At 46.5% G+C, this 72089-nt stretch overlaps 3 protein-coding genes across 3 annotated transcripts; all 3 read right to left on the bottom strand.

Annotated features, from left to right (window-relative positions):
* Window positions 1-25878: 25878 nt before the first annotated feature.
* On the bottom strand, window positions 25879-27627 carry LOC123093578 (pentatricopeptide repeat-containing protein At5g65560-like). Its single transcript, XM_044515566.1, has one exon. The coding sequence runs from the start codon at window positions 27518-27520 to the stop codon at window positions 25889-25891; it is 1632 nt and encodes a 543-aa protein (XP_044371501.1). The 5' UTR covers window positions 27521-27627; the 3' UTR covers window positions 25879-25888.
* A 294-nt stretch (window positions 27628-27921) lies between these two features.
* On the bottom strand, window positions 27922-32433 carry LOC123093571 (respiratory burst oxidase homolog protein F). The gene is made up of 14 exons (XM_044515555.1): window positions 32233-32433; window positions 31417-31531; window positions 31263-31311; window positions 31077-31187; window positions 30586-30966; window positions 30108-30494; window positions 29936-30031; window positions 29725-29840; window positions 29477-29579; window positions 29213-29380; window positions 28988-29122; window positions 28752-28880; window positions 28512-28590; window positions 27922-28224 (listed from the first exon to the last, which is right to left on the bottom strand). Exons 4-14 carry the CDS (start codon window positions 31179-31181, stop codon window positions 28115-28117), a joined length of 1809 nt encoding a protein of 602 aa, XP_044371490.1. The 5' UTR covers window positions 31182-31187; window positions 31263-31311; window positions 31417-31531; window positions 32233-32433; the 3' UTR covers window positions 27922-28114.
* Window positions 32434-32817: 384 nt separating this feature from the next.
* On the bottom strand, window positions 32818-33399 carry LOC123079386 (uncharacterized). The gene has a single exon (XM_044502158.1). The coding sequence runs from the start codon at window positions 33397-33399 to the stop codon at window positions 32818-32820; it is 582 nt and encodes a 193-aa protein (XP_044358093.1).
* Window positions 33400-72089: the final 38690 nt, after the last annotated feature.

Below are 72089 nucleotides of genomic sequence, written 5' to 3'. Positions count from 1 at the left end.
AGCGGATTAAACCTCATCTACGAGGAAACCCTCCAAAAAATGGAAATAGACTGGAGCCGCATTGAGCGAAGCAGCACAACCTTTAGAGGAATAATCCCTAGTCAGGAAGTACGCTGCATAGGAAAAATCACACTAGATGTAGTGTTTGGCTCACCGGACAATTACAGGTCCGAGGAGGTCACGTTCCAAGTGGCCCCGCTCGGCAGCGGATATCACGCCTTGTTAGGGCGAGAGGCATTCACAATTTTCCAAGCTATACCCCATTATGGGTACATGGAGCTTAAAATGCCCGGGCCCAATGGAATCATCACTCTTGTCAGTGATCCAGATATAGCACTCCGCGCTGAAAATAAGACAGCCGCACTAGCCCTAGGCACTATCCGAAGCCCTAGCGGCAGAGGAACTCACTGCACTGCGCTCCACGGTGGATAGGGACGATGTGATACTCGATAAGAGATCTAAGTCCACCTCTTTTAAACCAGCAGACGAAATAGTCAAATTCCAGGTCCATCCAACGGACCCCACAAAGACGGCCTCCATTGGGGCACAATTAAACCCTGATGTAGAAGCCTCACTACGAGAATTCCTTTGGGAAAATTGGGACATTTTTGCCTGGCACCCTTCAGATATGCCAGGAATCCCACGCAGGCTGGCAGAACACAGCCTAAATATCCTAAAAGGATTCAAGCCAGTCAAACATGCTCTTCGGCGATTTCCCGAACCCAAAAGACAGGAAATGGGAGAGGAGCTAGCCAAACTCTTAGAAGCCGGATTCATCAGAGATATAAAACATCCGGACTGGCTAGCAAACCTGGTAATGGTACCAAAAAAGGACAAATCCTGGCGCCTTTGTGTCGATTTCAAAGACCTTAACAAGGCCTGTCCAAAGGATCTTTTCCCCCTCCCCCGCATCGACCAAATCATCGATGCTACTGCAGGGCACTATTCATTGTGCTTCCTCAACGCATACTCCGGATACCATCAAATCAAGATGGCGGAAAAAGACCAGGCTGCAACGGCATTCATTACTCCATACGGACCATTCTGCTTCAACACAATGCCCTTCGGACTCAAAAACGCCGGCGCAACATATCAGCGCATGATTCAGACATGTCTGGCTACCCAGATAGGCAAAACAGTGGAGGCATACGTAGACGATGTGGTCGTTAAGACCAAACACGTCGAAACTCTAGTAGACGATTTGAGGCTTACATTCGACAACCTCCAAGCATATGACATTAAGCTCAACCCGGAAAAATGTGTTTTCGGCGTACCAGCCAGAAAACTCTTGGGCTTCATTGTATCCGGTAGAGGAATTGAAGCAAACCCAGCCAAGATCCGAGCTCTGTCACAATTGGATATCCCAAAAGACCTCAAACAAATACAAAAACTAACTGGATGCGTGGCGGCTCAAAGCCGCTTCATCTCCCGTTTGGGAGAAAAGGCACTGCCCCTCTATCGCCTCCTCCGGCGCACCGAACACTTCGAATGGACGGATGCTGCCACGGCCGGACTCGAAGAAATTAAGGCCATATTGGCAACAAATCTGGTCCAGGCCGCGCCCAACCCTGGAGAACCGATGTTATTATATATCGCAGCAACACATCAAGTTGTCAGCGCGGTACTCGTCGTCGAACGAGAAACAGAAGGGCACAAATTCCCTCTTCAAAAACCAGTGTACTACGTATCCACTGTCTTAACTCCATGCAAGTCCCGGTACCCACATTATCAAAAGATAGCATACGTGGTGTTTATGGCATCCCGGAAGCTGCGACACTACTTTCAAGAGTGTTCCATAACAGTGGCCTCCGAAGTACCTCTCAATGACATTATAAACAACCGCGACGCGACGGGCAGGATTGCCAAATGGGCCATTGAGCTCTTACCATTTGACATAACCTACAAACCACGGCGAGCTATAAAGTCGCAAAGTTTTGGCCGACTTCATCGCCGAATGGACCAAAGCCGAACTCCCTAAAGAGTACGACGCATACTCCAATTGGATCATGCATTTCGGCGGGTCCAAAATGTTGGCCGTCTTGGGGGCTGGCGTCGTCTTGACGTCCCCAACCGGAGACACAGTCCAATACGTACTTCAAATAATGTATTCGGACTCCAACAACGCAGCCGAATACGAGGCCCTTTTACATGGTCTCCGGATGGCAATCTCCATGGGTATTCAACGCCTAGAGGTGCGCGGGGATTCAAACCTCGCAATATCCCAAGTAAATGGAGACTTTGACGCCAAGGATCAGAAAATGGCAGCCTACCGTAACGCCGTCCTAAAAATGTCAGCTCAGTTCAAAGGACTCGAATTCCACCATGTAGCCTGGGATAATAACCAGGCAGCAGACGTGTTGGAACGCATCGGCGCAAAACACGATGCCGTCCCTCCAAACATCTTCCTGGAGCGGCTCTTTAAGCCATCCGTATTATGGGAAGAGGAGTCCGGAAATAACAACCCGGAACCAACTGCACCACCCAACACGGAACATTCTGACACAATCGGTGGCTCAGCCAATGAAATAACACCTTCAGCCCACGAAATAATGGCAGTAATTGCCCCGTGGACGGAACCATTCCTAGCCTACTTAATTAGGCAGGAACTTCCCGAAGACCAAAATGAGGCCCGCTGCATAGTTCAGCGATCTAAAGCCAGCAAGGTCCATGAGGGAGAACTTTATAAGAAAAGCACAACCGGAGTCCTTCAAAGGTGTATCTCCGAAGAGGAAGGGCGAAATCTCCTGGTTGAAATTCACGCCGGACTCAGCGGGCACCACGCTGCAGCCCGGGCCCTTGTAGGCAAGGCCTTCCATATAGGATTTTATTGGCTGACAGCCCGGGCAGATGCTCAGGACTTAGTCCAACGATGCGTCGGTTGCCCGCTCTTTGCTAATCAAAGCCACATGCCACCCACCGCCCTCAAAACTATACCCATCACTTGGTCGTTCGCGGTCTGGGGGCTTGACATGGTTGGACCCCTTAAAGGGGGAACCCACAAGCAAAAATACTTATTGGTCATGCTGGACAAATTCACCAAATGGATAGAGGCCAAGCCGGTTAAAACGGCAGAATCCGGACCTGTGTAGACTTCATATCCGGGGTAGTACACTGTTTTGGCGTCCCCTATAGCATCATCACTGATAACGGCACGAATTTCATGGCCGACGAGGTTAAACTCTGGTGCAAAAACATGGGCATCAAGCTCGACTACGCTTCAGTCTATCACCCTCAAACTAACGGTCAAGTCGAACGAGCAAATGGTCTAATCATGAGCGGCATTAAACCCAGATTAGTGCGGTCCCTCACGGAATCTAACACGCACTGGGTAGAGGAGCTCGACTCCGTACTCTGGGGGTTGCGGACCACGCCAAACCGCACTACCGGATTCACACCATTTTTTATGGTATACGGTGCACAGGCAGTTTTGCCCTGCGATATAATTCATGACTCACCTCGCGTGCGCATGTACGAAGAAAGAGAAGCCGAGTTGGATCGGCAGGACAGTTTGGACGCCTTAGAGGAGGAGCACGACGTGGCAAAATCCCGTTCCGCATTCTATTAGCAGCTGGCTCGAAGATATCAAAGTAGACAAGTACGGGCCAAAACTTACAATGTTGGCGAGCTAGTTCTACGCCTGCCGGACAAGAAAAAGGACAAACTTAAGCCCAAATGGGAAGGTCCCTTCATCATCGACCAAGTCCTTACCGGCAGTGCATACCGTCTACGCAACGCATCTGACAACTGACTCGAGCCGAACCCATGGAATGCAGCCCGTCTTCGAAGATTCTACGCCTAGCGCCGGACTCAGAGTTCGTCTCCTTCCTCCGTCCACCTTTCATATTTTTTCGCTGTCTTTTGTTTCCCTCCTTTTTCCTCCCTCTTTCAGTAAAAGCCTTTGAGGGCTAATCTGCGCATTGTTCGCACACACTTGATGTGCTACTTGCACTCGTTATACCTGGGGGCTTCTTTAACAGAAGCTTATTTATACGGGCTTCATGCCCAACACATGTGTCATACTTCCGCATGTACTTTTTACTCACCATTATATGCATCGATATGACTTAAGTTTTGGCCAAGCTGGGTTGCCTGGCTCCTGTGCTTACCCCTACGTTCCTGATTGTTCGGCTAGGAGGTAAAGGGAGCACCTCTGTGATTGTTACTGTCGGGTCAGCCGGATGTGTACCTCAGACTGGGTGAAGCCGAAGGCTAGCGTTCTTAAGGGAATATTCGGTCGGTGACTTGAAAGATGATTTATTACTTATTTATTTATCTGCCCCCAGATGCTTTTTTTGCTCTTTTCGCAGTTCGGACATGCACTTTAGGGCATATGCCTCCCAGGGAAAGGAACCCCTAACCGAACTATTCTTCCTGGAAGATGTTTCTTACTAACTAGTAATATAACATAGCTAGTTGGGCACTTGTCTGATAAAGCACTTATGACCCCTACGCCTGGTCTCCATGCATGCCCGGGTTTTTGTATAACCGTGAGGGTATTCGGACACACTCCAGACTGTTGGGTCCCGAGGTTGAAGCGAAAAGGTCCGCAAAGACAAACGATCTACAATCCGGCTAGAAGGCATTTTACATGTCATTTTAAATTACATCGTCAAACTGACTAATTGTACTCCTCTTCAATCCCATCTAACAGGCTATCTAGTTTACAGTCCCGTTGGGAATATTTCACGGCCAACTCTACTTGGCCGTACATCAGGCTCACAGGGATCTCCTTCCTATCGGGCCCCACAGGTCCGACCTCAGCCATGTGGTTTGGATCAGCCTTCGTGCACCGCGTCTTCACCATGGCCCAGGCCTCCCTGGCGCCTTGACGGCAGGCCGATATCTTCCACAGACAGAAGCGCTGCCATACTCCCTGAAGCTTCTTAGCAAGCCCTCCAAGACCCTCGGGTAGGGAGACGGACGGCCATAAGGCCTGAACGATGCCGCTCATCGCCTGCCGGACATGTTCGTGCAGTTGCAGCAGCTTGGGAAGAAGGTCACCCGTGGAACCAGGCATTTCCTCCGCCGGACGACCCGTGAGCACACCTACAGACACATTTCTGTCAATCGACTTCCTCGCCGAACTCTTGTTTTCAAAAGAGTTTGCTCAAGCACTTACTGTAAATGCCACGACGAAACCGCCTATTCTCCTTTACGGAGTTAGACAGCTAGACCCGAACATCTTTTAGTTCTTCGCCCAGCTGGGTGTTGGCATCTTGGAGTTTGTTCCTCTCCTGCTGCACCCTCATAAGCACCTTCTCGCCGGCCTTCAGCTGGCGCAGCAGATGTTGCTTGTCCGGATCTAGTCCAACACCCTCTGCAATATTATTGTCAGACTAAACGCACACGCCGCACTTCATAAACTACTTATCTTTTTGAAATATGTATTACCAGAGGGGGTCTCTGTGGATCCCCCGGCGGCGGCTAGTGCGGCCTCAAGTTGGGCCTTGCATTCTTGAAGCTCCTGGGACAGGTGGGTATTCTTCTCCGTAAGATCCTGCATAACAAATGATCCTTAAATCAGTTAGTTTAACTATTTTAAGTCTCTGGGGCTACTGGCATATATAACTATTAAAATTCCTCACCCGTATGTCTTTCACATACTGCTCCGTCGCTCTGGTTAAACCATCTTGAGCAGCACGGAGGTGCGCGTCTCCCGCATTAAAGGCATTCAACGCCTCTGGGGAGAAACACGCGTCACGAAGAACTGTCCGACGGCGCCTGTGATTCATGGCGCTCTCCACCTCAGACCTGGTGGCGGACAGCCTGTCGGCATCCTCCGTTGGAGGAGCATCCGGCTCGCGCCTTGCGCTCGCCTCCCCCTCCGGACCAGGTGTTGGAGCCTGGCTGGCCGAGGCTTGGTTGGCAACCTCTTCGGGCACAGTCCGGCGAGCGCTCTTTCTCCTGGAAAAATCATGAGCATTAATATACCTCCCAGGAGTCTTTCCCTTAAAGACAATGGTGCGCCATACCTTTGCGGCGATGTTTCGATTCGCGCCGCACTCCTCTTCCGCCTGCTGGGCCGCACTGACCCTGGTCGGTCAGTCGCCGCGGGCTCGGCTTCCCGCCGTAAAGGTACCTCCTGCGAAGCACCGTTGGTATACGGTGGTTAGAAATAAGCATTAAAAAAGTAATGGTGTCAGGACTTCGGTCGTACTCACCTGGGAAGCTGGAGATAAACCGGGGTAGTCAGCCGTAATGGCGACTAGAGCATTGTCTATGCTGAGTTGGTGGAACACCCCGTCAATCAGTTCCACCTTTATGTTCGGATCCTCTCCGGAGGCCGGATCAAGGGATCTTCCCGGATCCTCGGGTTGTGGAGTCGGGCTTTCTATGCCCTCCACATCCCGACGCAGTTTCTGCGTCGAAATCATAAAGTAAGACACTTAACTTTGAAAGCACGGATCGGATATATAAACGTCCGCTTACCCAGATCCGAGGGTTATTCATGGAGAATCCATTCAATGGACTCGTGCGGAGGAAGTCCTCCTTCTCCCCCTTGTACAAGCCGGACAGGATCTTCACCAGATCGGCGGCCGATCCCGACCCCTTGCGGCCATGACGGGTGGCGTCATTCTCCCCGTTGAAATCCCACATGGGGTGGCCCCTATATTGGAGCGGCTGCACCCCTCGCATAATGCATGTGCCCATGACTCCAATCATGGTCAATCCGGAATGGGCCAGTAACCTTATCCGGCCCATCAGATATTGGACACTCCTATCATCTTCCCGTTGAGGGCTCCGCGGGCGCCAACTCAGGCGCTTCTTCAGAGGAGCGTTGCTAAACTCCGGGAGGCCGATCCGAACTGGATCCGGTAGCGGGGCATCTTCCATATAGAACCATTCCGAAGGCCAGTCTTCGGACGCCTTCTTCGGGGTTCCGGATAAATATCCGGTCCCGGCGATGCGCCATATTTTCGGCTCCGCCCACTTGATATATCGACCCCTCGTGAGAACGGGGTACGAGGCAAAACAATCTCTTCCACAACTCAAAATGGGGCTCGATGCCCAAGAATAGCTCGCAAAGAGCTACAAAGCCCGCGATGTGCAAGATGGAGGCAGGTGTGAGGTGGTGAAGTTGGAGTCCATAGAACTCCAGGAGCCCCCGGAGAAACGGATGTATGGGAAATTCGAGTCCCCTTATTAGGTAGGGGATGAAGCATACCCGCTCTCCTTTGGAGGGATTTGGGACGCTCTCCGCCTGCTTCCCACCCTTGTAGGTGGCTAGTCTGGCTCGAACCGGAACCATAAAGGCTGGGGGAAGGTATCCCTCTGCTTGGAGCGTCACTAACTCGCTATGCGGGACTGGACATCTCCTCCAATCTCCTGGCTGAGGACTGGGAGCGCGAGAGGAGGATCCGCATCGACTGTCCATGTTGGAATGGATTTTTGTCAGATGCACTTCGATGAGTACTTGCGGAAGGAGGATGGTGTGATTCGGATCTGGATCCTCGCCTCTCTTATAGGCGGCTTATTCGCGTAGCTAGGGGGTAAAATGTAAAAATACCCTAGCTTTTCGCATTCATACGACACGTGGAAGAGGGCCATTATTGGACGTGGAAGCCAAGGAGCGCAACATTTATAAGGAAACCGGATACTATTCGGCAAACACATGGAATATGGAGGAGAACCCGCCTTGCAAATGCCAAAGACAATATACGCGCCGGACTCGTCGTCATTGAAGCCTGGTTCGGGGGCTACTGAGGGAGTCCTGGACTAGGGGGTGTCCGGATAGCCGAACTATCATCATCAGCCGGACTCCAAGACTATGAAGATACAAGATTGAAGACTTCGTCCCGTGTCCGGATGGGACTTTCCTTGGCGTGGAAGGCAAGCTTGGCGATACGGATATGTAGATCTCCTACCATTGTAACCGACTCTATGTAACCCTAGCCCTCTTCAGTGTCTATATAAACCGGATGGTTTTAGTCCATAGGACGAACAACAATCATACCATAGGCTAGCTTCTAGGGTTTAGCCTCCTTGATCTCGTGGTAGATCTACTCTTGTAATACCCACATCATCAATATCAATCAAGCAGGACGTAGGGTTTTACCTCCATCAAGAGGGCCCGAACCTGGGTAAAACAGCGTGTCCCTTGTCTCCTATTACCATTCGCCTAGACGCACAGTTCGAGACCCCCTACCCGAGATCCGCCGGTTTTGACACCGACAAAGACCAAGACCAGCAGAGCGACAGGATGGAGGTCATCGTGGAGCCCAAGACGACATCATCGTCAGAGTCTTTGGCAGTCGAAGACCAACTTTAGCTAGGATAAGTGTACTAGATGTTCCCCTTCAAAATGGCCGTTGTTGGCGCCCTTCCCGCTCAATATTTGGGAAGAGGACCAGGGCCTCTATATATAGGACTAGCCACCACAGTAGGAGGCATATCATCTGGATCTCACCTAGAGCCAACAGAGATGGAGCAATTCCTCTCCATCCACAAGAACATCCCTCGCGAGGATGTTCTTCCTTTGTACTGTTCATCATCAGCCCCTGAGGCAATCCACACACCACACACTGGAGTAGGGTATTACACCACAATGGTGGCCTGAACCAGTATAAACCCTATGTCCCTTGTGTTGTTCATCTTGCTAGTCTAGATTTACAGCGAGGCGTTGGGACGTAGGTTGGTAGAGGAGAGATCTTCGCGCACACCCCAGAGTTCGAACCTCAAGGGTCTACCGGAACTCGACATCTGACATAAACCGTGTTGGATCGATGAACAATCACACACGACATTCTCTTCAAAACAGTTTGCATTAGGCCACCTTGCGCAAACGTTTACCACATAAAAATTGTGTGTGATGGACAGCCTTTGTCACACAGTTTCTTCTACGCACCATGTGTGATGCATTCAATAATGCAAATGATAATTTTTTTAATATTGTGTGTGATGGGAATGCCATCACAAACGATTTGACGGGGAAAATTGTGTGTGATGTACCTACAAACGGAAACGTTTTCCTTGCAACGATTGTGTGGGATGTATATAAGAATGGAAACGTTTAGCGGGGACTGACTGTGTGGGATGTACTTACGACCGGAAATGATTTCTCCTGTATAATTTTATTTTTTTGAGCACTACTGTATGTATAACCGTATTTGGTCGCTCGCCGGTCGCACACGACCTCATTTTGCCAAGCGTGTGTGCCAGGAGGGCTTATCCCCGACGGTTTCTGGGTCGTGTGGTAAGGACCCCCCCTAATCGCCCACACTCACTAGGTGACGGTTCCAAATGCCATCGCGGAAAGGAGTTTTAAACCATTTGTATAACACTGACGCGTACCAGTGTAAGGATTTCAAGGGTCCTCGTAAGGTGCCTAACTACACGGCGGATCAGCTCCCCGAGGCTTGGATTGAGAGTTATGAGATGGCCATGAAAATGCTGGATGTTAGTGATGCTGCATGTGCTAAGTACTTCACCATGATGTTGGACGGGCCGGCTCGTACGTGGTTAAAAAGCCCGCCCGCTAACTCCATTGGGTCATGGGCGGAGTTGAAAAGGCAATTTATTCAAAATTTTAAAGACACATGCAAGTAGCCTATGTAAATTCTGGATTTGGATTCTTGCATTCAAGGTGAAGGAGAGTCAACGACCAATTGGGTGTGCCGGATTTCAGCTGTTATACACTCGCCAGACAGTATCAACGCCGGTTTAGCGGTCCTGATGTTGGAGAAGAATTATCATTTCCTTCCTCTTAAGCAGAAATTGGGGCGGCTTAAGCGTCATTGCAATGATATGGGGGAACTCATGGCGGCTCTTGTCAAGTATGCCGACTCCGATAGCACTAAAGATCCCTAGTCTGATGATGAGAAGGCTGGGAAGGGGAAGAACGGCGGCAATGCAAAGGGACAACATAACACGGCGGGTCAATTGGCGGCAATGGTAAGCGAAAGGCGGGCGGTGGTTTAGACTTTGTAGTTAACACCAACACGCAGAGCAATAGCCAACATCGTAAAGGCAAGATGCAGGTGCCCTAGTTTGGAGGGCCAAAATTCAACCTTGAAGCTATGATGAACCAGCCTTGTCTGAAACATGGGACCCAGGATAAGCCGGCCGGTCATCTATGGAAGGATTGTTTCATCATGAGAGAGTATAGGAATTCTAACTTTTTTCAGAACAATCATGGTCCGCACGACGATTCAGGTTCCGGATCACACGGGCCTGGTTTTGGAGGTGGCGGTTCAACCTCCGGTTTTCAAGGCCAGGGTAATCAAGGTGGTTTCAATCAGCAATCTGGTCAAGGGAATCAACAGCATCAGTCTGGTTATCATAGTCACCCAAAGCAGCTGAATGGTGGTCAGTATCATGTGTTCACCACAAGTTTGTGCAAGCGGGATCAAAAAACACATAAACGGGCGATGAACTCTGTTGAGCCGGCTGTGCCTCGTTATTTAAGGTGGTCTGAACAACCTATTATATGGAGTCGTGAGGATCACCTGCTCCCGGTTGACAATCCAGGTCAGCTGGCATTGGTGGTTGCTCCGCAGGTGGGAGGATACATGTTGACAAAGGTGCTCATGGATGGGGGCAGCAGCATTAATATCCTTTACTATGAAATTTTTTGTTGTATGAATTTGACTGACAAAGATCTTAAGCAGTCCTCTACTATTTTCCATTGAGTGGTGCCTGGTAAGTTGGCATATCCAGTAGGTAAGATCACACTAGAGGTAGCCTTTGGAGATGATAATGACTCCAGACCTGAGAAGTTGACCTTTGAGGTGGTTAAGATCAAGAGCCCATATCATGCTTTGTTCGGGAGGCCGGCTTATGCCAGGTTTAGGGCGCAGCCATGTTATGCTTATTTGCAGCTTAAGATGCCAGGTTATAAAGGCACTATCAGATGCATGGGAATAAGAAGATTGCTTTGGATTATGAAGAAGGTGATGCTGCTTATGCTGAGTCGGCTTGTGCCATGAAGGAGCTGAAGTTTTATAAAGATAATGTTGACTGATGGATATGACTCCTTTGAAGAAGCCAACCATAGAGAATGAGCCCTTAATGAAGTTGAAGTCGGCAGATGATACTAAGACGATTGATTTTGTCCCTGGAAATTCATCAAAGTAGTTCATCATCCGTGCTAATTTGGATCTGAAATAGGAAAGCACGCTCATCGACTTCATCCGTGAGAATGGGACATCTTTGCATGGAAGCCTTCTGACATGCCAGGTGTACCAAGGGAACTCGCTGAGCACACTCTTAATGTGGATCCCAAGTTTAAGCTAAGCAATTTATGCATTGTTTTAACGAGGAAAGGCGCAAGGCGATTGGTGAAGAGGTGGCCCGGCTCTTGGCAACAGGGTTCATCGTGGAAGTTTTTCATCCTGAGTGGTTGGCTAACCCGGTGCTAGTACTTAAGGAAAATGGCACTTGGTGCATGTGTGTGGATTATACAGACTTTAACAAGGCCTGTCCGGCTGATCCCTTTGCTCTCCCTCGTATTGATCAAATTATTGATGCTACGGCGGGTTGTGAGCGTTTGAGATTTTTGGATGCTTATTTTGGTTATCATCAGATCAAGATGGCAGTTAAGGACCAGGAGAAGACAACCTTTATCACTGCCTTTGGAGCCTTCTGCTATGTGTCTATGCCCTTTGGGCTCAAGAGTTCCCAGGCGACTTACCAACGGTGTGTTCAGAATTGCCTCCACGGCCAGATTGGGTGCAATGTTCATGCTTATGTGGATGATATTGTTGTGAAATCAAGGAAGAAAGAAACTTTGATAGATGATTTGAAAGAGACTTTTGACAATCTCCGAGTCTATAAAATGATGCTTAACCCGGCCAATTGTGTTTCTGGTGTGCCAGCGGGCAAGTTATTGGGATTCTTGGTTTCGGAGAGGGGCAACGAAGCTAACCCGGAGAAGATCAAGGCTATCACTTCTTTGGCTAAGCCGACATGTACTAGCCATGTGCAGCGCTTGGCGGGTCGTATTGCGGCTTTGAGCCGGTTTATAAGCCGTTTGGGAGAGAAGGCTATCACTTTCTATCAAATTATGAAAAAGACAGATGACTTTGTCTGGAGCGATGCAACTAATGAGGCATTTGAGGCGTTTAAGAAATAGCTGGCTGAGCCGCCGATTCTTGTAGCTCCAATTGAGAAGGATCCCTTACTGTTATATGTTGCTGCAAACAACAAGGTTGTCAATGTAGCCATTGTGGTTGAAAGGAAGGAATCCGGCAGGGAATATCCGGTTCAAAGACCGATTTATTATGTCAGTGAGGTGCTCATTGAATCTAAACAGAGATACCCACATTGGCAGAAGCTGGTTTACAGTGTGTTCATGGCCAGCCGCAAGTTGAAGCAATATTTTCTTGGGCATCCCATCACTGTGGTTAGTTCTGCTCCCTTGGGGGATATCATACAAAGCAGAGAAGCCACATGTCGGGTAGCTAAGTGGGCCATCGAGCTTGGACCCCATGGCTTGAAATATGTGCCTCGGACGGCTATAAAGTCTTAGGCATTGGTGGACTTTATCAATGATTGGACAGAGCTGCAGATGCCTGAGGACAAGCCGGATAATACATACTGGACTATTCATTTTGATGGATCCAGGCAGTTGGAGGGCTCTGGGGCTGGAGTTATAATGACTTCCAAGGGGCTAAATTTCGTTATATCTTAAGATTGATGTTCCCTTGTACTAACAATGCATCTGAGTATGAAACCTTACTCCATGGTCTTCGGATGGCTAAAGAGATGAATCTAAGCCGGGTAAGATGCTTTGGTGACTCAGATTTGGTGGCTCAGCAAGTGTCAGGAACTTGAGATTCAAAGGATCCACTCATGGAGGCTTATCACCGAGAGGTTGATGCTATTGCTGGTCACTTCAAAGGTTATCAAGTGGAGCATATTGATCGCAGGAAAAATGAGGCAGTGGATACTTTAAGCCGGCTAGGGTCTCAGCGTAAGCCGCCCCCCTAATGTTTTCCTTGATGTGTTACATAATCCATCAGTTAAGTTGCCTACAGAGGAGGATTTGGCAGTCCCTGACCCAGAGGCACAACTGGTGGCAGCTCTCCATGTTATCCCTGATTGGACAGTTCCATATCTGGCTTATATGACCAGGGGCGAGTTACCTGAGGATGAAACTTTGGCCAGGCAAATAACCCAGAGGTCTAAGGCAATGACTATTGTCAATGGTGAGCTCCATAGATGTAGTGTTACAGGGGTGTTTCAAAGATGCATTTCTCCCGAGGAGAGCCGTGAAATTCTAAGGGAGATTCATGAAGGAGATTGTGGTCATCATGCCGGCTCTAAGTCTCTAGTTGCTAAAGCCTTTCGTCATGGGTTTTATTGGCCGACGGCTCATGCTGATGCAGAAGATCTGGTCAGCAAGTGTGATGGTTGTCAGAAATTTTCAAGACGAGCTCATGTGCCGGCTCAAGAATTGAGGATGATTCCAATTACTTGGTCATTTGCAGTCTGGGGGTGGATATGGTGGGGCCTTTCAAAAGTTCTAAGGATAAAAAGACTCATCTCTTGGTGGCAGTCGACAAGTTTACAAAGTGGGTTGAAGCTGAGCCAGTCAGTAAGTGTGATGCAGCCACGGTGGTTCAATTCATCAAAAAGGTGATCTTTTGTTTTGGATATCCTCATAGTGTCATCACTGATATTGGTACTAATCTGTCTAAGGGGGCAATGAAAGAATTTTGTGAACAAGAGCACATCCGGCTTGATGTGTCATCAGTGGCTCACCCCCAGTCTAATGGCCAAGCTGAACGAGCTAATCAAGAAATCTTGAGAGGTATCAAGCCCCGGCTTATGGTCCCTTTGAAGAGGACACAGGGTTGTTGGGTGGAGGAGTTGCCCTCAGTGCTTTGGAGTATCAATACTACTCCCAACAGATCTACGGGTTACACGCCTTTCTTCATGGTTTATGGAGCCGAGGTAGTTCTCCCTAGTGACATACATCATGACTCGCCTCGCGTGGCGGCTTATGTTGAAGCTGACAATGAGAAAGCACATCAGGATGCTATTGACCTGTTGGACGAAGAGTGTGACCTTGCGGCGGCTCATTCGGCGATTTACCAGCAAGATCCGCGCCATTACCACAGTCTCCGGGTTAAAACCAGAACTTTTCAAGAAGGTGATTTGGTGCTCCGGCTCATCCAAGATCAAACTAACATGCACAAGCTATCCCCACCTTGGGAAGGACCATTTGTGGTTAGCAAGAATCTGAACAACGGGTCATACTACCTTATCGATGTTCAAGACCACAAGGACTCACGCACGTCGGAGGAGGAGATCCGCCGACCGTGGAATATTGCTCATCTTCGGCCTTATTACACCTGAGCCATTGGCTCTTGTGATGTACATACATTTGTCATTGTATATATTATGATAAGCATAATAAAGCCGACACCCCTGATGATTCGGGGTCTCTGTCGTTTCATTTCTGATAATATGAGTCTTTATTTACTTCATAAGGTCACTTGGGGGCTTCTTGCTTATTGAGCACAGCTATGACCCTTTTGATCTGGAAACGCCTTGTTTATACATACTTGGGGGCTTCCTGCTCGTTGAGCATAGCTATGACTACCCTCCTGATCTGGCTTATACACCTGGATCATAATATTACTTGGGGGCTTTTTGTTAAATGAACAAAGGCTTTGTTGTCCCGTGTAATAGGCTTGGACGCAAGGTGTATTCACCAAAAATCCGGGTTATCTTGCCTTTGTAAGTTTGCCACTCCGACTAGGTAATCCTGGAATGACTCGCCATACTCTTGACAGTTAATCTTTTAAAAAGACCCTGAACTTGTCAAAGTTAAAACATCGATTTGGTCATGTGAGGCCCGACTTGTAGGTTTGAATTGAGGAATAACTCAGTGGTTGTGCAACCCTTGAATAGCACTTGATGTTGAGGCTTGACAACCTTTGAATGCCTTGATCTTTTGTTTTCTTTTGTTCTTGAATCTTTTTATGATTTATGTTTATGCCATATTGATATATGGTTAAAAGTTGATTCAGGCCAGGATGCCTTGATCTTTATTTGATAAAATCCGATGCTTTGATAACCTGGCCTGGTTTTGGATGATAAGTCGCCAGTATTTGATGATCATATACATGGAGTTTTATGCTCTTATCTTTTGGGATGTTACCCTTTGCTGTTTAAGGCGTTGTAAGCCGGCAGCGTGAATAAATTGCAGAGTGTTGAGCTCTGTACTGGGATTGTTGCCCTTATTGCATGTGGTTTGGTAAGCCGACCATATTTATAAATATCACATGTATGATATTTATTTTGCTATCATTATGAGGTTTTGATAAACCGGCACTGGTTATGGACGTTGTAGTCACCAGTTATTTGTCGTATGTCGAACTATTTGACAAGCCTTCGGGTAAGCCACCAAGGTGTTTGTGCTTTGTTTTGCATGCAGGGCTTATGATATCTGATCTGCATAATTGATAATACCATCAAGCATAAGTGGCAGATCTTTCAATGACAGATCATCAGTGTTATGCAAACAAAACATGCACGATGGCACGACAGATCAGTATTTTACTAGCGTTTTACAAGGCAACTGATGGCCCAAAAGAATAATTGTTTTCATGGTTTCACGAAGAGCGGATGCTAAGACGGCATGTGGCTTACTGGTCTTGGCCTTGATGAGTTGAAGGTTGTGGATCATCCAACGCCGGCTCATCCTGTTCTTCTTCACCCATTGGCTGGAAATTAGTGGTTGCCCACTTGATCCCAGTCAAGGCCCTGAATACAACTTCATCACTTATAAGAGTGGATGGGTCAAGATCAGGGGCGAAAGTGTGCTTACAGATGGGCGGAGTCAGATCCTGTGACTCGTGAATCGACGCCTTGACCTTCTTGTTGTCGGCGTTGTAAACCGGTTGGTAATGTGTAAGATTGGTATCTTTAGCTAGCTTACTTGCCAGAGGGTGCATTTCCCTTGCTATGGTGGCAAAGTCTTCTGCGCTGAAGGGTGACCCGTCCTCTTTGACACTGGGGCAGCCAATTGCTAAGTCTACCGGATCAAGATCAGCCTGCCATGCCTTGGCCCGGGTTAGCGCAGTGAGTGCACCGGCTCTTGCAACAGATTTCTTCAGCTCTTCGATCCTCAGATGCATCACAGAAAGCTTCTCCAATGTTTCCTTGATAAGGGTGGAGGGCTGTTTCTTGTGAGCAGCTGTGCAGATGACTCGTTGCGCGCCTGTATATAATTGCTCTACAAGTGTATAGGCGGCTTTCAACTTTTTGCGCATGTTTGTGCCAAGGTGGGCAACTCTGGAGCCTACATCAACAAGAAATTTGTAAGCCGTATGAATAATGGTCTAAATGCATTCAAAGCAAATACTGAGATGAAACTACTTACCAAAGATGGCAGTAGTCATGGCATTGATTTGATGTTTTAAACCGTCGAGCTCTTCAGCTACCAGCTTAAGAGCCGCTTCAGCATCTTCCACTCTCTTCAACAGGGCTGACTTCTCCGTTTCCCAGCCAGCCTGATCAGCTTTGAAATATTTTTTCAACTTTCTCATATCTGCTAAGGCAGTGGTCAGTTCAGTTTTGGCTTTGGAAGTTTCTACTTGCTGGGACTTGATGTTCTCTTGAAGATCGGTGACTTGGGATTCTTTGCCATAAACTGAACCTGAAAGATATAAACAATGAGTAAGGGTGGCTATGAATTTATTTAAAGTCCCAAGCATAATACAAGTATTTTACTTGGCACTTGGGGGTTAATTAATACACCTTGCTCTTTTTTCAAGACAAGTTTATGATGACCTGATTGTCATACGTTGAGTATAACCGATTCATGGGGGCTATATAATTAAGTTTCTGGATCAGTATGGTATTGAGATCCGGCTTATCTTGACAGATCAAGCCGGCCGTTGAGGGCTACAGACGGAAATCGAAGTGTTATTATCTAGAGACCCGACTTCTCTTGACAGATTAAGCCGGCCCTTGGGGGCTACACATGCAAAATTGAAGTATTATTATTGGAAGTCCCGGTTAATGTTGAAAGCATAAACTAGCCCTTGGGGGCTACATGAATTGATCTATGAAGATTATTGAAGTTTACAACACATTCTATTCTATCATGTCCAATAAACTTGGAGGCTAAAGCAAGTATGATTATATGAATAAGAGTTACAGTGTTTACCTCAAAACGCTCCTTCATCAGATTTACCAAGCCGGCTTCATAATCACGACTGGTGTAAAGGCGGTTTAAATACCCAGAATGAATTTCTTGAGCGCTGAGTTGAGCATAGCTGTCCAGATTGGTTGACAATTTTCCCTTATCAGCAACGAAGAATTCCTCCTTGGCACTGTGTTTTGATAAAATAGTGGGTTGGCCTGAAGCTGTATAACCATGCCCGGTTATAGCAACATCATCATCATCAGGTTTATTCTCACTGTGTTTGACGGGGCTTGGCGGTTTAGCAGGGCTTGCCGGCTTAGCAGGGCTTGGCGGATTGATAGTTGCATCAACATCCATCGGGTCAGCATCAACATTCTAATCAACCAGTGGCGGTTCATCAACTGTGGCTTCAGGAGCTTTATGAGAGGTTTCTACTGATTGCTGCTCCGGCTCAGAAGGATTTTCAAGAGTTTTCATCACCTTCGCCTTCTTGCTTGGCTTTGCATGGCCATGTGAATGAAAAACAAGGCAAGGTTAGTACAACAGTTGACTATATGATTGAAAGTAAAGGTTTGGTAACCTTACCCTGGCACCGGTTTGAAAGCCGGAACATGAGTTCCCATTGAGTCGCCAGAGGAAGAATGATATGTTCCCTGATAATTTGAATCGGAGGGATTAAGAGGTTGTCGGTAAAGACCGGCCCTGGGATAAGTTAAGTCAGAATTGGTTGAGACCTCTGGACGACGCTTGCAAGGGGCAGGGGTGTTCGGTAAGCCGGAAGAAAGGATCCCGCTTCTGCTGTACCGGGTCGTGCGGTGAGCTTCTTATTGCCGCTTCTTCAAAATAAGTCAGGATCTAAATAAGCTAAAGGATGAGAAAACCTTACTTTCTGGTTTGCTCGGCGAGTTTTCTGTTTTGGTACAGACTCTAAGCCAGAGGAAAGAACAATTACCTCGTCGTCCCCTGCACGGCTGGCTTCGGCTTCATCCTAATAACAATCATTGTCAATGAGATGTATACAAAATGAGCTAGGAGATTCAAGTTCTACCTCCGACTCATTATCATCATCGTCATCATCCCAGTTTAATTTGATGGGTTCGGTGATCTTCTTCTTGGCAGGCCTCTTGGTGACCTTGGTTTTGGTACGAGTCGGTTTGGCCAGCTTATCTTGCGGTTTCTTCTTCCAAAATGAAGAGTCGGCTTGTTGATACCAAAACGATCATAAGTGGGCAGTGTTAATGCAAATATGGTTGAACGAAAGGTGTGCAATACTTATGGCTGGCGGTTTGTTGAAGGCGCAGAAAGGACTAAGACCAGTCTTGCTGCAATCTGCCCAAGATTCCATCAGCAGCGCTTTGGTGGCATCAGTGATTTCTAAGTCAGACAATTGAATGTCGCAGCAGCGCTGGGGGTCTTTTAAATCGCCAGTGTATTCACACATTAAGCCGGAGCGACGGCTTAATGGCAAGATTCTCCAGGAGACCCAGCACCGAACAAGATCGATGCCTGTTAAGCCGTTTGTCATAAAGGCTCTGAGCTTAGAAAAGGCAGAGGCGTATTTGGCTCGTTCCTTGGTTGTGAGCCGCGGTGGAAGTGGATGTGTGTTGCTAAGCCGGTGATCGCGGTAACCCGACAGAGGATTTTCGTCTGCTGGGGATGTATCTCGACAATAGAACCAAGTTTGGTTCCAATCTTTGGATTGGCTCGGCGGCTTGGCGTAGGGAAAGCTGGCTTCTTTCCTCTTTTGAATTGAAATTCCGCCAAGTTCCACGCTGGGACCGTCGGTAAACTCTGTCTGGCGGTTTAAATAGTAAAACTCCCTAAACAATTCAATTGTGGGCTCCTCCTGAAGATAAGCTTCACAGAATACTTGGAAGTTGCAAATATTGGACACAGAGTTGGGTCCAATATCTTGAGGGTGAAGTTGGAAGAAATGAAGGACATCGCGGAAAAACTTTGAGCCAGGTGGGCTGAACCCCCGGATCATGTGGTCAGTGAAAACAATCACTTCTCCGTCTTTCGGCCTAGGAGGATTTTCCTTGCCAGGGACCCTCCAGTAGATGTCCTCTTGTCTGGCTAAGGTGCTAGTTGCAACAAAGTTGTTCAAGTCCTCTTCAGTGACCCGGGACGGGACCCAGTTGCAGGCAGTATATGACTTAGTCATTTGTTTGTCTGAAAAGAAGATTATGCCGGTTTAAGATTATGTGGTTAAGGCAGTTGTTGGTTTAAATACAAACAATGATGAACATGCATACAAGGGTGTTAAGCCGGAGGACAGTATTCAAGTCATGGAAAGCGAGCTATTGGCGGCTTAAGAGGGGACTAATGATACCTGGCGGGTTATGGTTTATGAGCTAAGACACCCACACAGTTATCAGTTTTCAAGATCTGAAAGTGAAAAAATCGCTAAGTGTTGGACAAACATATTTCATAGATGGATGCTACGATTTTGGATCTACGACAACACAGATAATGAAAAAATATTTAAACCTAAGTTGCAACAGTTGAGCAGTTGAGCAGTTCATGCATCCAGATTGGATTTCTCACGCCGAGGAGATGCTCTAATATTGAAAAAGAGTACTACAACTACCGCCACACGAGAAGAGTATGAAGTTTGGATCAAAATCTCAAGATGTAGTGGAAAGCGAAGAAGGGTGATGATGAAGTCCGATGAACTAGCAGAAACCCTAATGAGATCTACGGTGAGAAGAAAGGGGAAAAATTACCGGAGCGGCTGAATAGCGGAGGCGCGCGGACGGACTCTAGTCAGCTGAGGGTGATGCAGCAGCCATGGTTGAGGCAACGGTGAAGGTCGACGGCGGCGACAGTGCTCGGGCGCGCGGGCGTCGTAAGGTGGAAGACGGAGACGAAGAGGCAAGGGAAAAAAAGTGAAAGGGACCCCTAGCCCTATTTATAAGGCTGAAAAGATAAGTGTCATGCGCGGGAATCGAGGAGGCTAAAAAATGGATATGTGACAGTAAAGACGCCTCGATTTTTGGAGATTCATTAAAAGAAAAGGTATATTATGACTTGGGCCTTGTGATATTAATGACAGGTGACGTCACGGCGGGTTACCATAATCCCAGGAGATGACATCATGGCGGGTTACCAGATCTCGCGAAGGAGCAAAATGAGGAAGGATTTTTTCTGAAGTGTTGAAGATTGATATGAACAAGTTCACATCAACCTGGGGCCTAATGTTGGGGATATAACTATTGGGTATGACCCGCCAGAAGGGGCCGGGTCATGCCACTGGCTGTTTATAACTATAAATCCCATGAAGGTGTTGAAGATGACGGTTCACGAAGCAAGCTTACTAAAGGCCCAAGACCCAAAGGCGACTTGAGGCCCATGGGCGTAAGCCGCCATATGTTAACTTGTATGTTAAGGAAAGTGTGCAATCTATCACCGAGCCGGACACGTTGTGTATGAGCCGGCCGGGACTCTGTAGGCCGCCGGGCATCAACCTATGCATATAAAGGGGTGACCCGGCGGTGGTTTAGGGCAAGAATTAAGAAGTCAAGAACTAGGTCAAGCGTATTCGCTCCCTGGTAATCGAAACCCAAGCAATACAACCTAAAGCAGGAGTAGGCCTTTACCTCGTTGTGAGGGGCCGAACCTGGGTAAACTCTCTGTGTCCCTTGTCCCGTTTTAACCCCTTCAAGCTAACCTCGTAGCCATGGCTCCACACCTAAGTCCTCATGCTAGGGCATCTGCCGTGACAATTCCACAACACTGGTGATGTGGTTCATGGCACCGCTATCGACGTACCAGTTGGTGTCGATGCCATAGGAGTCATCAGCAGCTTCGACCACCTTCTCGTCTTGGGAAGAATCATATTCATCGTCCTCAAAACGATACCAGCAATCTTTTGCCGAGTGTCCCAGCTTGCCACAGATTTGGCACCTGATCGCATCAGGGCGTGATCTGTTGTTGGAGTTGTTGTTGTGATGGCCTCTGTTGTTGGAGGTGGAAGGCTGGCCGCCGCGTGTGCTATTGCCGCTGCTGGCGCCCCCGCCCTTGCCATTCCGAGGTGGCCCGTGATAGCGAGAGCCCCCGCCTCGGCCGCGAGTGGCGGTGTGGCCGACGACTTGAAGCCACCTCCTGCACTAGCTCCCTGGAAGAGAGCCATCCTTTGGTCGAAGTTACTCATCTACCCGAACAACTCATCGAGGGTGACCGGAGTGGTACCAACGTCGAGGGCGGACACCAACGGCTGGTATTCCATGTCAAGCGCGCTGATGATGTAAGAGATTAACTCATCGTCCTGCAACGGCTTGCTAGCCGTGGCGAGCTCGTCGGCGAGTCCCCGCATGTATGCGAAGAAGGTAGCCACCGATTGCGTTCCTTTCTGCGCATTGGTGAGGGCGACACAGATGTTGTTGATGCAGGACAGCGACGTCGACGAGAACATGCGCGTGATCTGAGTGCACCATAGGACGTAGGATCTGAGTGCACCATAGGACGTAGTTGGTGCGGGTGAGGCGCTCGATGATCTGGCCGGAGAGAGGAGAGGAAGCGGCGGCGGATGAGGCCATGGCAGGGAGCTGCGGTGGAGAGGAGGAAAGCTGATAGGAAGAGTCAGGCTCTGTATACCATGTGGAGGAACGTCGTACCCTTCCAGGGCGACGGTTTCGTGTTAATATAGCCATGTCGCGACCTCCTGGCATAGCGTACAAGGTTGGTTCAAATTATAAACTTGGAGAGGAAGAGATAAGGGAAGTTACAACCATATGCAAATAAGCTAAAGATTCTAGTCTATCTACGGTTGGACTCCTCCTGCGAGGATTATCTCCAAGGTCTCTGAACCTTGTCACGTAGGCATGGGTGCGATCAATATTACGTTCAACACTCACAATCTAAATGCTGATAAGAATAAGAGAAGAATCCTACCTGACACTTTTTTTTGTCTTCTATAAAGAGCTCTATGTAGAGTAACCACAAACAACTACCTGTGCTATATGCACTCTACCTCTGGTAGATAGAGAAGGATACACAACCACAGGAACAGGACCTCACTAATCAAGTTTCATCCTGAACCAGATAACAGGAATCCTGCCAGCACAAATGATTCGATGGGGAACGTCCGTAAGGGGTTTACTGCACAAGGCCCCTGCAGAGGAAAAGCTTGATCACCCGGGAAAAAAAAAGGAAAAGCTTGATCCCAGCAAATAGAGGATGCTCAGCTCCGCCCAACATAGGGATTGGCACGCTTTCAGAAGAACATAGAATGGTAGAGGATCCAACATACAGGACACAGCGATCAGTATGGCCTATATGTCATCATACCTTGTCAGATCATAACCATCCTCATCTTGTCAAGTTTTATATGGCTAAAAATGTTTGAAATTGCAGCACTCCTGTATTAAATAGGAAAAACTTACACTGGAATCCCACCTGTGCAGCATGTTGTTGATTGCAAGCTTGAAGAAGACAGGAAGTTATGAAGTGTGGATATAGCAGAAACAGGGTTCAAAGATCAAACAGTGAAGCCTATATGCGGTAACACACCAAGGTCCCAACTGGCTTAGAACTAATGTGCATACTGAGTATACCAAGGTGCATTATCCTGCTTATACGTCCGTCCTTGCTTCCCGCAAAAATGGCTAATAGGACGTTATTGCCTTGGGAACTCTTGGGTATTTACTGATATTGGTGGCTTCCACCTTTAAACTAGCAAGGTGGTACGTACCTCCGCTTACGTTCTGATGCACACATATACTAATCGGCAAGCAGGCCAGAAAACAGAGCATTTCAGGTTAAAATGCTTTTAACGGCAGCCAAAGGCAAAACAGCTACTGTTTCGTGCAAACCTCGGATCGAATTGCAGTGTGCTAGAGGAGACATTGTTCATAATAGTTTCAGAGGAATACCAAAAATTAGAGGATATTTCAGTTGCCAAAAAAAAAAAAAAATCTGACAACAACATCTGCCATACGAAGCGTTTATTTCATAAAGTATTGGTTGATTGGTTCCAAACACCAACATGAAAACTATGATTAAGTTAAATATATAATCATAATGTAAATAAATATATCATTGAAAATCACTATAGTTGTGTCAGCCAGACAAGCAAATATGACTAGATGTTACTGAATGATTATGTCATTACGTGGCACAAAGGAAAATACTATTTAGAACATCACCAGCCGTTGGCCCCACAAGGGGCGCCTAAAATTGCCGCCTGGGGGTGACCCGGCGCAAAAAATGGGCCTCGGGGCGAGTTGGTCCCCAGCCGCCGCCCCCAGGCGCGTTTAAAAAAAATTTGTATAGCAAATTTAGGCAAAGTTCGGCTAAAACACGACAAATTTCGGCAAACTTGGGCATATATTCGCGGATTTAGTCGAGTAGTCGGCTACATACATAGCAAATATAAAAACTAATCAAAAAAACTTGCTGAACGTCGAGTAGTCGCCGTCGTCGCCGCCATCGTCGGCCTTCTCCTCATTGACTCGGGCGCCCTTGCTGGACCCCTCCCCGGCTGGTGGCGGCGGCGGCGCGTCGTCGTCGTCGTCGCTGTCGTCGATGATGACGACTCCTCCTTCGTTGCGTCCTCGGCGGCGCTGTGTGAAGCGCCGCAGGGCGGCGCATTGGTGCTCCCTCGCCATCTTCAAGGAGTCCTGGCGTGCCCATTCAAGGGCCGCGTCGTCGTCGAGCTCAACCTCGCCGTGCTCCGTCTTCACTGGCGCCAGCCCCGGCTCCGTCTTCACCAGCGCCAGCCCCGGCTCCGTCTTCGGCTTGACGAAGCACGGAGGAGGAGCCGACGAGGAGGCGCGCCGGCCACCCTTGCTGATGACGATGCTGGCGCTGCGAGTGCGCCAGCCGAGTGGCGTCTCCGTCGCGGGCTCGGCCTTGACGCCGAGAAGCGTCGGAGTGCCGGAGGATTGGGAGGAAGAGCGAAACGAGGAAGAAGAGAAGGAGGAGCCGAACCTCCTTGGCGCCCATTGCCCATCGTGCCGGCGGTGCGTCGGGGGGTACGCCAACGGCGGGTTGTTGCCGCCCTCGAGGTGCGTCAGCACGCCCTCAAGTGTGCGGCCGGGGGCGCCCCACCACAGGTGGTGCCCCTCGCTGTTCTTCATGCCGCCGACCACCGGCGCACCGTTGGTGGACGCCAGCCGCTACTGCTAGCGGCGCTCGAAGTACACCGCCCAAGCCGCGTGGTTGTCGGCGGCGTACTGGGGGAGAGAGAGCTCGACATCGGTGAGGGAAGCGCGCACGACCTCGACCTCGTCGGCGAAGTAGGAGGGTTTGGCCATGGCGTCGGGCAACGGGGGTAGGGCTGGACTAACGAGCAGCTCGGCTCGTTAAGCTCGTACTCGTTAAGCTCGTGCTCGTTAAGGCTCGGCTCGTTAAGCTCGTTAAGATTAACGAGCAGAAAACCCTGCTCGGCTCGGCTCGTTTGAAGCTCGTTAAGCTCGTGAGCGCTCGCGAACGCTCGTTAATAGATTTATAATGTGTTATGATATACATGATGAATGTGTAGGTATGGTTTCCAAGATGAAATATGGTGACTACAAAAATAAATAAAGTAGTTTGTTGCCTCATATGTTGATTAGATTAAATAGATGGGCTAAGGTGCTACAAAAAGTTTGTCACGTAATATGAAAATATGTGTTGTGTTGTTACTAACGAGCTTAACGAGCTACTCGTGAAACTCGTTAGCTCGCTCGTTAAGCTCGTTAAGCTTAACGAGCTAAAATCAATGATTGGCTTTGTTCATTAAGAAGCGAGCTACGAGCTTAACGAGCCGAACTATCGAGCGCTCGTTAAGCTCGCGAGCTACGAGCTTTTGGTCCAGCCCTAAACGGGGGAATGGGCACTCCCCCGTTGCTGAGCCTTCAGTCCGTCGGCCCGGCGCGCATGTCCGACAGCGCCGGGATGTTCGCCTGGAACAGGAGCCACGACTCCTGTTCGCGGAGCGAACGGCGGCCGAAGCCGTTGGCCGCCGCCTCGTCTCCGGAGAAACGCTCGGCCATCGGGAAAGGGGAGGGAGATGGAGGGGTTGGGCGGCGGCGCACGGGAGAGGGAGGGCTGGGGGAGAAGAGCCCGCGAGGAATCAATGGCAGAGCTGACCGGCGGCAGCCTTGCCATTGATTCCCCGCAGGAAACCGAGGCGTCGGGAGAAGACGAGGCGGGCGGTGTCGCTGACGCGGCTGGCGCGCGGCTCTTTCGGCCAAAAACTATTCGCCCGGCGCCTCCGAGCGCCCCCTAGCGCGCCGGGTTCGGGTTGGGTCCGCTGGCGCCAATTTCAGCCCGAGCCGGCGAAAAATGGGCCCTTGGGGCGCGACTGGACCGATTTTTTGGCGCCGGTGGCCGAAAAGTCGCATGGGGGGCCTTGTTGGGGGCGCGGCTGGAGATGCTCTTAGGCACAGGAAGCTTCCATTTCCCTCAAAAGCGGCAAATTTTCCTACCAATTAGCACATCATATCTGATTGTTATAGGACATGCAACATTGTTGAGAAGTGAGAACACACAATAAGATATGGTTAGTGGAAAATCTAGTGATGATTGTCTAGAACAAAGATCATTTGGAACCATTGATAATTACATAGCACAACAATTGGGTACGATACACTTACAATTTCAGATTCCGTAAATTTGAATGCTAGCCGAAATTGTTACTAGAACAAAGTTGCAAGTTCTGCACAGAACATCCTATTGTCATTCATTGGACTAATTCAGCAGTGAGAACAATAATACTCCACCTAAATTCAGATCACGAGAAAAACAGAAAGAAAGAGTAAGCTACCTCCAATCATCGTCTGCTTCCTAGATCCACAAGAGTTCAGTTCACTGCTTTCCCAACATTGCATCCAGAATAGAGTTAAGATTATGTATATATTTGTCATGACAATAACCGGCCCTACAGAATCTTTCAATTGTGAGGTCAAATATAGAATTATCTAGGAAAAGCCCTTTTCTTTCTCTCATATTCTGGAATATGCGAATAGTCTCCGGGATTTTGCCATTGTAAGCGAGCCTGTTTATAAGGACGCCAAGAAGATCCATTGACAGTCCATTCTCTAGCGATTCTAGAAAGCAACTACTGGCCTTAGCAAAATTTCCATCTCTGCATAATCCAACAACGAATATAGTGTAAGTAACTTCATCTACAGCAATATTTCCTGCTGCCATGTCACACATTAGGTGGCCCACCTCACTACGCTTTCGATGGTAGAAAAACCAATCAATCAGTGTATTGTATGTCACGACATTTGCAGCAAACCCTTGGTTACAGACCAGGCTCTTGGCTGCGGAGCACTTTCGACCAATACAAAGACTACGAATGACAATGTTGAATGTCCTCGTGTTTGGCATCACACCTTTCTTGATCATGTCTGTCAACAGCTTCAGAACACCCCTCCAATGTCCCATTTTACATAACCTGCCCATCACAGTGTCGTATGCAACAACACCAGCATACCATCTCGATGACGTACTCCTCTCTAGCAAGAATCTGGCATGGGAAATCCTTGAGGCATGGCAAAGGCAATTCAGAAGAATGCTCAAAGTAAAATCTGTGGGATCCAACCCTTTGCCCAGCATAACACCCAGCAGCACAAGTGCTTCCTTAGCCTTACCTTTCTGGCAGAGACCGTTCATAAACGTATTGTAGGTGACAATACTGGGCGTCCAATCCTTGGTTCTACTCTCCTTTAAAATCTGCTTGACTTCCTTAAATTTGGCGGCATCACACAAAGCCCTGATCAGAACATTGTAGGTGACTACATTGGGAGGGCAATCAGCAGCTTCCATCGTGGCCATCAGGTCCATGGCCTCCCCGACGCGGCCCTCGCGGCAATATCCCTGTACAATGGGCGTGTAAGTATGCACCATGGGACGGCACCCCTGTTCCAGCATGCACTCAAGCACACCCCATGCCTCGGGGAGCCTCCCCGCACGGCACAGCCCCGTGATAAGTGTGGAGTACGTACCCACGTCAGGTTCCACCCCAGCCTCTCGCATCCAGAGAATCGCCTTGTACGGAGAGTCGTCGTCGTCGTCAGAGATCCACGAGTGCAGCTTGAGAAGGATGTTACAGGACGACGCATTGGGCGCCACCCCTGCCGCAAGCATTTCGCCGAACGCGTCGTGGGCGTCCTTCACATGGCCAGCTTCCACGAGCGCGTTCATGAGAGTGTTGTAGCAGAGCACACTGGGGGTCCCTGAAGCCCTGAGCTCGGCGAAGCGGGCGAGCACCTGGTCGACGTCGCCCGCGCGCGCGGCCTTCATGGCCACGTTGCAGTCGCGCTCCAGCTGCCGCCGCTGCGGCTGCTGCTGGTGCTGGTGCTGGTGCTGCGGAGGAGGGCGTATTTCTTTCGATGCGGGTAGAGGCGGGAGGGGCTTGGCGTCGTTATAGTCATCGTCGGAGGAGGAGCAGGAGGGAGAGGGGAGGGTCGCAACGGAGGCGAAAGAGGCCATGCGCCCGCGCAGGAGGAGCCGAGCGGTGGGGAAGGCGGTGGCGCGCGCGATGGTCGCCAACGGAGGGGTTCACCGGCGGGCGCCGTGGCGGTGGTGGAGGCGGCGGGGGGAGGAGAGACCGAGAGACTGATTTTTGGGATACGGATGGTGGGCTGAAACGGCGACGGGGTTTGCGTGGGGGTTTCGGAACGTGGGCCGGGTCCGCAATTAACCGGAGTATGCTTCATTCAGCCCAGCACCAGTTAACAGAGCATATCCGTTCCTCAAAGTTGTCCTAAAAAAAAATCCATTCCTCAAAGTTACACCTAAAAAAAAAGTATTCCTCAAGGTTTGTCTCAAAAACAAAAATATTCCTCAAAGTTTGAGGAATATTTCTTTTTAACAAATATTACTCCCTCACAAGAAAAACAGAACATATCCAATAGAGATTTGATCTTGTCCAAAGTGTCATTTTACAAGATTTTTCAACAGTGGGAGGAAAATATATAATTAGAGCCTGCATTTTGGTATTAGTAAACACAAGCTCATGTTCTACCCTAGTAGCAAAAATAAAGAAACAGGAAAGTCACATTTCATTTCACTTCATTATCTATCCTAAAAATGCTCCTTGTGGAACACAAATTTAGTGAATGTTCTCATGTTCATTTTGTGGCAGAGTCTTTCCAGTTGTCTTCCCAAATCATCCGGCCCGCAGTAGAAAACCCCTGCCATTGCGTTCCATTTCCATGTAAGAATAACGAATACGTGAACTTGAAACTGAAATTTCATTGAAAATATGTCCCAAATTAAATAATACTAGGAAACTCATGATAGTAGGGTCATATATCTGCAACCCTTCCCCCTTTTGACACATCAGACAAGAAACTGGGGATCATTATTTCGTCGTACGATGATTTGACTGACAGTGCATCTTCTAAATTAAACAAATATTTTTGGTAGAACATTAGTTGCATATATAATTAGCTGTTAGACAAGAACAGAAGAGTCATACCTATCCTTTCACCGATATGTTTTCTTGCAAGACCATGGAACACCCTAGGCCAGTTCGGCCTTGAAAAGTGTGTACGGACCTGCAAGTAAAAAAATTGCCTTGTGATTGACAATTTGACATTGCACAGAATGAAGGCTTCATGGTAATTAGCACGGGAAAATTGCAGTGCACCAAATGGTAGAGTAATAAGAATGTTGTACAATCTTCAACTTTGTGTAGCTGTTTAGGAGAAAGACTTACTGGAGTTTTTGAGATGATATCAATGCCATGGCGCGCAAAATGAAGAGCTTGAATTGCACTTATCAGCACTGACCGCTTGTCACCTTCCTGGTAGACGCTTGTTAGATAGTTGTACATCTCTACCACACCCTACAAGCACAACGAGAGATTTATAAGAGCGCAAGACATTAATTTTCATGGAAAATGCCCATCTGGAAGTAGATATAGACACTTCAGAATGGTCATTAAATCGTAACCTGTTTGCTGTCTTGAGCTGAAACCTCCCTCATGATGTCCCTAAACCACTCAAAGGATCCTTGCTCTCTTGTCACCCAATAAAAGTAGGCCTTCCTCAGCCCATTGGCACTATGATGATTTGCTGCGCAGCCTTCCTGCAATGGATTGGGAAGATTATGATAAATCATTTTGTATGCAGATGCGTAGCTGTTTAAATTTTACGAGCAGGTTGCACTGATCATTGCCTTATCTAGGCCATTAGCAATGTCTTTGAGGACACTTATGAACGGTGTTGCCCCTATTCCAAGCCCTATTAGCAAGATAATTTCATATTTGGAGTGATCTTGTGATGCTGCACCGTATGGGCCATCAATGTATACTTTTGGCAGGTCGAGGTTGCTGCAACGCAGTGCCTACAAAAATGTCAACTGCTTATATATTTTATATATATGACTACAGTATTGAGATAGCTACCTGAAGCATTATTCAGAGGATGAAGAGTGTCTTACCTCATGGAACATATCATACACATGGTAGCTCCAGTCACCCAGAGATCTGATGTGGATGCTCAAATGATCATCATCTGGTGCAGAGGTAAGAGAAAATGGGTGCCTGAAACACATAACGAAATAGATCTAGAATTAGCAATAATACCCAGGCTACAAACTTGCACGCGATAAAGTGACAGTGCAAAACAGTAACGAAACTGATATATCACCAACTATTTACCAAAGCTTCAGTACCATGGTAAGCTCACCATTCAAACTTCGATACTTGTGGGCATTGGACAAAGACATACATTCCACTTTGATAGCGAAAACCTGGAGGCTTTGTCATCTTGAGAGAAAGTACCTTCCCTGGATAAGTGATTGCCTGTAAAAAACATACTGAATTAGATTCGTTACAAGAGGACGTGCATAGAACAAATATACTTCATTGAGATGAAGAAATATGGCAGATGAACATACATCGAGGATCTTCGATTCATATGCCATAGATCTGACCATCCTGAAAATTCGCTCTCCAAAGTAGATCATCACAGGAATCACCACATACACCCATGTCTGCATACACTTTTGAGACAGTATGAGATAACAGGGACATGAACATAGTGATCTTACTTTATTCAATTCATATTACCGTCTTCTCTGATACGTCTTTTGCTAGGAAGAGGAACATGGAATGCACGATGAGCAGAACATAGACAACAATGAACAGATGATGTGAGTACCAGAAAGCATTGAATCCTGCCATCTGTCTGACCAGAGGTGGGAGTGATCCTGGATTTCTTCTTGAAGGCCTACTGGCAAGCAGGAAAGCAATCAGCATGAGCACTACCATGGCTATACCAGTTGTTCCCTCGATTGATGTCACTATCTCCATGTATGATGGCTGGTGATAGCCAAAGTCACCAGCAATTGTGCGCCCAAAGATGGTCTTATCTGCCATTGCAATCCTTGGGATGTCACATGATAGGTGAGTACCACCATGGAGGATTATGCCGATCACAATTCCTGCAGCAACAAGCTAAACTGGAATATGAGTATTATGCTCAGACCAATTGGAGTATACAAGCGAGGCAAATGTAATGCACATTACATTTGGCAATAGATCACACCTTGTGGAAGTTAATATTGTCATTAAATGGAATGACAGAGTTGATGCTACGGCTTCTCCTAAGCCAAGTGATAGTGTTACGGCATACAGGTAGGAGCACAATGGCCATGTTGAACTTAAGAGTCTCTGCAGCGCCCTTGGCAGTTGGCAGGCAGTATCCCATGACCTCAAATGCCAACCGCTGGCGATACTGCATGAACTTCCAAGTGAAGAGTGCAGCACATGCTACAAGCCACATGACAATTACCCATATTCGTCTCCAGTGAGCACGAAAAAAGACAATGGCTGCCGATGTCATACATTGTATGTGTTTGGTCGGTATAGGTGTTGACCAGCAAGTTGGTTGGAGATCATTCAGTGTCCCCTTTCTTGTTCCGCTCAGCTGCATGTTTTAGGATTTTATTTTACAAGGACAATAAATTGAATATATATTATCAATATGAAGAAACATAGTCAGTGATTATAAAATACTGTCTGGTGCTAGTAGATCACCTTTGCTAGTCCCTGGCCTGTTTGGATCTCTTCTAGGATCAAATGTGTGTATTCAGTAGCTTCATCTTGGCTTAATGAGAGCTTGTTCAAAGAGGCACTGAACATTATCGCCTAAGAAATTAAAAGCATGTAAATACACAGTTCTAAGCTATTAGTAATCATGTGTCAAGACTGTCTGCATCATACCTGTTTGATATCTTTTTCAGTGAGATTGCTACTTGAGTTTCTTTCACAGCTGCAGTGCATATGTGTAAGAAATTTCTATGTGTCAATAGTTTTTTATTCCTTGGTGTGTATACTGGAGACTGGAGTCATAGGAGTTGCAGTTGACGAAGAATACCTATCCAATGCTATTCTGATCCCATGGCTAGAAGAACGACTGATGGATCTTTTCGGATTGCTGTTTTGATTGACCAAAACAGGCTCTTTTGCCGAACTAGCAGACTCATTTTCACCTACAGAGTAAGAGTATGAGCTCATAAGAGATGCAATTAACATACAGACATAAATTAAACAGAAAAATATGGCTATTTTCTTGAGAACCCATTCAACATTTTTATCTCAATATTCTAGATACAAAGAAATATATTAATACCACGATCTTCATTTTAACCATTCAAAATCATGGAGCCATATGGAATGTAGAGAGCTTACAAAGATGAACAATTGATCCCTAGGCATGGTATTCAGTATGATTTTTAAGGTAAACCTTACAGAAACTAGGACAATGTTTCTAATTTTAGTGTTTGCTGTTGTTGTTGTTTTTCCGACAAAGAGGTTAAACACCCCCGTCCTCTCAATCAGTTCCTCCTGAGCCCATCTCCCACTCGAAGGCTGGACTCTGCACCACTCCACAATAATAAAACTAATTCTATTCTCATTTCATCCTTATCCCAGCACTTTACAATGTTGTCTTTGCTTAAAGCATGGGGCAATCACCCAGCACTTTAAGCACAGCTCACGTTGAAGCATAACAGCAAACAGTTGGTGTGCATGGCTGCATGCTCCAGAAACAAAGAGCTGATAGCACGACTGCACGAACAATTCGACAACCCATTCATCTACGCAGCCTGAATCTAAAGAAAGTACATCCATACGTATGCATCTGTGACTATTCAGCTAGCAATATGGCATGCTGTGCAACGATATCGCCTACCTTCGTAAAGAGCTCGGCCTCGCCAACGTGTGTGGAAAGCCGCGGGATTGGAGTCGGCAGGTCAGGTACTCAGGGATGGAGAGCGTTTGCAGGCTGGCCGGGTGGGAGGATCAAAGGAGGCGCGGGGTGGTGGACATGGTCATGCTGGAGAAGTGGAGATTGGCGCGGGGAGGTGGACATGGTGCTCAATTCTAGTGCATCTTTCATCAACGTTCTGCTGCACTTTCTATTTATCCAACTTCCTATTGTAACTTTATTATACTGCATTTGTTTTTCTATCTTTTCTCATCCACGTCAGCAATCATCTCACACGTGGCAAGATTAAAAGTAACCTTATGTAAAGATGTCCACTAGGGCTATATACAAAACTTAACCGAAACCCAACTTTGACCGTGAGTCAGACCAATATACTTTTCTGTGGTCTAGAAATTATACCATTGAAAACGTACGTCCAATAGGAATTCAAGAGTATAGATTTTATCACACATGACACACATCTGATCTGTCTAATTTATGATCCGAGTTTAATTTTGAAATGAGCGTGCATCTTATTTATTGGAACGGAAGGAGTCGTTTTTTTCTTTGCTAGTTGGTTGCTTCGCCTTTTCCAATATTAGTCATATATAGTGATATTTGTCTTCCACACGACCAAAACAGAACAGATTCTTTTAAATTTTCACTATAACAGAACACAAATTTATGTATTGACAGTCTGGTAACCCTGATGGCCAAAGTGGAAGGAGCTAGCTCACCAGCAGTGTCCCCATGCGCCGAGGACGAGCGACCAAACCTTCCCTCCATCTCGCTCCACTTGAGCTCCCCCTTGCCGTCGCGCTCCACGAACTCCATCCCCGGCGACGGCCCGCGAAGCAGCCCCGTCGTCGCCCCGCCCGCCTCCACGTCTTCGCTGTCGCCGTCGCAGCCGAGGAACGCCGACGCTGGCAACGTCGTGCAGAAGCCATCGTCGTAGACGTAGCCGTCGGCGTCATGGAAGAGCACTTCGATCTCCACCTCTGAAGCCGACCTCCCCGAAGGGCAGGCGCTGAGCGACGCCGACAGCGCGTCGCTGCTGCTGCCCACGCCGGGGTTGGACACGAACTGTATCATCACTGGACTCTCCGAACAGATGATGGGTACCTGGAGAAACTCGTCATGGAGCTGAGACATTGGTGGAGTAGACTGTATGTCAGGGACTCTTGTCATGGCAAGTTTCTTTGGAAGTAATATACTCCTATGCATCATGGTTCAAATGCATGGAGACGAGTTTTGGAGAACAGAAATGTGTGTGCGCTAGAGTACAAGCTGGGCCGGTGATGAGAGGTGGTGTGGTTGATCGCTTGATTGGGTAGCTAGGGAGGGGAGTTAGGAATGGCATTCATGCTTGCTTTCGGTTGGCTCATCGTAAGTTTATGCGAGCAGCCATATGCATGAGCGGCATCATCTGGGGGTACGTAGTAGCTAATCAACATGAGCTGCTTACTTCGGTGCGGGTTGGTGGGAGCATACCATCTTCTCTTTCTTTTCTTGCAAAAAGAGAGTTCACTAGCATTAGGGCAACTCTAACGCGTGTTGAGTATAATGTTTATTAGGAAAGACGAGATAGACTAGGATTTGTTCTGGCTTGTCTTGTACTCCAAATAAATCATTGTACTCCTATATATATGCCCACGAGGCTCAAGCAATATATGAACTATTCCACCAAACCCCTCTCTCCCTTCTAACATGGTATCTATCGCAAGTCGATCCTAAACCCTAGCCGCCGCCGCTTCCGCAACCACGCGCCGCCCCTGGGGTGGTCGGCCTCCATGACCACCGCCGGGGGCCGCGCCGCCCGTACCTAGGGTACGTCTGCCGGCCGTGTTGGCCGGCTGCCCTAGAGAGTCTTTTTTTCGATCCTTTGATCCGGGTTTTTTCTCTTTTTCGTCGGTCGCTTTGATCGTCGTCTACTTTTTGGTTTTCCGATCTTTTATTGATCAGTTTGCGTCGCCCACTGCCACCGTCGACACCTCGCGCCTCTACTCCGATATCGGCGCAACCGGCCGGCTACTTCACCGACCCGGCGGCCTTGCGTGACAGGCAGCCCTCAAGGCCGTCGTCCGCGCACCGGCCTGCCCGTCGATCTACGCCGGCCGTCACCACCCTGCTCCGACCGGGACTCCTGCATCACCCCGACCCGGCGGCCTCACGCCATGCGGCGGGTAATCATAGCCGTCCTGCCGCCCGCCGCCGCCGGCTTCATCTCGGATTCCGCCGCCACCATGCCTCCATCGAGCAGCGTCCCCGACCTCGCGCGGGATCGGCTTGATCACCCACTCGCCGCCGCGATCCGCCTCATCTACGCCGCGCGACCGACCTGGCCCGTCAGTTACGCGCGCCTCCGCAGGTCCCGTGAAGATCGTCTCCGAGTTCAGCGCGCCCCTCCGCCGATCGAGCAACGGGCTCCCGCCGCGTCGCCCCGTCGGGCCGCAGCGCCGCTGCCCCGTGGTTCTTCTCCCGGCTGCACCGACCCACGTCAGCGCTGCGTCGCCCCTTCGGGCCGTAGTGCCGCGGCCCGCGGTCTACCACCGCCCCGAGGCCGTCCGCTCCAGGCCGTCCCCGTGGCTGCACCGACCCTCGCGCCGCCGCTGCGTCGTCCCGTCGGGCTGTAGCGAGCGTGACACGCGGTCCACGCCGCCGTCTCGAGGCCGTCCACGCAGTTGCACCACCCCGCGCTCCGCCGCTGTGCCGCCCCTTCGGGCTGTAGCACCGCGGCCCGCAGTCCCTGCGACCGTCCCGAGGTCTTCCGTCGTCGCCCCGACCTGCCCGCCGCCGCTGCGTCGCCCCTTCGGGCCGTAGCGCCGCGTCCCGCGGTCCACCGCCGTCCCCGCGCGTCGACTTCTTGTGGCATGCGCCGCACCACCTCCTTTGGCACGGGAACGGCACCGTCCGCGCCGGTCTTCGTCACGCTGTCGGTTTTTTCGCTTACTTCGAGCACCGCCGCCGCGCTCCTAACCTAGCCGCCGCCGCCACCGTCAGGCCGCCACCGCCGCTCTTCTTTTGTAGCCGCCGCCACTACCCCCGTAGCCGCCGCAGTCGCCCCGTCCACCTCCTTCGTCTTCATCCAGCACCAGCCCGTCGCCAGCGTCGTCGTCATCTACCCCGACCGCTTCATCTACTCCGACAACCGCGGGCGACATTGGCCCCGTGCCGATTGGCGCCGCAACCGTCGTCGAGTCCTTCTCTGCTGGCCTCTCCGACTTCTTCGACATTGCATACAGCTCATGCAGGTCCCTGTCTACGCATGCCCGGTGCTGGCAACACCGCCGCGTGCCTTCGTCCACGACGTGTCCCCGGGCCCGGCAAGCTTGGTGCTGCGCTTCGTCAACTTCGTCTTCGTCCGTCTACGCATGCCCGGTGCTGGCAACACTGACGCGTGTCTTCGTCTATGATGTGTCCCCGGGGTTGGCAACCCTGGTGCGACGCGTCGTCAACATCATCTACTTCCTGGCGCACCATTACTTCGACACCACTGCGCCCACGACTAACTCGGCGCCTCCTTGCGCCCGCGGCTCCACGGTGACTTTCTCGACACCGGCTACCCCAACTCGACATCGACCACGACATTCTTCGCACGGCTACCTCGACCACGGCTCCACCACCCACGCTCTCAGCTACCTCGACAAACGGCACAAAGGGCTATCACCTTGCTTGAGCAACCTCGTCGGTTGCCACTCCAGCCACGACTCCGCGATGCGTCAATCGTTACGACTGTGGGGGGGGGGGTGTCCGTCGGCTTGCCTTCGGATTCTTCTCCAGTCTCACTGTCTACGTCGCTACTGTTGTGACTGCGGGGGGATGTTGAGTATAATGTTTATTAGGAAAGATGAGATAGACTAGGATTTGTTCTGGCTTGTCTTATACTCCAAGTAGATCATTGTACTCCTATATATATGCCCACGAGGCTCAAGCAATACATGAACTATTCCACCAAACCCCTCTCTCCCTTCTAACAACGCGGATCATCAAATCGCCCACAAATGTTACGGATATTTTTCGCCAATCCAACAACGGTCACCAAATTTGTTCGATCCGGTCCGAATGTCCAAAATCAAACCTACACTACTGGAATTTTCGTATACGCCGGGTGCCAAGCTCTCAGCCGAGAGTCAAAGCACGGGCACGCGGCAAAGTCACATACGCCGAGAGTACCTCTCGGCAACAGGCGCATCTCTGCAAACACAAGATATTGCCGAAAGTAGACCTCGACAAAGACACTATTTGCCGAGAGCCAAGCAGCCGCCGCACGACAAAGTTCTGCCACGTGACTCATCCGGCGGAGAATAACGGGACGGTCATGGTTGTATTTCTTTGCCGAGAGCAACTCTCGGCAAAGATTTAGTCCCACCTCACCTACTGACAAGGAGAAGGACCTGTTCAAATAGTCGAATAGTCCAATTGCATTAAGCTACATTCTTCATTATTAAGAAGATCACTACTAGGGAAAAGCCTAGCAGTAGCGCGGGTCTAAGGGCTATCAGTAGCGCGGGGTACCACGCTACTGATACGACGCTACAGCTAACGTTTAGCAGTAGTGCTGTCTAACACGCGCTACTGCTATACCTACTTAGCAGCAACGCTTTCCCAACCAGCGCTACTGCTAAGTGCTTTAGCAATAGCGTTTTCCTGTCCAGGGCTAAAGAGCGCCACTACTATATTTTCTCATATATTTTTTTGTTGCATATTTGCGATCTTTTTGTATGGGTTTTATACAGTATTCTAATCATATCATAAACATGCAATATGCTCATTATATCATACACATAATAGTCTCATCATATCATCCAACACAAATCATGTCGTCACATCATAATCACGATATAGCTATACAAGTTACATGACATGTCTCATCATACATAATGTAGTACTTCTTGAGGCATCGGTTCGTATCGCTCTCTTGCACTAGCGTGAATCTAAACTAACTAGTGACTGTCAGGGGTAAAGGATGATGAGGACGGCACGTCCGTTGCTGCGCAAAATAAGTACACCTCAAATTAGCCTCCACTGTGCAAATGAATGATTGAAATCGAAGGAAGGATATCCACGCGGATAACTTACATGGGATGATACTGTTGGGGAACGTAGCAGAAATTCAAAATTTTCCTACGTGTCACCAAGATCTATCTATGGAGAAACCAACAACGAGGGGAAGGAGAGTGCATCTACATACTCTTGTAGATCTCTAAGCGGAAGCGTTCAAGAGAACGGGGTTGAAGGAGTCGTACTCGTCGTGATCCAAATCACCGGAGATCCTAGTGCCGAACGGACGGCACCTCCGCGTTCAACACACGTACAACCCGGTGACGTCTCCCATGCCTTGATCCAGCAAGGAGAGAGGGAAAGGTTGAGGAGGACTCCGTCCAGCAGCAGCACAATGGCGTGGTGGTGGTGGAGGAGCATGGCAATCCTGCAGGGCTTCGCCAAGCACCGCGGGAGAGGAGGGAGAGAGGTAGGGCTGCGCCTTGGAGAGGTGAAACTCCTCTGTTGGCAGCCCCAAAGTCCTCAAGTATATATAGGGGAGAGGGAGGGCTGCGCCCCCACCTAGGGTTCCACCCCTAGGGAAGGCGGCCAGCCCAAAACCCATCTAGGGTGCGGCCAAGGGGGGGGGAGAGGGGAAACTTGCCCCCCAAGTTAGGTGGGTGCGCCCCCTCCCCCAAACCCTAGGCGCCTTGGGCCCTTGTGGGGGGCGCACCAGCCCACCTAGGGCTGGCCCCCTCCCACACTTGGCACATGCTACCCTCCGGGGCCGGTGGCCCCACTTTGTGGACCCCCGGGACCCTCCCGGTGGTCCCGGTACGTTACCGAAAAAACCTGAAACTTTTCCGGTGACCAAAACAGGACTTCCCATATATAAATCTTTACCTCCGGACCATTCCGAAACTCCTTGTGACGTCCGGGATCTCATCCGGGACTCCTAACAACATCCGGTAACCACATACAAACTTCCTTTATAACCCTAGCGTCATCGAACTTTAAGTGTGTAGACCCTACGGGTTCGGGAACCATGCAGACATGACCGAGACGTTCTCCGGTCAATAACCAACAGTGGGATCTGGATACCCATGTTGACTCCCACATGTTCCATGATGATCTCATTGGATGAACCACGGTGTCAAGGACTCAATCAATCCCGTATACAATTCCCTTTGTCTAGCAGTATTGTACTTGCCCAAGATTCGATCATCGGTATGCCGATACCTTGTTCAATCTCGTTACCGGCAAGTCTCTTTACTCGTTCCGTAACACATCATCCCGTGATCAACCCCTTGGTCACATTGTGCACATTATAATGATGTCGTACCGAGTGGGCCCAGAGATACCTCTCCGTCAACCGGAGTGACAAATCCCAGTCTCAATTCGTGCCAACCCAACAAACACTTTCAGAGATACCTGTAGTGCACTGTCACATCCCTAGTCCTGGCATGCACTAGGCTAGCCCTTCATGTGTGCATCATGTTTAAATTTTTATTTAAGTTGAAATGGGGATGTCCAAACCCTAGTACCAAATGGAATTCAAATAGGTTCAACCTAAAAATATTTTCAGTGAATTCAAATGGCTTTCAAAAATGTTCATCATTTCTGGAAAATGCTAGAAACCATAACCAGAGGTGTTGCACATTTTTCCATGACATATTTGGTCACTGAATTAAATCATATGTACTTTGCATTTGGGCATTTAAATGCTAGTAAATATTTTAAATGCTCAAATAATTCTGGAAATAAGTGTGGGCTGTTGGAATTAATCTAAACAGAGACTATGATTATTTTCAGGATTTTTGAAGGTGCCTAACTATTTATAATAAAGCCACAAACTTACAGAAGAAATAGAAAACTAAAACAAATAAAAGAGAGAGGGAAGGACTTACCTGGCAGAAGCTTACCTGGCGCCCACCAACAGGCCCAGTACTGTAGCTGGCAGCCCAGCCATCCACCACTGCCCTGTCGTCTTGCTCCTTGGACAGAAGGACAGGGGCGCGTGCTTGCCGCCTGCTGGCCACGCGCAGGCCACCTCCACCCTGCTTGCCTGTCTCCCCGTCGCCCTGAGGATGCCACGACACCCCTGGAACCCCCTCGACCTCTCCCATCGCCTCTCCCCTCCTCTGTCCCTCTCGCACACAACCGGCTGAGCACCACCGTCGCTGCCCCTCGCTGCCCTCGCGGCCACCGCCACCCCCTCTCCTCTCCGACGCGCTCTCGAGCTCCGCAGTGCCTCCCTCGTCCTCTCCGTCAGCTCACACGACCGGAAGAGCCCCGACGCGTCGTCCTCGACCTCATCTTCTTCCTCGGCCACAGGAGATCGCCGCCGGGATTCCGACACCGTCAAGCCTTCCCCGAGGCCGCTTCAGCGACCCCTGCAACCGATGTGAGGCCACGGTCCTTTTCCCCCCTAACCCGTGCTCGTTTGCCATCCCTAACCGCTCTAACCACCTTGCCGAGCGCTCCTCGCCGCCGGCCATGGCGCCGCCGCGACCACAGCTGCTGTGGCTCGCATCCGAGCCCATCAGCACGCTCAGAACACTCCCAGGAGCACGTAGCACTCTTCTGCTTCTCCTCTAGTGCACCGTAGCGTCGACACCGTTCGCGCCCGAACTCCGGCCGCCATGCAAGTTGCCGCCGCCGTTGATTTAGGTCACCTGAGCTGCTGCTGCATGCACCACAAGACGCGGACGAGCTCCAGCATCAAGTAGAACCTCTCAGCCATTGATTTGGTCGCTGGAGGTGCGTTTCCGACGCCCTCCGCCGTCTCTGGCATCGCCGGCGACGAGCCGCGGTCAACTCTGGTGAGTTTGACCCGGGGTTGACCACAGTTTGACCCCCTCTGGGTCACTGACGTGTGGGCCCCGGCCACTAACTAAACTAGGTTAGTGTTAGTTTAACGCTAACTAATTAGATTAGTAAGGTTAGTCACTGGCAGACGGGACCCACAGGTCAAGGTTGACCTGGACCGTCTCCGTTGACTGCTGACGTCACAGAGACGCAATGCTGACGCAATAAAGTATTTTCTGGATTTAATCTTAATCAGGAAATTTCAGAAAATACCCCAAACTTCTAAAAATCATATAAATTCAACCGTAGCTCCAAATGAAATAATTTATATATGAAAAATGATCAGAAAAATCCAATCTATCGATCTGTACCATTTTCATGCATGTTAGAACAACTTATACCTGCTGATTAGCACAAATCATATAAATGGCATTTTAATATCCACATATGGAGTTTGAATTTGAATCTTGGGTTCAAACCAACTCCATTTAACTTGCTGCTAGTTGCATTAGCTCAAACCACAACATATTGACATGTCATGATCATGCATCATATTGAGCATTGCATTGATTATGTTTCCTTCTGTGATGCCGGTATTTGTCCCCTCTCGATAGACGTGATACCGACGATGAGATCGATGACACCGATGAAGAGCTATATTATCTTTAGAAGTGCCAGGCAAGCAAAACCCCCTTGTTCATTCCGATACAATCCCACTCTCTCGCTCCTGCTCTCTTTTACTGCATTAGGACAACACCGATTCAACTGTTACTTGCTGCGGTAGTTGAACCCCTTTATCCTCTGCATGACCTGTCATTGCCACAGTAAATAGATGAAACCCACTAGCATGAGTAGGAGTTGTTTGAGCCCTGATGTGCCTACTCATTCATGCTTGTTTGTCATGCCTGCTACTGCTTAGAGTTGAGTCAGGTCTGATTCATCGGGGATGAATTGGAGGTGTGTGAACATGTCCTACTGTGTGTGAGCTAAGTGTGTGAACACGATTTGGTAAAGGTAGCGGTGAGAGGCCATGTAGGAGTACATGGTGGGTTGTCTCATTGCAGCCGTCCTCAGGAACTGAGTTCTGTGTTTGTGATCCATGAACAGTTACTACCACACATTGGGTCCGGTAACTCGACTCTCTCGACTTATTAATCAACTTGATCTCTGTCCAGGAGTTGCAACTAGTTTCTGGTGTTTGTAGGTAGTGTTAGTAGTCTACCAAGTGGCACCCGGTACAGGTGGGCTTGGGACAGACTAGGCACAGTGGCACGGTGTACCAAGTGGCACCCGGATGGTGGGCTTGGGAACCCTGCACACATCGTTTGGGGCCGTGAGCGACACCCCGGCCGGATCTCCTTGCGGATGGAACCCGAATAGGCGATAAACCTGGACGAGAGACTTGTGTGGTTAGTCAGGTCGTGGCCGACACCCTCGCTGGCTTCCGCTTGAAGGTTGCCGAGTACATGTCGTGTAAATGGCGGTAAGTGGTGAGAGCGTGTGTGAAGAAGTACACCCCTGCAGGGTTAATATGATCTATTCGAATAGCCGTGTCCGCGGTAAAGGACTTCTGGGTTGCCTGTACAGTTCATAGACAAGTGAAAGTGGATACTCTAAAATACGCAAGATAAGCGTGAGTGCTATGGATGGCGTTCTCGTAGGGAGACGGGAGCGGATCCATAGTGGTGTATTGATATGGTGAATATGTGGACTCGTGTGCGCCACCTCAAAAGAGTTACTTGCAGTCGTAGTTCAGGATAGCCACCGAGTCAAAGCTGGCTTGCTGCAGTTAAACCCCACCATCCCCTTTGTTGATAATGATGCATATGTAGTTAGTTCTGATGTAAGTCTTGCTGGGTACATTTGTACTCACGTTGCTTAATTTATGTTTTTGCAGAGAGACTTCAGTCTCGCTAGTAGTACCGCGTGGACTTCGACGTTTAGCTTGTTACCTCAGCTACGATTTTGTGCCCTCGGCAGGATCTGATAGACAGTCAGGCTTCTCAGCCTTTTTCCTTTGTAGATGTCTGTACTCAGACATGTTAAGCTTCCGCTTGTGCTTGACTTGTTTGCTCTGAATGTTGGGTCATGAGACCCATGATTGTAATATCTCGCTCCTCGGAGCCTATTGAATAAAATACTTGAGTTGTAGAGTCATGTTGTGATGCCATGTTGTATTTGCACATATCGAGCATATTGTGTGTATGTTATTGAAAAGCTTGGTATGTGTGGGATCTGACTATCTAGTTGTTTATCCTTAGTAGCCTCTCTAACCGAGAAATGTCTCCTAGTGTTTCCACTGAGCCATGGTAGCTTGCTACTGCTCCGGAACACTTAGGCTGGCCGGCATGTGTCCTTCTTCGTTCCTGTGTCTGTCCCCTCGGGGAAATGTCACGCGATGAATTCCGGAGTCCTGTTAGCCCGCTATAGCCCGGTTCACCAGAGTCCTGCTAGCCCAGTGCTACAGCCTGGATTCACTCGCTGATGACCGACACGTTCGTTGTTGGGTCATGTATGCCTGTCCCTGTAAGTTAGTGCCACTTTGGGTTCACGACTAGCCATGTCAGCCCGGGTTCTTTGTCATATGGATGCTAGCGGCACTATCATATATGTGAGCCAAAAGGCGCAAACGGTCCCGGGCCAGGTAAGGTGGCACCCGTGGGAATACCGTGCGTGAGGCCGCAAAGTGATATGATGTGTTACATGCTAGATCGGTGTGACTTAGGATCGGGGTCCTGACAGCTTTGGTATCAAAGCTTGACTACCTGTAGGTTTACCAAGCCAAACTGGTCGAAGTTGAGTCTAGAAATTCTTTAGTTATATAAGGGAATTGATTGTGGGATGGAACGTAAGGCTCTTTCTACTCCTTATACCTGATGCCCTCTGATCCGAGTCATCTTATCTTTCCTACGGGGTTAAGGAACTAGGCTTCTCATCTTTCTATGAGGATCACGTGTTACTAATCCGTAGACTTATAGGATTGATGGATTGAGGTCTCTATTCAGTTCCTACTGTTTCCGTGTATTCATAGTTGATCTCAGAACCTTGATATTATGATGATCGAGTGGTTATGCCACCACTTTTCAAGATGTCTCAAAACCTTTTCGAGCATTTACAGCCGTTATGCTGTCCGAGTCATCCCAGGTTTCTAAATAGTCTGAAGCATTTGCAAAATCCCTTCCTCCCGTTTTGATGTTCCTTTGGGCCAGATTAACCACACTAACCGGTGAGTTGAGGTATTCTATTACCTCGACATATATGTTGGAGTTATTATTATGACCCTAGGTGTCTAGAGTATCACCTAGTAATCCAGTCATGCTTTGTGTTCCCAGTGTGATGACTCTGGCCATCATTCTCGAAAGCATCCCGTGATGCCAACTAGTTAGTAGGTATTCTACTTCTGGGTTTTGAACCCGAGATTTACCCTACTTACCTCGTGTTGATAGTGTTTGCTAGTTCCTTTAGGATATTAGTAACCTTGCGATAGTCCTCGAGGTCCGTGGTTTTTCCTTCTTCCAATACCATGAACTATTTATGGCAGAAGTTCCTCGTTGAACCAAAAGATCAGAACCAAAGTGCTCTTGATGAGTTCTCGATTCTATGCTGCTACTCTGCCAGTTCTACCCTTCTGCATGGGTTATCCGGAAGAAATATGATGAGCTTTGCTCGACATACTAATCTATGCATCCATGACTCAGAAAATCATATGTTCCTTTGAATTGTCCCTCTTTAGTTGTATTCCGACCCCCGTCTATCAATTGATAGTCAGGAGTAGTTATGCTCTGCAGATCAAATTGCTAATCTAGCTTTTGTTCTGCTCTACCTTGCAGTATTACCATCTTTATATTAAGATTATCATGGGAATTGCACACCCTTCTATGAACTCTTGATACAGTGATATTTCTCACCCTCATTATTCATTTCTCGGCTCCCGTGTTGTTGCAACCGGAACGCCGCCAAGTGAATCGTGATGTGTGAAATCTATACTCCTAGCAACTCTGTTGTTTGGTAGTTAATGGACAATAATTTCATTCTTAGTGTGTTGGTTCTTGAATCATCATTCTAAGACTGATTGTGCTACCTAGTCCTTATTTCTGGTGCACTCTTCGATCAATGAGTTAGGATAGTGTCAATCCTTGCCTATTCGATCATATCGTCTTGCCCTGAAAAGCAAGATTCTTCTCGAGTTTAGTAGCATATCGGTGGTTCGTGATTTTCCGAATATCTTCTCGGTAGTATCACCAGGTCATCACCTGACTGTTATGTTGAGCTCGTGATCAAGTTGGTTTTCTTATAAACCACCCCTTCTCCAAGAATCTGTGTTGGATACCCCTGAGCTAGTTGGTTAAGCTAAATGACAACTTGGAGAGTTGGAAGATAAAAGCTTACCTAACTTAGTCTTTTCAAAGGGATATCCTGGTGTTGGTGTGTTAGTTGAAGAAAGATGATATCTTCATCGATTGGTCCTTGTGATCAGTTGTTGGACCTATTGTCTTATAAAAACTTTGATTTGAGTATGGGCTATCGTCAAATCAAATTAGAACCAACGATGTTCGTAATGTTGTCTTACTCGCGGTTATCCCTCGAGCATACACCATTACATCCTTTGGGTCTAACCAATGCTATGTCCTTGCTCACATAATTATGGAATTCCATTTATATGGTCATCCAGATGACTTGTTGTTGAGCCCATCAGCAGCATTTTATCTTCTACATGATCATGTTGAACATCCATCTAGTGTTGGAAACTTTTGTAAACATTACCTCTGTGTTCCATTCATGAGGTATATGTTCGGATGAAAGAAGTGACTTTCTCTAATTCACGTGCACTTGGTGTAAGTTGCCGCCGTGGATCCGAGAAAGATTGTTTTTGCTTCCTTTGGAATCATCCCAAGTCAGTCATGCATGTGCGAAGTATACATTGGATTGTGAGATTAGCTACCTCCATTCTATATGTGTCCGTAGCACACCAAGCCACCGACTGATTTGTTCAGGAAAAGGAGTTAAGTGCTAATCCATGGTAATGCACAAGACTTCGATATCCCCGATGGTGGTTCCCTACCGGGACTCAGTAGTGTTTTATTGTAAGACTACCATGTGATCATGTTTGTCTGGGACAGCGTGTTCACATGTGTGTAGCAGAACCAGCTCATGTTTTGGAGCTTGCTATCGTAGTCCATTTCCCGAGAATCTCGCAACGTCATTTCGTCGATTTGTGTTGCAAACTTTCATTTTTATTTCTAGACTCGATGAGTCTGGAATATCCTGACACCAACCAGATCTGAATCTCAGGCAGATATGATGGTTGGAACATTTCCCAAGAACTATGATATTGGTCTCTCGATAACCGGTAAAGTGGATGTCGTGGCCAACACACCCAGCCGGAAGACCTATTATTGTAGTATCTTGATTGAAGAAGTTGGCCACCTCCCCCACAAGAATTTCGTAGGATTTACTCCCTAGATGTCCCTTATGGATTTTCGTGTCCCCGAAGTCAAGATCTTTTACTTGATGTTCTAGATATCGAACCATTTCTATGAATGGGTTACACTAGCACATCAAGGAGAACATTAGAAGCGGAGTGCTAAATGTCTCTCGGTCGATCATCCAGATTTTATTTCCTTGGCCCCGCCAAGGTGAAATCTGAGAAAGTGTTATCTTCCTTTGCATCTGCATCGTCCATCGCTATTCATCATGGTAGTATGTTGTGTTGTCAGCACCCTTGACACGGATGTTGGTAAAACCTGGATGAATATGGAAATGCTCAATTATTGAGAGCATGCACAAGCGCTAGGTGTTATCATCGGCACTAACTTGGATTGCTCTCAATTTCCTCGGTTATGCTATAACTTTTCAAATAGTAGACTCACTCTCTACTGTTGAGCTTCTTCCCAGTTACTAAAATCATCCCTTGTGTTGTTTTCAACAAGGTAATCCACATCATCCATTCTAATCCGGGTATGCCATTCTACCGAACCCCTCCAAATGGTCGCTCGAGAATTGCCTTAGGTTGGTATAAAAGATTTTCAATGATCTTTGAATCAAAGGTAATTCTTTTTTCCACTTAAGGTAATAATCTACGAATCACCCTCCTCCAGGATGTCCCGCTGTGGCATCATGGCAACTCAACTCCTCGCTACGTTGACAGCCGTTCACCACCCTTTTAAGCGTGGAATTGTTGTCTACCTAGTGAACCCTCGTCATTTGTTCCACTCCATCCCTCTAGATGTGTGTTTCATGTCTCCGCTCGAGAGATGTTTCAATGTCTCATTCCATGAGTTAATCCTGAGTTGTTTGACCTTCGAGAAGATTGATCCTTCCAGAATCTTTCTTTCCCTCTCGCTGTTATGTTAGTTGGAGTTCTCAAAGCAAGACATCGAGACAAGATGGTGATTGAATCAACGTTCATTTGAAGTGCAACCTGGATCGTGAAGATTGCGTTAGTTGCGTTTCCCCTTCATCTTAGCCTACGCCCGAATCTCGGGACGAGATTCTTGTTTAGTAGGGGTGAGTTGTCACATCCCTAGTCCTGGCATGCACTAGGCTAGCCCTTCATGTGTGCATCATGTTTAAATTTTTATTCAAGTTGAAATGGGGATGTCCAAACCCTAGTACCAAATGGAACTCAAATAGGTTCAACCTAAAAATATTTTCAGTGAATTCAAATGGCTTTCAAAAATGTTCATCATTTCTGGAAAATGCTAGAAACCATAATCAGAGGTATTGCACATTTTTCCATGACATATTTGGTCACTGAATTAAATCATATGTACTTTGCATTTGGGCATTTAAATGCTAGTAAATATTTTAAATGCTCAAATAATTCTAGAAATAAGTGTGGGCTATTGGAATTAATCTAAACAGAGACTATGATTATTTTCAGGATTTTTGAAGGTGTCTAACTATTTATAATAAAGCCACAAACTTACAGAAGAAATAGAAAACTAAAACAAATAAAAGAGAGAGAGGGAAGGACTTACCTGGCAGAAGCTTACGTGGCGCCCACAAACAGGCCCAGTACTGTAGCTGGCAGCCCAGCCCACCACCACTGCCCAGTCGTCTTGCTCCTTGGACAGAAGGACAGGGGCGCGTGCTCGCCGCCTGCTGGTCACGTGCAGGCCACCTCCACCCTGCTTGCCTGTCTCCCCGTCGCCCTGAGGATGCCACGACACCCCTGGAACCCCCTCGACCTCTCCCATCGCCTCTCCCCTCCTCTGTCCCTCTCGCACACAACCGGCCGAGCGCCATCGTCGCTACCCCTCGCTGCCCTCGCGGCCACCGCCACCCCCTCTCCTCTCCGACGCGCTCCCGAGCTCCGCAGTGCCTCCCTCGTCCTCTCCGTCGGCTCACGCGACCGGAAGAGCCCCGACGCGTCGTCCTCGACCTCATCTTCTTCCTCGGCCACAGGAGATCGCCGCCGGGATTCCGACGCCGTCAAGCCTTCCCCGAGGCCGCTTCAACGACCCCTGCAACCGCTGTGAGGCCACGGTCCTTTTCCCCCCTAACCCATGCTCGTTTGCCTTCCCTAACCGCTCTAACCACCTTGCCGAGCGCTCCTTGCCGCCGGCCATGGCGCCGCCGCGACCACAGCTGCTGTGGCTCGCATCCAAGCCCATCAGCACACTCAGAACACTCCCAGGAGCACGTAGCACTCTTCTGCTTCTCCTCTAGTGCACCGTAGCGTCGACACCATTCGCGCCCGAACTCCGGCCGCCGTGCAAGTTGCCGCTGCCGTCGATTTAGGTCACCTGAGCTGCTGCTGCGTGCACCACAAGACGCGGACGAGCTCCAGCATCGCGTAGAACCTCTCAGCCATCGATTTGGTCGCCGGAGGTGCGTTTCCGACGCCCTCCGCCGTCTCTGGCATCGCCGGCGACGAGCCGCGGTCAACTCTGGTGAGTTTGACCCGGGGTTGACCACAGTTTGACCCCCTCTGGGTCACTGACGTGTGGGCCCCAGGCCACTAACTAAACTAGGTTAGTGTTAGTTTAACGCTAACTAATTAGATTAGTAAGGTTAGTCACTAGCAGACGGGACCCACAGGTCAAGGTTGACCTGGACCGTCTCCGTTGACTGCTGACGTCACAGCGACGCAATGCTGACGCAATAAAGTATTTTCTGGATTTAATCTTAATCAGGAAATTCCAGAAAATCCCAAAACTTCTAAAAATCATAGAAAATAAACCGTAACTCCAAATGCAAAGATTTATATATGAAAAATGATCAGAAAAATCCAATCTATCCATCTGTACCATTTTCATGCATGTTAGAACAACTTATACCTGCTGATTAGCACAAATCATATAAATGGCATTTTAATATCCACATATGGAGTTTGAATTTGAATCTTGGGTTCAAACCAACTCCATTTAACTTGCTGCTAGTTGCATTAGCTCAAACCACAACATATTGACATGTCATCATCATGCATCATATTGAGCATTGCATTGATTATGTTTCCTTCTGTGATGCCGGTATTTGTCCCCTCTCGATAGACGTGATACCGACGATGAGATCGATGACACCGATGAAGAGCTATATTATCTTTAGAAGTGCCAGGCAAGCAAAACCCCCTTGTTCATTCCGATACAATCCCACTCTCTCGCTCCTGCTCTCTTTTACTGCATTAGGACAACACCGATTCAACTGTTACATGCTGCGGTAGTTGAACCCCTTTTCCTCTGCATGACCTGTCATTGCCACAGTAAATAGATGAAACCCACTAGCATGAGTAGGAGTTGTTTGAGCCCTGATGTGCCTACTCATTCATGCTTGTTTGTCATGCCTGCTACTGCTTAGAGTTGAGTCAGGTCTGATTCATCGGGGATGAATTGGAGGTGTGTGAACATGTCCTATTGTGTGTGAGCTAAGTGTGTGAACATGATTTGGTAAAGGTAGCGGTGAGAGGCCATGTAGGAGTACATGGTGGGTTGTCTCATTGCAGCCGTCCTCAGGAACTGAGTTCTGTGTTTGTGATCCATGAACAGTTACTACCACACATTGGGCTCCGGTAACTCAACTCTCTCGACTTATTAATCAACTTGATCTCTGTCCAGGAGTTGCAACTAGTTTCTGGTGTTTGTAGGTAGTGTTAGTAGTCTACCAAGTGGCACCCGGTATAGGTGGGCTTGGGACAGACTAGGCACAGTGGCACGGTGTACCAAGTAGCACCCGGATGGTGGGCTTGGGAACCCTGCTCACATCGTTTGGGGCCGTGAGCGACACCCCGGCCGGATCTCCTTGCGGATGGAACCCGAATAGGCGATAAACCTGGACGAGAGACTTGTGTGGTTAGTCAGGTCGTGGCCGACACCCTCGCTGGCTTCCGCTTGAAGGTTGCCGAGTACATGTCGTGTAAACGGCGGTAAGTGGTGAGAGCGTGTGTGAAGAAGTACACCCCTGCAGGGTTAATATGATCTATTCGAATAGCCATGTCCGCGGTAAAGGACTTCTGGGTTGCCTGTACAGTTCATAGACAAGTGAAAGTGGATACTCTAAAATACGCAAGATAAGCGTGAGTGCTATGGATGGCGTTCTCGTAGGGAGACGGGAGCGGATCCATAGTGGTGTATTGATATGGTGAATATGTGGACTCGTGTGCGCCACCTCAAAAGAGTTACTTGCAGTCGTAGTTTAGGATAGCCACCGAGTCAAAGCTGGCTTGCTGCAGTTAAACCCCACCATCCCTTTGTTGATAATGATGCATATGTAGTTAGTTCTGATGTAAGTCTTGCTGGGTACATTTGTACTCACGTTGCTTAATTTATGTTTTTGCAGAGAGACTTCAGTCTCGCTAGTAGTACCGCGTGGACTTCGACGTTTAGCTTGTTACCTCAGCTACGATCTTGTGCCCTCGGCAGGATCTGGTAGATAGTCAGGCTTCTCAGCCTTTTTCATTTGTAGATGTCTGTACTCAGACATGTTAAGCTTCTGCTTGTGCTTGACTTGTATGCTCTGAATGTTGGGTCATGAGACCCATGATTGTAATATCTCGCTCCTCGGAGCCTATTGAATAAAATACTTGAGTTGTAGAGTCATGTTATGATGCCATGTTGTATTTGCACATATCGAGCATATTGTGTGTATGTTATTGAAATGCTTGGTATGTGTGGGATCTGACTATCTAGTTGTTTATCCTTAGTAGCCTCTCTTACCGGGAAATGTCTCCTAGTGTTTCCACTGAGCCATGGTAGCTTGCTACTGCTCCGGAACACTTAGGCTGACCGGCATGTGTCCTTCTTCGTTCCTATGTCTGTCCCCTCGGGGAAATGTCACGCGATGAATTCCGAAGTCCTGTTAGCCCGCTACAGCCCGGTTCACCGGAGTCCTGCTAGCCCAGTGCTACAGCCTGGATTCACTCGCTGATGACCGACACGTTCGTTGTTGGGTCATGTATGCCTGTCCCTGTAAGTTAGTGCCACTTTGGGTTCACGACTAGCCATGTCAGCCCGGGTTCTTTGTCATATGGATGCTAGCGGCACTATCATATATGTGAGCCAAAAGGCGCAAACGGTCCCGGGCTAGGTAAGGTGGCACCCGTGGGAATACCGTGCGTGAGGCCGCAAAGTGATATGATGTGTTACATGCTAGATCGGTGTGACTTAGGATCGGGGTCCTGACATGCACCTTTATAGCCACCCAGTTACGTTGTGATGTTTGGTACACCCAAAGCATTCCTACGGTATCCGGGAGTTGCACAATCTCATGGTCTAAGGAAATGATACTTGACATTAGAAAAGCTTTAGCATACGAACTACATGATGTTTGTGCTAGGCTTAGGATTGGGTCTTGTCCATCACATCATTCTCCTAATGATGTGATCCCGTTATCAATGACATCCAATGTCCATGGTCAGGAAACCGTAACCATCTATTGATCAACGAGCTAGTCAACCAGAGGCTTACTAGGGACATGGTGTTGTCTATGTACCCACACATGTATCTGAGTTTCCTATCAATACAATTATAGCATGGATAATAAACGATTATCATGAACAAGGAAATATAATAATAATAACTAATTTATTATTGCCTCTAGGGCATATTTCCAACAGATAAGGCACAAGAATCGTTTCCTAGTCCTTATTGGCTACCATGAAATCGATGATGTAGTCTCTCGCGTATTCATGGTGCTTTGGGCAGACTGCCAAGAAGGCCTCGTGCATGAAGTACGGGTCAGCGACACAGATATGAGGTATCTGCTCAATCCTGATGATGTAGTTCATGTACAAGGCAAAAAGGCGGACAAACATAAAATCCAGCCTTGTCAAGTGAAACATGTCGAAGATGTAATCGAATCGAAGGAAGAACTTCTCCACGGGGAATGTGTCAACATAAAACCTTTGTCGCGACACGTTAGCCACGTAGAGTGGGTATCCTGGATTTTCCGAGGCGATTAGGCTTTTCTCTCTCTGCAGCACATCGTCATGACGTCTCCTTAGATCGCCGTACATGGCCTCTACCGCTTTCTTAGGTAGGATCGGATCACCGGGGATATGATATTTTGCCGCATCAGGGATAGGTATACGGTCTTGAACCCGAGGCTGCTGAGGCAACTGGATCATATCATGAGCTTTCTTACCTTTCCTCGATCTTTTCCTATGCTTCTTTCCTACTGGAACGTTGTCTATAATACGTTCATCCTCCTTCAATTCAGGAACCGACTCATGACGCTCAAACACTGAGTACACATACTGCCGAGCCATCAATCCTCTGCCGTCATAGGCACCATTATTGAGATACTGTAGAGTGTCATCGTCATCCTCATCTTCATCCATGGCATCAATATCATTCATTGCTTTTTCAACGGCGGCGACGTCATCAGCGACTAATGGAGCCTCTTCCTCACCCCGTCCGCTATCACTCGGCATGACAGGCGACACTAATTGGGTAGGTGGGATGCTGATGTTCATACCTTGTGGAGGCTGCGTGGTCGTGGGTGTGCTCCCGGCCGCCTCCAGACAAAGCAGACTCTTTGGCCACAATAGGACCCACGTCTTGCAATCGCCAAGCCGCCACGGGGTCTCGTTCTCATCTCCCCCTAGTACCGGAGGAGCCAAATTCTCGTGGCCCGGTTTGACACTGGCCACAGAAACCTTGAAGACGTCAAGGGGGATCGGTCGGCTGTGGAACAATTGTTCCTTCGGCTGCATTATCGTCGCCTTCCCCACGTCCACCTTCTGGCCCCTGATGGTGTACAGTAAGGTGCATGGGGTTACATTGGCCTGCAAAGACATGCCTACGAGGTAAGACATTTGAAAGGCAACAAAAACAGGAGATTATACATTTATTGAAGAGGGCAGGTGTGACAGGTACCATGAGCGTGTCTAGCTCAGCCAAAGACGAAGCATCGCCGAGCACGTCCGAGGCGGAGGACGGGCTGCTATGAGCAAGTGCGGGAGCCGGTGCAGGAGCTGGTGCAGGAGCCGGTGCAAGAGCAGGTGCGGGAGCCGGTGCTGGTGCAACGCTAGTCGAGCTGCTCCCAAAGAGGTTGGAAAGGGGAAAGTCTGCTGCCTATTTATTTGGATTTTGCCTGCTCCAATTGACGATAGCTGGAACCAAGACACCATACAAAGCTGCAAACTTCTTCTCAACCGCAATCTCAACCTTCTTGCCGATGTCTTCTTCATTTAACCTCTGTCTTTCCTTTCTCTCCTCCGTGGTTGAATGGTAGTACTTCTTCCACCTGGTGCCGTGTCCGGCACCGTGCACGCGTCCATACGACGGCCGAGTGTCCACCGGGAGTCTTTTCAATATGTTCAAGGCCCATTTGAATGGGGTGTTCCACTTGGGCCTCGCCAACGCCTCAAAGGGCGAGTCGCTCTCGGCCGCAATCCTGTGTTGCTCTCTCTGCGAAAGGAACAAGGATCATTTACAAATATGACTAAACATGCAGTCGAATTGATCAAAAACTAAAATTACCAGCAGTCTCATGAACTTCGTCGTGACCGTGTTCGTCTCGAAAACCTTCTTCATTGGGTCCCAATGGTACCAGGCCCTGAGGACGTCATGCTCCCGTGGGACGGTGAACTCTGCCAAGGGGTCAGGGATGCCAAGACTTTCGTGTTCCGCGTCCTCCTTGGCCCATATGGACCTCTTCCGTGCGTAACCATGGCTTCCGAGGTGGTGGCACCCAATGTTCCTCTCTTGAAGCCCCTTCATGTACTTCGAATTCTCTTTGGCAGCTTCGGCAATACAAGCCGCCTTGAATATTTCAAACTGCTCTTCCGTAATTGTCAGATTATCCTTTACAATCTCGGAGTAGGGTTCCTTTTTGACGATGATCCGATGTTTCACCCTTACTTTCCAGGCGGCCAACGCGTCGCTAAACTTGCTCATGGCATGTTTGTTTATCTTCTTCATTGTCGGGTCTTTCTCTGGATCAGTATATTGGATTTCATCCCGACCCGGGAACAAGAATGTCTGGTGCAGCGGGGTTATGAGGGAGTGCTTCACATTTGGTATCTTCTTTAGTGCCTCATCGTTGATGGTGGCGCACGAACGTACAATTCAGCCTATTTGATTGCCGTAGCACGAGCACGCTTCCATAGGCTGTTTTGGCTCAAAATTGCCATCGTCCACCTTCGTGACCACTAGTCTAGTAGTGAGGAGTTGGTTTGGGCGTCGACATCTCCTCTTCGGTTTCGATTCTATGGCTTTGCCAGTCTCGGTGCCTGTATCGGTGCCGGTCTGGGTCTCAACGCCAGTCTCGGCGCTGGTCTGGGTGTCAATGCTAGTCTCGGTGTCGGTCTTGTATGTGACAGGTGGGCCCTACAACAACAGTTGCTCATTGAGAAGGTTCAAAAAAGCGTCTACCGCCTCGTAGACGTCACATTCACCAGAACCCTGTCCTTCATCGTTGCTAGCCATGTTTCCTATGATTAAATCTAGTCAACCTAATAAAATGAATAATGACATAAAGAAGGCCTATGTTTTGCACGAATGTTGATTCCTTCCCGGCGTGACAAATTGCGGGCACTCTATATGTCCTAGTTTCTAGCACAAGTCATGTTGAAATTCACAGAAAATTTTGGCATGACCTTTGCTAAAAAGTGGAAAAATCGAGCACCTGAAATTTGCCGGAACAGAAATGAATCAATATTTCGGCAAAACGTAGGCCACTCGTCTTCATTCCCTGGAAACAACAAAAGGTCACTTGGGCACAATCGAACCACTTCAATGTTGGGTATTACATGAGCAAACACTATTGAGGAATTTGCATATAACATGACCACTTCAATGAAAAGATATAATCAACAATAATGGAATATGCAAATGAACATCAATGACATATATCATATAACATCAATCTTGTTTTTTTGTTTACATAGCAAAAATTTCTTTTGTTTTTTATCTAAAGCTAAAAGTCTAGGAACTCCATTTTCTCTAACCCTTCTGACCTCACCAAAATTTCCGCAGCAACACCTTAGTACCTACACCCAATTTCTTCAAAAATATTCAGGTCCATAGTCCAAATAATTCAAATTTCATTTGAATGAAATTTGGACCAGATTCAGGTCCATAGTCCAAATATTTTTTTATAGCTAACTGTTTTTTGTTTATAGCCTCTATTAATTTAAAGCTAAATGCTACTATTATTTATATACCCTCTATTAATTTAAAGTTAAATGGAATTACTATTTAGGCATTTTCATAAAAAAATTCCCTAGCTAATTTCCTAAAAAAAATTGCTAATCATTTTTCCTAAATGCTAAAAAAATGCCTACTGCCCTAAACAAATCTAGGGTTCATATGAACACCTAGGGTTCATATTAACATCAACATAGCAGCAACATGTGAATTGCCCTGGTAGAGAGAGAGAGAGAGGAGGGTAGGGGAGAGGAGAGGCAGAGCCTTACGGTCGATGGCGAGGGCAGGCTCGGGCTCAGCGACGGTGTGGTCGAGGGCGGTGGCGGTGAGCTCGAGGGCGGCGACGGTGAGGTCGACGACGGCCTCGGGCGGTGGCTGTGAGGTCGAAGGCGGCAGGGAGATTGACAGGGAAAGGACTTAGCAAAATTTTGAGCCCGCGTGAGGTTAAGTCAAAATAGCAGTAGCGCATTTTGGAAAAACACGTTATAGCTAAGTTAGCTATAGCGCTTTCCACCATAACGCGCTACCGCTATGCCTTTCTGTTGTATTTTTCTTTACATTTTTTTTCATTTCTCCTTTTTCTATTTCTTTCATTTTCATTTACTTTTCTATTTATTTTTCTATTTATTTGCTTTTTCTTAGCAGTGGCGCTCTACACCAGAAACGCGCTGCTACAAGGCATTTAGCAGTAGCGTGCTTTCCGAAGAATCGCTACTACTATTCCTAGCTTACCGGGAACAGTGTGGGAATTTAGTAGTAGCGCTTTTTCCTACAGGTGCGCTACTGCTATAACCATATCTGTAGCGTGCTTTTTGACACACGCTACTGCTAAGTATTAGTAGCGCCCTTCTCTGACTAGTGCTACTGCTATACCTCTATGTATAAGGTTTTCCCTAGTAGTGGATTTACGGTCAGTATGAATCTTCATCTCTTCTAGACATAGAATGTTCACAGTGGCAGTCCATATTCTAAAGAATGTATACCAACGCCTTCTATTAATTTATGATCAACCCGCACCATTACCCAGTGCGGCTCTCGACAGAGCAATAGTTGTTGAGAGACACTCTCGGTAAAACTCAGACTCTCAGCAAATTTTAGTCTCACCTCACCCAGAGACAAGCAACAAGACCTGTTTAAGTAGTTGGATAGTCCAGCTGCAGTAAGCTTGAATGTTCATTACACTCCTGTTAAGGAGATGGACCATCACTTTGAATTTTCACCTCCTCGGGGCAGAGAATACTCATAGTGATAGGCCATCTTCCTAGATGGATGCCAGCGCTTTTTATTAATTCAACTATTATTATTATTATTATTATTATTATTATTATTATTATTATTATTATTATTGAGTCTTCCGCCCATAATAGTCCTCCCTCCCATTTTTTCGGACTCGCGTGCAATATTTGAGATATTTATTGCTCTGCTAGGGTTTCATCGCCGGAAATTGCAGATATGCAAGACAACACATGAAATCATGCCTGGAAGCGGCATGGAAAATCCTTTGTGATGTCCTTGAGGCATGCGTAGGCCTTGTGCAGACGAGGGTCGGGCGGGCCCTGCCACTGGGAGGCGAAAGTGCCTCGGTGGCATGCCTCATGCAACCGTTTAAATCCTGGAAAATCGTACGATACCGGATTCCTCGAGAGCTTGCACGGTATCATCACATGGCCCCTGTACAGTGTGGTAAAAGTTTGGGCGTGTTCTGAATAAGCCTCCCCTGAAGCCGCTTGTAAACTACACCATCTCCGAGCTAGTCTCTAGGTATCGAAAGGGAACGTGTCCGGATTGTGTAGGAAGTGCGGGTCCTGTTACCTCGTTGGCCTCGAAACTTTTCGTGCTCTCAAAGAAGGCCATCCCATGCCACGTACCAAGCCCCCCATTTTTCGGACACATGTGCAATATTTGAGACATCTATTGCTCTGCTAGGGTTTCATCATCGGAAATTGCAGATCTGCAAGGCGGCACATGAAATCATGCCTAGAAGCGGCATGGAAATCTTTTGTGATGTCCTTGTAGCATGCGTAGACCTTGTGCAGACAAGGGAGGGGCAGACCCTGCCACCGGGGGGCGAAAGTACCTTAGTGGCCTGCCTGATGCAACCGTTTAAATCCTCATAAAATCGTACGATGCCCAAATTCCTCGAGAGCTGGTATGGTGTCATCACATGGCCCCTGTAGGGCGTGGTAAAAGTTTGGGAGCGTTTCGAATAGGCCTCCCCAAGGCCACTTGTAAACCGCACCATCTCTGAGCTAGTCTCTGGGTATCGAGAGGGAACATGTCCGATTTGTGCAGGAAGTGCGGGTCCTGTTGCTTTGTTGGCCTCGAAACTTCTCATTCTCTCAAAGGAGGCCATCGCATGACACGTGCTAGGACCCCACATTTTTTGGACCGGCATGCAATATTTGAGGCATTTGTTGCTTTGCTAGGGTTTCATCATCGGAAATTGCAGATCTGCAAGGTAGCACATGAAATCATGCCTATAAGCAGCATGGAAAATCCTTTGTGATGCAGGGTTAGATGAAATGATGATAACTACTCATTTTTTTGAGAGTAGCACTCGGTACAGGAGGCTTTTTTGAGTGTTGCTCTCGGTAAAAATGAAAACCCTAGATACAGTTGACGACTTTTACCAAGAGTTCACCTGGTAAAAGGTAAACCCTAGATCTAGTTGACAACTTTCACCGAGTGCCCCACCGATAGGCTCTCGGGAAAGATCCACAGGACACTTAAGTGAAATCCCCATGCTGCTTTCTCTCATTTCATTTACTCTCTGCTCCTCGCCCCCAACCAGCCCGCTCCTTGTGGGCGCCCCCACCCCGCCCGCGCCCTTGCCCCACCGGCCGGCGCCGACGGCCCCTACCCTGTGGTCATCCCCACCCCATCGGCGCCCCAACCCCCACTAGCCGGCGCCCCCTCCCCCCTCTCCCCACTTGGTGAGCTTTCCCCTCCCTAATGGATGGATGAATGTTATGTGTTCTATGGGTGGATGTATGTATTGATGCTATGGGTGAATACATGGATAGATGCATAGATGGATGGATGCTTCTTCATATTTTGATCGCCATTTCTTCATACGAACTCCGATTTTGATGTTCTTGGGCTCGTTAGATTGCCAGCGAAAAGACCAATGCATTTTAGGCCTTGGATCTTAATTATGGAAACTTTGATAAATGTCAAATCATTAAACTCTTCAAAGGGCCTAGATTTGGTAGGTGAAACTTCTTCGGTTTGATCCCTAGCTCAATTCGTTTGATGTCCCAAGTCCATGAACATGTCAACACACCTAAAAAGACCACAAAACAAAGGAAAACTAACAAAACTAAAAAAAATTAAAAGGTGTGCAATGAACTTGGTAAAACAAGTAAATACCAAAAACTATGCATTGGAGACATGAATAAGTGCTAGATGGATATGATATGAGGGATTTTGGCACTATAATATACTCTAGAAACTATGCATATAATCCACTCATCAACATCCCCAAGATTAAACCTTGCTCGTCCTTGAGCAAGAGGGTTGATAAACCAAAGTTGACCCATCTAGCTTATCAATAAGATTGTTGCCCCAATGGCGTATCCTTGTCCTATCTGCAAGCTATAAGCAAGCTATACCATATTTGTACAAGCTAGCACATGCTCAGCTAGATAACATTTATTTTGATCACCAAACCACTAGAGCTTCATTAGAAAATTCTATGCTCCTTGTCAAAGTTTAATCTAGCATGAAAACAAATACTTGGACACTCTTACTTATTAGCTTATTCCTTTCATTTTGTTGTTTTCTTTTTAAACAAACTTGAGAACAAAGAGTTGTCAAAAAGTCAAGATATAGAGTTTTTCATTCATGCCCACTAACATTCTCAAGTCAAGGCTCTTAGGCAGTTACTTCAATCATTGCTTGCTGAAACTTTTATTGTCAGGTGACGGGATCATACCAAAGAAATGATCATGCTTGGGTTTTGCAGTTGCTTAAGTTTTAGTACTATGGATCAACATGTTGTCTCTTTCGAGCTCTTGCGATCAGTACTCATTTATTACCACATAAAATATCTAGGGACTCCAAACCTCGGGAAGATAATTTCTTTAAGCATATTAATGGATGTGTTATGATCAGCACTGCTGGTTGGAATAGCTTCTACCCACTTAGTGACATAATCAACATCAACCAAAATATGTGTATACCCATTAGAGGAAGGAAAAGGCCCCATATAATCAAACCCCAAACATCAAATGGTTCAACAGCAAGTGAATAATTCATAGGCATTTCCCGACGCTTACCAATATTACCAATTCTTTGACATTCATCACAAGACAAGACAAACTTACGAGCATCCTTGAAGAGAGTAGGACAATAAAAACCAAATTGTAATACATTATGCATAGTTCTATCTCCCGCATGATTCCCTCCATAGGCTTCGAAGTGACATTTCCATAGGATTTGTTCACATTCATGCTCAGGTACACAACGTCTAATAATACCATCTACTCCTTTATAAAGATGTGGGTCATCCCAAAAGTAGTGTCTTAAGTCATAAAAGAATTTTACTTTTCTTATGTTGGTATGTGAAATTAGGTGGTATAAATTTAGCAACAATGTAATTGGCATAGTCGACATACCAAGGAGTATTATGAGAAGCATTTATTACAACTAGTTGTTCATCAGGAAAATTGTCATCAATAGGTAGTGGGTCATCAAGAATATTTTCTAACCTAGAGAAGTTAGCAGCTACGTGGTTCTCAGCTCCTTTCCTATCAGTAATATGTAAGTCAAATTCTTGTAGCAAGATAACCCACCTAATGAGTCTAGGTTTAGCATCTTTCTTTTCCATAGGATATTTTATAGCAGCATGATCAGTGTGAACAATTACTTTAGAGTCAATAATGTAAGATCTAAATTTATCACAAGCAACACAACTGCTAAAAATTCTTTTTCAATGGTAGCATAATTTCTTTGAGCACTGTCTAGAGTTTTGCTATCATAATGGATAACATTTAGTTTCTTATCAACTCTTTGTCCTAGAACAGCACCAACAACATAATCACTAGCATCACACATGATTTCAAAAGGCAAATTCCAATCAGGTGGTTGAACAATAGGAGCACAAGTTTAAAGTGCGTTATATCGACTAGAGGGGGGGGGGGGGTGAATAGGAGATTTTTATGAATTCTTCACTGAGGAATTTGCTGGTGAGGAAATTCCTTAGCGAAGAACTACTTGCAGCAGAATAAGTGCTCAGAAGTAAGCATACCAGAATACAGACGTAGTCATCATGGTGAAATGAAGACAAACACAGAGTACAGAAAGCGTAATCATAGGATAACACAAGATGAAGACAAACAGACTGAAGAAATTGAACTGAGGAAATTGAGAAAGACTTCAGTCAAAGTTTTCAAACACAGATATGAACAATCACTCAACACAGTAATGAGGAAATGAAAGAGTTGAGGAAATAGAACCAGTAAGGTTGGTGAAGACAATGATTTGGTAGACCAGTTCCAACTGCTGTCTCAATTGTACGTCTGGTTGGAGCGGCTGAGTATTTAAACTCGAGGACACACAGTCCCGGACACCCAGTCGCTGAGCACGCAGCTCAGGACACCAAGTCCTCACCGTATTCTCCTTGAACTAAGGTCACACAGACCTCGTCCAATCACTCGTGGTAAGGCTTTAGGCGACTTCCAAACCTTCACAGACTCGGTCACTCGGTGATCCACAATTCCTCTTGGATGCTCTAAACCATGACGGCTAACCATCTGGAAGAAGCACAGTCTTCAAAGGTAACAAGCGTCGGATCCACACATGATCAATCTCTTCAGTGATGCTCAATCACTTTGGGTTTGTAGGTGTTTTGGTTTGGGTTTTTCCTCACTCGATGATTTTCGCTCAAAGTCCTCGGAGGATGGGATGCTCTCAAATGACAAGTGTCAGTTTCTCTCGGAGCAGCCAACCAGCTAGTGGTTGTAGGGGGCGGCTATTTATAGCCTAGGGAGCAGCTTGACATGATAAGACATAAATGCCCTTCAATGATATGACCGTTAGGTGGATAAGATATTTTGGGACAGCTGGCGCGCAGCACAACAACGGTCGGAAATTTGACTCTCAAATTCCTCAGGGTTATCATGTTCCTCACTATGTAGGCAATCCGCACTGGCGAATTCCTAACTCAGTTAGAACAAATTCCTCAGCGACCAGAAGAACTTCGTCTCTGTCACTGAAGAAATTGACTGGACTGTATGAGATTTCCAATGGCTTCACTCGAAGGGATTGGTAGGTGTAGGATTTTGAGTTGAGCATCACATGGAAATTTTTCCTTAGTATTTCCTCGACCCTCTTTAACAGTACGGTGTTTCCTATGACTCAAGAAAGAGAAAACGAAACAACAAAAACAAAATTATTCACGCTTCATGTTCCTCAAATGAATACCAAGTCTTCAAGGTCACACCAATTTCTTCACTTTCAAAGTCTTCAGAAAGTCTTCAGAATATCGAAGTCTTCAGTCGAAGAACTTCATTTTTAGGGGTCGATTTTCTCTGTAAATATCAATCTCCTCATAGACTTATAGACCTGTGTACACTCATAAACACATTAGTCCCTTAACCTATAAGTCTTCAATACACCAAAATCACTAAGGGGCACTAGATGCACTTACACAAGTTAAGGCTTTATTATGTGTTTCAAAAGCTTCTACACAACCATCATCAAAAACAAATGGAACATCCTTTTGTGAAAGATTAGTAATAGGCCTAGAAATTTTAGAGAAGTGTTTAATGAATCTCCTATAGAAACCATCATGACCGAGGAAACTACGAATACCTATAATATCTTTAGGACACTACAATTTCTCAATTGCATAACCTTTAGCTTTATCCACCTCAATACCTCGCTCAAAAATTTTATGTCCCAAGACAATGCCTTCATTGACCATAAAGTGGCACTTCTCCCAATTCAAGACAAGATTGGTTTGCTCGCATCTCTGCAAGACTCGATCAAGATTGCTTAAGCAATCATCAAAGGAAGTTCCGTAGATGGAAAATTCATCCATGAAAACCTCAACAATCTTTTCACAAAAGTCAGAGGATATATATATGATGACCCACAAGTGTAGGGGATCTATCGTAGTCCTTTCGATAAGTAAGAGTGTTGAATCCAACGAGGATCAGAAGGAAATGACAAGCGATTTTCAGTAAGGTATTCTCCGCAAGCATTGAAATTGTAGGTAACAGATAGTATTGTGATAAGATAATTTGTAACGGGTAACAAGCAATGAAAGTAAATAAAGTGCAGCAAGGTGGCCCAATCCTTTTTGTAGCAAAGGACAAGCCTGGACAACTTCTTATAATGAGAAAAGCACTCCCGAGGACACATGGGAATTATCTCCAAGCTAGTTTTCATCACGCTCATATGATTCGTGTTCGTTACTTTGATAATTTGATATGTGGGTGGACCGGTGCTTGGGTACTGCCCTTTCTTGGACATGCATCCCACTTATGATTAACCCCTATTGCAAGCATCCGCAACTACAAAAGAAGTATTAAGGTAAACCTAACCATAGCATGAAACATGTGGATCCAAATCATCCCCTTACGAAGCAACACACAAACTAGGGTTTAAGCTTCTGTAACTCTAGCAACCCATCATCTACTTATTACTTTCCAATGCCTTCCTCTAGGCCCAAACAATGGTGAAGTTTCATGTATTCGACGTTCACATAACACCACTAGAGGATAGACAACATACATCTTATCAAAATATCGAACGAATACCAAATTCACATGACTACTTATAGCAAGACTTCTCCCATGTCCTGAGGAACAAACGTACTACTCACAAATCATATTCATGTTCATAATCACAGGGGTATTGGTATGCATTAAGGATCTGAACATACGATCTTCCACCAAATAAACCAACTAGCATCAACTACAAGGAGTAATCAACACTACTAGCAACCCACAGGTACCAATATGAGGTTTTGATACAAAGATTGGATACAAGAGGTGAACTAGGGTTTGAGAGGAGATGGTGCTGCTGAAGATGTTGATGGAGATTGTCCCCCTCCCGATGAGAGGATCATTGGTGATGATTTCCCCCTCCCGGAGGGAATTTTCCCCTGCAGAATAGCTCCACCGGAGCCCTAGATTGGTTCCACCAAGGTTCCGCCTCGTGGCAGCGGAGTTTCATCCCGTAAGCTTGCTTATAATTTTTTCTAGGGTAAAAGACTTCATATAGCAGAAGATGGGCACCGGAGGCCTGTCAGGGGGCCCACGAGGCAGGGGGCGCGCCCTAGGGGGTGGGCGCGCCCCCCACCCTCGTGAACAGGGTGTGCCCCCCTGACGCTGATTCCTTTGCCAGTATTTTTTATTAATTCCAAAAACGACTTTCGTGGAGTTTCAGGAATTTTGGAGCTGTGCAGAATAGGTCTCTAATATTTGCTCCTTTCCAGCCCAGAATCCCAGCAGCCGACATTCTCCCTCTTCATGTAAACCTTGTGAAATAAGAGAGACTAGCCATAAGTATTGTGACATAACGTGTAATAACAGTCTGTAATGCAATAAATATCGGTATAAAAGCATGATGCAAAATGGACGTATCAACTCCCACAAGCTTAGACCTTGCTTGTCCTCAAGCAGAAACCGATATCGAAAAATATGACCACATGTCTAGAGATAGAGGTGTCAATAAAAATAAAATACAGACATGAGGGCATCATGATCATCCTTATAACAACAACATATATATATTTTGTCATATGGTTTCTTATGCTTAAGTAACAATCTATTCACAATGTCAAGTATGGTTCAGAAACTTCATTGAGAACTAACAAGCTATAATCTCAGGTATTGAAGCAATTGCAATTTATCATAACATAGGAAAGAGTCAACATAAGAGCTTTTCAGCAAGTCCACATACTCAACTATCATTTAATATTTCATAATTGCTGACACTCACGCAATACTTATGGTTATGGAGTTTTAATCAGACACAGAGAAAGATAGGGGCTTATAGTGTTGCCTCCCAATGTTTTACCTCAAGGGTAATGTCAACAATAATAGTTCATGCTAACATACATCCAATTGGATATATGTATCAGGATCTTTCCAACACGAGGTGCTTGCCAAAGGATAAAATGTAAAAAGGAAAGGTGAAGATCACCTTGACTCTTACATAAGGTGTAAGACATAAAGTAAACTATAGGCCCTTCGAAGAGGGAAGAAGAGGTTGTCATGTGCTTTTATGGTTGGATGCACGAAATCTTAATGCAAAAGAACATCACTTTATATTGCCACTTGTGATATGAACCTTTATTATGCAGTCCGTCGCTTTTATTACTTCCATATCACAAGATCGTATAAAGCTTATTTTCTCCACAATAATAAGTCATACATATTTAGGGAGCAATTTTTATTGCATGCAACATGACAACTTACTTGAAGGATCTTACTCAATCCATAGGTAGATATGATGGACTCTCATGGAAAAACTGGTTTAAGGGTATTTCGGAAGCATAAGTAATTTTTACTTGGTGCAAGGAATTTGGCTAGCATGAGGGGGAAAGGCAAGCTCAACATGTTGGACGATCCATGACAATATACTTTAACTAAGATGTGAGAAAGCATAACCCATCACGTTGTTTTCCTTGTCCAACGTCAACTCTTTAGCATGTCATATTTTAATGAGTGCTCACAATCATAAAAGATGTCCAAGATAATATATTTGCATGTGAGAACCTCTCTTTCTTTATTTCTTCCTATTAATTGCAACAATGACCAAAACTATGTTTGTCAACTCTCAATAACTTTTATGCCTCATACTCTTTATGTGTGAAGTCATTACTATCCATAAGATCAACATGGTCTCTTTTATTTCTTTTTATTCTTTCTATTTTCTCAAGATCATAGCAAGATAGCAAAGCCCTTGACTCAACACTAATCTTTATTATAAATAGCCCACGGACTCGATTACATAGAGGGATCACAAAGCAGAAACTCAAAACTAATTCATACCAAAACTTTATTCTACTAGATCAGGATATTACGAAAAGGATCGAACTAAGAAAAACGGTAAAGATAGGAGTGTGATGGTGATACGATATCGGGGCACCTCCCCCAAGCCCGGCAGTTGCCAAGGGGAGTGCCCATACCCATGTGATTATGTCTCCTTTGCTGGTGAAGAAGGTAGTGTTGTTGATGATGTAGGCTTGTCCTCCATCTTCCAAGGCATAGGATCCCCATCATAGAAAGATGATCGAGTCTCCGGGATCATCAAATCTGTAGCAAAACTCATCCTCTTGAATCGATATTCATACTCACAGTTTTGGTTTTGAAGGTCATAGATCTGGGCTTGGAGGTGCTCGATTTTCTCATGAAGCTTGAAGATGGTCTCCCCAATGTCCTTGGCATTCAACTTGTGTTTGTTGGTGAAATCCGCAATCATCATCTGGTTGGCGTTGAGTCCGCGTTCCACCATCCCTTGGCACTTGAAAGCTTGTTGATTCATTGCTTGAAGCCTTGTCTCCACGCTTCCGGTCCTCCTTGGTCCCTCAACATTGCGGATGTGTAGCAGCCCCTCACGCATCTCAATGGTTTGAGGGTGTTGCTGCACCTCTGCGAGGTAGGGATTGATGACCTTCTCGAAAAACTTGTCCTTGGGGGCGCTTGAAGACGTCATGGTGATCTAGATCTATCAGAAAAAAGCTCGAAACAAAGACAGAGGATATTTGCATGATACGGTGGTCAAAACCTCCGGGAGATTATATAATGAATTTTTACCGACCAAAAGAAGTATCATGCAAGAAAACTGAGTCCGGAGAGCACACGAGGTGCCCACGAGGCAGGGGCGCGCCTAGTAGGGTAGGGCGTGCCCTCCACCCTCGTGGACGCCTCATGTCCTTCCCGGACTACTTCTTATTTTCCTATTTTCTTAAATATTCTGAAACAGAGAAATACTGCTGTTAAGATTAATTTGGAGTCGGTTTACTTACCGTACCACGTACCTATTCCTGTTCGGAGTCTAGAACATTCTGGAAAGTGTCCCTTATGTATTCCTCCGGGGTTACGGTTTCAATAATGTTAGTTTCAACATTTATTGGGTTACCTGAGATATAATGTTTGATTCTTTGACTGTTCACCACCTTCGGATTTGTGCCCTTGAAGTTGTTTATTTTTATGGCACCAGAATGATAGACTTCCTCGATAACGTAAGGGCCTTCCCATTTAGAGAGAAGTTTTCCTGCAAAAAATCTTAAACGAGAGTTGAAAAGAGCAACACATAGTCACCCACATTAAACTCACGCTTTTGTATCCTTTTGTCATGCCATCTTTTAACTTTTTCTTTAAACAGTTTGGCATTTTCATAAGCTTGGGTTCTCCATTCATCAAGTGAGCTAATGTCAAATGACCTTTTCTCACCGGCAAGTTTGAAATCATAATTGAGCTCTTTAATATCCCAATATGCCTTATGTTCCAGTTCGAGAGGAAAGTGACAAGCTTTTCCATAAACCATTTTATATGGAGACATACCCATATGATTTTTATATGCAGTTCTATAAGTCCATAATGCATCATCAAGTTTCTTGGACCAATTCTTTCTAGATCTATTAACAGTCTTTTGCAAAATTAATTTAAGTTCTCTGTTACTCAGCTCTACTTGGCCACTAGACTGTGGGTGATAAGGAGATGCAATTCTATGATTAACATCATACTTAGCAAGCATTTTACGAAAAGTACCATGAATAAAATGTGAACCACCATCAGTCATTAAGTATCTAGGGACTCCAAACCTCGGAAAAATAACTTCTTTAAGCATCTTAATAGAGGTGTTATGATCATCACTACTAGTTGGAATAGTTTCTACCCACTTAGTAACGTAATCAACAACAACTAAAATATGTGTATACCAATTAGAGGCAGGAAAAGGTCCCATATAATCAAAGCCCCAAACATCAAATGGTTTAATAAAAAGAGAATAGTTCATAGGCATTTCTTGATGTCTACTAATATTACCAATTCTTTGACATTCATCAAAAGACAAGACAAACTTACGGGCATCTTTGAAGAGAGTAGGCCAATAAAAACCAGATTGCAATACCTTATGTGCAGTTCTATCTCCAGCGTGGTGTCCTCCATATGCCTCGGAGTGACACTTGTGTTGGATCTGTTCCTGTTCATGCTCAGGTACACAATGTCTAATAACACCATCTACTCCTTCTTTATAAAGGTGTGGGTCATCCCAGAAGTAATGCCTTAAATCATAGAAGAAATTTTTCTTTTGTTGGTATGTGAAACTAGGTGGTATGAATTTAGCAACAATGTAATTAGCATAATCAGCATACCATGGAGCAGTACAAGAAGCATTTATGACAGCTAATTGTTCATCAGGAAAGCTATCAATAATAGGTAGTGGATCATCAAGAATATTCTCTAGCCTAGACAAGTTGTCAGCAACAGGGTTCTCAGCTCCCTTTCTATCAATAATATGTAAATCAAATTCTTGTAACAAGAGAACCCACCTAATAAGTCTAGGTTTAGCATCTTTCTTTTCCATAAGATATTTAATAGCAGCATGATCAGTGTGAATAGTTACTTTAGAATCAACAATATAAGGTCTGAATTTATCACAAGAAAATACAACTGCTAAGAATTCTTTTTCAGTAGTAGCATAATTTCTCTGGGCACTGTCTAGAGTTTTACTAGCATACTGAATAACATTTAGTTTCTTATAAACTCTTTGTCCTAGACCAGCACCTACAACATAATCACTAGCATCACACATCAATTTCAAAGGGTAAATTCCAATCAGGAGGTTGAACAATAGGTGCAGAAACCAAAGATTTCTTAAGTATTTCAAATGCTTCTACACAATCATCATCCAAGACAAAAGAAATATCTTTTCGCAATAGATTAGTCAGAGGCATAAAGATTTTGGAGAAGTCCTTAATGAACCTCCTATAAAACCGGCGTGACCAAGGAAACTTCTTATACCTTTGATGTCCTTGGGACATGGCATCTTTTCAATGGCATCAACTTTAGCTTTATCAACTTCAATACCTCTTTCAGAAAGTTTATGCCCCAAGACAATGCCTTCATTAACCATAAAGTGGCACTTCTCCCAGTTCAAAACAAGACTAGTATCTTCGCATCTCTGCAAAACTCGTTCAAGGTTGCTCAAGCAATCATCAAAAGAGGATCCATAAACGGAGAAATCATCCATGAATACGTCACAACTCTTTTCACAAAAGTCAGAGAATATAGCCATCATGCATTTTTGAAAAGTAGCAGGTGCATTACATAAACCAAAAGGCATATGTCTATAAGCAAAAGTACCAAAAGGGCAAGTAAAAGTGGTCTCTTCTTGATCATCCACTGACACAGGTATTTGAGAGAAACCAGAGTAACCATCTAGAAAGCAAAAATGTGTATGTTTGGATAGTCTTTCTAGAATTTGATCAATAAAAGGTAAAGGGTAATGATCCTTTTTAGTAGCTTTATTTAATTTGCGGAAATCAATTACCATCCTATAACCTGTAATAGGGATCAATTCATCTTTATCATTAGGAACAACAGTAATACCTCCCTTCTTAGGGACACAATGGACAAGACTTACCCACGTACTATTAGCAACGGGATAAATTATACCTGCCTCTAGGAGCTTTAGTATTTCCTTTCTTACCACTTCCTTCATCTTAGGGTTTAACCATCGTTGATGATCAATAACTGGTTTGGCGTCTTCTTCCAACTTAACTTTGTGTTGGCATAGAGTGGGACTAATGCCCTTAAGATCATCAAGAGTGTATCCAATAGCAGCACGATGCTTCTTCAGAGTTTTCAATAATCTTTCCTCTTCCTGCTCTGAAAGGTTAGCACTAATAATAACAGGATATATCTTATTTTCATCAAGATAAACATATTCAAGAGTATCAAGTAATGGTTTAAGCTTAAACACGGGATAACCCCTGGGTGATGGAAGATCCCCTAGGATTTCAACAGGTAAGTTGTGTTTCAAACTAGGACCCTGTTTAAAGAATACTTCATCTATTTCCCTTCTTTCATTCATGAACATATCATTTTCATGGTCTAGCAAATATTGTTCTAAAGGATCAGTTGGAGGCACAACAATAGAAGCAAGACCAATAATTTCATCCTTACTAGACAGTTCTTTATCATGGGGTTGTCTACGAAATTTAGCAAAATTAAACTCATGAGTCATATCATCCAAGCCAATCGTGACAACATCCTTTTTGCAATCAATTCTAGCATTAACAGTATTCAAGAAGGGTCTACCAAATATAATGGGACAAAAGTCATCTTGTGGGGAACCAAGAACAAGAAAATCAGGAGGATATTTAACTTTCCCACACAAGACTTCAACATATCTAACAATCCCAATTGGTGAAATAGTATCTCTATTGGCAAGCTTAATTGTAACATCAATATCTTCTATCTCAGCAGGTGCAATATCATGCATAATTTCTTGATATAAGGAAATAGGTATTGCACTAGCACTAGCACCCATATCACATAAGCCATGATAACAATGATCTCCTATTTTAACAGAAATAACAGGCATGCCTACTACAGGTCTATGTTTCTTAGCATCAGGTTTAGCAATTCTAGCAGCTTCATCACAGAAATAAATAACATGCCCATCAATATTATCAGCCAAGAGATCTTTAACCACAACAATATTAGGTTCAACTTGAATTTTCTCAGGTGGTGTAGGTGTTTTAGTATTACTCTTACGAACCACAGTTGAAGTTTTAGCATGATCCTTTATCCTAACAGGGAAAGGAGGTTTCTCAATATAAGTAGTAGGGACAATAGGATCATTATAAGTGATAGTATTTTCTTCAACTTTAATAGGTGCAACTACTTTTACTTCAGTGGGAGGATTATATTTAAACCACTTCTCCTTAGGGAGATCAACATGAGTAGCAAATGATTCACAGAAAGAAGCTACTATCTCAGAGTCAAGTCCATATTTAGTGCTAAATCCACGAAAAGCATCGGTATCCATAAAAGATTTAACACAATCAAACTTAGGTGTCATACCTGACTCCTTACCATCGTCGGAATCCCAATCTTCAGTGTTGCGTTTAATTCTTTCCAATAAATCCCACTTGAATTCAATAGTCTTCATCATAAAAGACCCAACACAAGAAGTATCAAGCATGGTGCGATTGTTGAGAGAAAGCCGAGCATAAATTTTTTGAATAATCATTTCTCTTGAGAGCTCATGATTGGGGCATGAATATAACATTGACTTAAGCCTTCCCCAAGCTTGAGCGATGCTTTCTCCTTCACGGGGCCAAAAATTATATATGTAGCTATGATCACGATGAACAAGATGCATAGGATAGAACTTCTGGTGAAATTCCAATTTCAATCGTTTATAGTTCCAGGATCCCATATCATCACATAGCCTATACCATGTCAATGCGTCTCCCTTCAAAGATAAAGGGAAAACCTTCTTCTTGATAACATCCTCAGGCATACCTGCAAGCTTAAATAATCCACAAACTTCATCTACATAGATTAGGTGCAAGTCGGGATGTAATGTTCCATCTCCTGTAAAAGGATTAGCTAGCAGTTTCTCTACCATACCCGAAGGAATTTCAAAGTAAACATTTTCAGTAGGTTCAGTAGGTTGAGGAGCAACTCTTTGCTCTACTGGTCGGGGTGAAGATACCCCGAACAAGCCCCTCAAAGGATTAGTTTCCATAGTAACAAGTGACAGTAAATTTCAGCACACTATATAAATTTTTCCTTACCAAGTTCCACTTACCAAAGGCGCTTCACTCTCCGGCAATGGCACCAGAAAAGAGTCTGATGACCCACAAGTGTAGGGGATCTATCATAGTCCTTTCGATAAGTAAGAGTGTCGAACCCAACGAGGAGCAGAAGGAAATGACAAGCGGTTTTCAGTAAGGTATTTTTCTGCAAACACTGAAATTGTAGGTAACATATAGTTTTGTGATAGGATAATTTGTAACGGGTAACAAGCAATGAAAGTAAATAAGGTGCAGCAAGGTGGCCCAATCCTTTTTGTAGCAAAGGACAAGCCTGGAAAAGTTCTTATATGAGAAAAGCGCTCCCGAGGACACATGGGAATTATCGTCAAGCTAGTTTTCATCACGCTCATATGATTCGCGTTCGTTACTTTGATAATTTGATATGTGGGTGGACCGGTGCTTGGGTACTGCCCTTTCTTGGACAAGCATCCCACTTATGATTAACCCCTATTGCAAGCATCCGCAACTACAAAGGAAGTATTAAGGTAAACCTAACCATAGCATGAAACATGTGGATCCAAATCAGCCCCTTACGAAGCAACGCATAAACTAGGGTTTAAGCTTCTGTCACTCTAGCAACCCATCATCTACTTATTACTTCCCAATGCCTTCCTCTAGGCCCAAACAATGGTGAAGTGTCATGTAGTAGACGTTCACATAACACCACTAGAGGATAGACAACATACATCTTATCAAAATATCGAACGAATACCAAATTTACATGACTACTTATAGCAAGACTTCTCCCATGTCCTCAGGAACAAACATACTACTCACAAATCATATTCATGTTCATAATTAGAGGGTATTGATATGAATTAAGGATCTGAACATATGATCTTACACCAAATAAACCAACTAGCATCAACTACAAGGAGTAATCAACACTACTAGCTACCCACATGTACCAATATGAGGTTTTGATACAAAGATTGCATACAAGAGATGAACTAGGGTTTGAGAGGAGATGATGCTGGTGAAGATGTTGATGGAGATTGACCCCCTCCCAATGAGAGGATCGTTGGTGATGATGATGGTGATGATTTCCCTCTCCCAGAGGGAAGTTTCCCCGGCAGAACAGCTCCGCCGGAGCCCTAGATTGGTTCCGCCAAGGTTCTGCGTCGTGGCGGCGGAGTTTCATCCTGTAAGCTTGCTTATGATTTTTTCCAGGGTAAAAGACTTCATATAGCAGAAGATGGGCACCGGACGCCTGTTAGGGGGGCACGAGGTAGGGGGCGCACCCTAGGGGGGTGGGCGCGCCCCCACCCTCGTGAACAGGGTGTGGGCCCCCTAACGCTGATTCCTTTGCCAGTATTTTATATTAATTCCAAAAATGACTTTCATGGAGTTTCAGGACTTTTGGAGCTGTGCAGAATAGGTCTCTAATATTTGCTCCTTTTCCAGCCTAGAATCCCAGCTGCCGGCATTCTCCCTCTTCATGTAAACCTTGTGAAATAAGAGAGAATAGCCATAAGTATTATGACATAACGTGTAATAACAGTCCATAATGCAATAAATATCGGTATAAAAGCATGATGCAAAATGGATGTATCAATATAGTAGTCATACATCTTCGAAAGGTAGAAGGTGCATTACATAAACCAAAAGCATACATCTATAAGCATAGGTTCCAAAAGGACAAGTAAATGTGGTTTTCTCTCGATAATATTGTGATACAG

This window comes from Triticum aestivum, chromosome 1B (genome assembly GCF_018294505.1).
Source record: "Triticum aestivum cultivar Chinese Spring chromosome 1B, IWGSC CS RefSeq v2.1, whole genome shotgun sequence".
Lineage (NCBI taxonomy): Eukaryota > Viridiplantae > Streptophyta > Magnoliopsida > Poales > Poaceae > Triticum > Triticum aestivum.
The sequence above is the reverse complement of the archived record's forward strand: the minus strand, read 5'-3'. Positions and strand labels throughout refer to the sequence as shown.

Excerpts from the sequence above, each read along its gene's own strand:
- LOC123093578 (XM_044515566.1), bottom strand. The coding sequence starts at position 27,520 with ATGGCCTCTTTCGCCTCCGTTGCGACCCTCCCCTCTCCCTCCTGCTCC.
- LOC123093571 (XM_044515555.1), bottom strand. The coding sequence starts at position 31,181 with ATGTTCAGTGCCTCTTTGAACAAGCTCTCATTAAGCCAAGATGAAGCT. Across the intron at positions 29,841-29,935 it reads ATGAATCGAAGATCCTCGAT|GCAATCACTTATCCAGGGAA; the intron begins GTATGTTCATCT and ends TGTTTTTTACAG. Across the intron at positions 29,123-29,212 it reads TTGCTAATGGCCTAGATAAG|GAAGGCTGCGCAGCAAATCA; the intron begins GCAATGATCAGT and ends AATCCATTGCAG.
- LOC123079386 (XM_044502158.1), bottom strand. The coding sequence starts at position 33,399 with ATGTCTCAGCTCCATGACGAGTTTCTCCAGGTACCCATCATCTGTTCG.